Genomic DNA, 60,948 nt, shown 5'->3' with positions numbered 1-60,948 from the left:
AGCTTAGAGCAAAATAAAAATACTCAAATTAATTAAAAGAAAAAAAGAAGTTGATTTAAAAAAAAAAGTTTGCAATATATGAAACAGAAGCTGCAACACCTGTATTTCGCAGTTCTTCCTTCATTAAATACTTGGAGAAGTAGACAAAGTCTTTCCAGATTTATTTTGAAAAGCATCTGGACACGCAACATTTCAGGCACAACAAGCCTTTTGTGAAGCCCGAACCGTTGCATATTCAGATGCCTTTCAAAATAAATCTGTAAAGATTTCATCTACTTCTTCTCCAAGTGTTTATTGAAACAAGAATTGCGAAATACAGGTGTTGCATCTTCTCTTTCGTGTATTGGATTCGTCTACCAAGTTTGGAACCAGCATGCTGCTCACTATGTAACCTTAAGTTTTGTTAAATCATTGTGAAGTTATATACTTGTTAGTGTTTTTATATATATATATATATATATATATATATATATATATATATATATATATGTTTTAGCATTGATTCCTATGTAAATCAGTATTGCCTGACCTGAAGAAGAGAGGAGAACTCTCGAAAGCTTGTCCTATGACATAAATTGTTAGTCCAATAAAAAAGGTATCACCTAATACTGAAGAACTCATTTATTCTGCACTATCGCAACTGGACTAACACGGCTACTTTCTGCTTTATATATATATATATATATATATTACTGACTAGCTGAAAGGCAATAACGTACATTTAACATGTTGACAATGTGCCATGAATATCAAAAGATAGATATTTTGAGTAAATTCCTTCCGGCCTCCAAATAATAACACTCCAATTTCTCCCTGGATCAACATCCTTCCCATATTTACTTATTTAGTATATCCCTTTTTACCTTTCCTTTCTACAAAGATGTCCAACTTTTTTTTTTTAAAGATATCTATTGTATCTGCCATCACAGTCTCCATGGGTTATGGATTCCATATTTTAACTGTCCTTACTGTACATAACTCTTTCTTTTGTTACTGGTGAAATCTTCTTTCCTCCAACCTAAAGGGATGCCCCCGAATCCTTTGTACTAACCTTGGGATGAATAGTTATTTTGAAAGCTCTTTGTATTGTCCCTGAATATATTTGTATATACGGTAGTTATCATATCCTCTCTTACATGCCTCTTTTCTAACGTAAATAAATCTAATTTGGCCACATTCTCCTCATAAGTCAGATTTTCCATCCCCTTTATTCATTCGGTGGCTCTTCTCTGCAACTTCTCTTTTTCCATAATGTCTTTTCTATGGAGTGGTGCCCAAAACGTTACTCCACTGAACAGAAAGCATTGGTTGAATAGTCCCCGGGGGTAAGTTAATTTTAGTTTTAAAATTCGTGCAATGCCTGAGGACTACATAAATTCAGAAACAGAAGTATACATAATGATGAAATAGTGTTTTCCGTTAGAGTTGCCTTCACTTGTAGTAAATTGTCAAAATTGCCTCTTCTATTAAACTCTTTTCATGCCGTATTATTTTCTAGACACGGATTTGTCTAAAAAAACAAACAAAAATACTAAGCTAAAATAAAAACGTACATTATGTCGTCAATTACTCTGAATCATGGTGCCTTAAAAACCCACATCGTTACCCCACCTATAACTAGTGTGTTATGGTTATTGCTTTGCTGGCTGCTTTCGTCTGTCAACCAGCAAATACAAATCTGGGTGGGTTAGTCCAGACTATGGAAGATGTTAGACTAGAGGACTGCATTTAACACAACATTCATCTGTGTCAAGGCAATGGGTAAAGATTACGACCTATGAAATTATTTGAAAAGGTGGCATCGTTCTACCATTATGATACAGCTAGAAACAGTGCAAATAGGGATATGGTGCTCATAGAGTATATCAAAACCATATATGAATATTTTCATATATATCAAAGCAAATATAGGAGGTCTCCTATAAGATAACCATTTAGAACATGAAATTGTGGCTAGTTTCATAGAAGATAGCTCCTACCTGGTTCCTAAATTCTAAATAGAAAACACAGGAGCCAGAAGAGTATAGCGTCAAAGATTTCTTAAAAGACTGTCCGGTTATAAACATAGCCAAAATGAGAGTAATCTTTGGTATATTTGAAGTTCACCAAACACTCACATGCTGTAGTTGGTGAGTGGTTTGTGGATGATTTCGTCCATCAGATGGGGAGCCTCCGGTGTGCGAGTGAGTACACCTTCCTTGATAAAGCGTTTGGGCGCGAAACGCGTAGGTGGTTCTTTTTTGTACCTCAGTTATATTTTTTCATGACCAAATAAAAATACATTTTTTATGGTAGTCACCCCTTTCTCTCTTTTATTGGTTTGGTCGTGCACCGCACTCTCCATTTTTTCATTGCTACCATTATGATGGAAATATTTTTGTAAAACATACAGTTCAGGACACCTGCAAGCTCATATTAAACCCCCAAAATAACCACAACATATATATAAGCATATAGGTGTCACAGAGGAGTGCTACTGAGCATGGCGATATATATTTAAAACCAGAGACAGAACATGAAACACAGACAGAGCTCAGTGCACATCCAGTGAAACCTATACACGGTACAGTGCCTAAATATATATGTATAGATATCTATTAAATAAAATGGTCTTTTAGTTTAACATTTTGGCCAAAGTGTTGTAAGCCCCCGAGCCACTACACGGCAGACCACATCTGGAGGGAAATATTTTTGGCCTAAGAGTGAATGTATTTTTAAGAAATATAAATAGACACACACAGCTATTAAAACCTCCTAGGTCTCTCTTTCATGTGCACTATGCCATCCTTAAAAAAAAAAAATAATAATAATGTTGGGGATTATAAAGCCTTTAAAATTTGGAATAGGTCCAGTAATGAGTCACTTCAGATAGTTCATATTTTCTCCAGTTCCAATTTAAAAACCTGCATTGTCTGATCTTGTTAGGGTTATCTGGAGCCAAGTCTCTGTAGAAATGGATATTCAAATGCAATCCAGTGATTAATTAGCCTGTGGTCATTCCACACCCACATAGCCAGTAATATTAAAACATGTACTCCAATCAAATGAACAAAAACGAGAATGAAACATACTATTTACTGCATTATAACAATGCAACAAACAAGCTACTAATAACTGCTCATCTTCTTCACCACATACGCCTTGAGAAAAAGAAATTGTATTCATTATACAAATGCTACAAGAATTCTTACAAACTTAGTTTAATTTTTTTTTTTTACTGGCTAGCACCATACTTCTTAGTGGAAAAAAGCTGGAACCAAGAGTGTAAATACCCTCTACTTTTTGTAAATTATATAAAGATCTGGCTTTTACTATATAAATTTAGCACGATTCTAGCAAGATCAAAATACTGTAGGTCTATGTGAAATACAGCAACGCCCCACTTCTCAGCGATCCGCTGATACGGCGGTTCCGAGAAGGGGGCCGCCATGTCTGCGCAGAACGGGGAAGTCAGGGGTTGCGCATGCGCAGAATGGGCGGTTGACGAGGGTGCACATGCGCAGAAGGGGGGAATTGCTGGCTTGCACATGCGCACACGCCGACAATTGCCAGTTCCGCTTTCTGGCAATTTTCGCTTTGCAGCAGGCCCTTAGAACAGAACACGCCGCATGCTCGGGGCCCTCCTGTATGCATGGATCTGACTTGTTGTTATTGTGTGAATTTTAGACTGCGATTATAGTGAGCGCGATGCGAACAACTCACAGCACCGCTATGAGGCCGCCCATAGTCAGCGCAGCAGAATTTTGAGCCGACCAATATATTTGTTTTTTTTTCTGGCGACGGCCACGTCACGTGAGCGGTTCAGCCAATGAGGGAGAACCAGCCTCGTGGCGTCGCGGGCGATCTGAGTCTCAGATCGCTCAGGCGACAGGCGCGCATCACCATGCGCTCTGTCGCGCGTGCCCACTATAATCCAAACTTTGCATGGTTCAGCTGCGATTGTGTAAATAACACATGGATACAGCAATGTGTGTGTGTGTGTGAATAAAATGTAGCCAAGTTTGTGTGAATTACACATGTCCTGCGATGTTTGTATGAATCACACATGGATCTGGCAGTGTTTGCAGAATTCATTATGGACAAAGCAGTTTTGTGTGAAATTTAGCATGGGTCTGGCAGGATCTAACAATCTTAATGCAAGATTCCAGTTATTAACCACTCCAATCTGGAACTATTGTGTCTTATAGAGTCCAATTTCTTACAGAAAGTGTTCAAAAGACACACAAATTCAGACAATTGCTAAAAAAAAAACAAATATCCATGCCTCACTTTTAATTATTTGTACATGTCTTCAGAATGTTCTAGGTATAGACTGAACAACAACTATTACATCTCCCAATTACCAAGACTTTTCAAATGAATGATTAAAGAGACAGGGCCTGGGTACCCTGTGTGTATCCGACCTTCTGCAAATGGCGCCGCCTTCCTCCTGCGCGACGCGGTCTCCGCTGCGATGACGCACTTCCGGAAGGTGAGGTCAGACCTTTCCTGTGCCGCCATTTCGGGATTGGTGAGATTGGGATCGGTTCGAGAGGAGGTCTCGGTGCGTCCAGTGTGTGCGCGCCTCTGTCTCGGGCGGCGTCATTTGGCGCCTAAGGCCGGGGGTCCGGTGAGACACCGGAGAGCAAAAGAGGCTCGAGGAGGAGGAAGAAGCCATGGCCGGTAACTTCGACTCGGAGGACCGAGCGAGTTGGTACTGGGGGAGGCAGAACCGGCAGGAGGCGGTGAACCTGCTGCAGGGCCAGCGGCACGGCGTGTTCCTGGTGCGCGACTCCACCACCATCCCGGGGGACTACGTGCTGTCGGTGTCCGAGAACTCCAAGGTCTCCCACTACATCATCAACAGCGTGAGCAGCAACCGGCAGAGCGGGCCCGGTGAGTGGGGGGGAAGAGGTGACCCAACCTGGGGGGGTGGGGAGTGAGGGGAAGGGGACACCCATTCGCCCTCCATTTAACCCCTTCAGCGCCACGGGAGGGGGGCGGTAATGTAGGGTCTTGCGCGCCCCTCTGCTGCTGAATGGTTTTCGAAGAGCTTTTACACCAGCAAACTCTTTGAAGGCTTTTTGATATTCACCTAATGCAATTCTCTCCCCGCTGTTGGTCATTTATTCCGTTTGTGTTGGGATTTTTGTAAAGCGCTATGCACATTGTTGGCGCTATATAACATACATGCAAGTAGGGGTCCTGCGCCCAGTTAATGCATTTCTAAACCTCACTGGGGCAGGGAGGTAGGTCCCTGTAGATAAGGTGTATACAATGTTGATGCCGTGGGAACCACAAGGGAGAGGGGTATTCAATAAATCGCTGTTAAAAGGGCGTGGAAACGCAGGTTTGTGAAACCAAATAATTAGTGGTTGGGTACAAAAATAGTGCCACTTTTATCTTGTAGAATGTAGATAACCTTAATGGTAATGGAGATTTGTAAATAAGTACTGGTACTTAAGGTTTGTATATATATTTTTATATAGCGGCATTCGGGGTACTTAAAGTTTACAGCAGTAATACATGGGACATAATATAACACAATGGTAATAAGCGCTTCAGACATAAAACCATAGAAAAAGTAGTCCCTGTCCCGAAGAGCTTACAATCTAAGTTTGTAAATAAAATATTAGTGGTGCCTCTAGCAGCATCGCTTTTGACCACGACCCTTAACCCCTTTACAGCTAGAGGAAGCTGGGAGAAACACGGTTATAGATATATATCCTCCCCCCAAAATCTTTAAATATATATATAAATAAATAAAAAAAAATTATTTTAACATGAACTTAATGTGCATATTCTGGAATAAAGTTTGTATTGTTTGCAGATAGTGGAGGGGTATTAATGTGTTAGAGGCTCATCTGGCAGTATGGAGGATTAAAAAGGCCAGTGTGTGCCAAATAAGTATTTGAGAGCAACTTGTTAAAAAAAAAGTGTGTGTGTGTGTGTTTTCCCTTGGAAATATCACAAAGATCATTAATAAGCACTTGTTTGACGTTTTTCCCAATACAAGTTGTTGGATATTTTTTCAATGGCTACTTCAGTCTCGAGAAATACAAATAAGCAGATATCTTTATCATAGGCTGGGTATACATTGAACAAACAATGGTTACTTGGAGAGGGACAGGCACAATGTGCCTGTCCATCACAAGACCTCAACCACTTCAGTACATTGGCTTTACAGTGGGTTTCACACCCTCACTTGAGGGAGGTCTTAATTTATTTGTAAGATATTGGGGTCTGAGGCAGTGCAAAATTGTCATGCAGTTGATTGTGGCCATCTAGCATTCTGTTCAGTGTCAGAGAGGCATAATAAAAAGGATGCATGTGGTTTTTGTTAAGTGCCTTTTCTTCGGATCTCAGATGCTTGTAGCCTTTGGGTTCCAGGTTTTGAGAACCTCATAGGTTATGGGGAGGGACACAAGGTGAATGGATCTGGGGCCACTGCAGCAACAGTGGGGGGTTTTCAGACAGCATTTGGGTTGAAATAAGTGGGGTGGCAGACAGGGACAAAATAAGTGTGCACAGTCCTTTACTAATAATAATGTGAGATTTTTTTCTTGTCACAGCATGAGATTAAGGATCATTAAACTGTCTTTGTTTTTTTTTGTTTTTTAAACACCCCCTTTTTGCTAATCCATTTATTTTCTTTTTATATCTTGCAAAAAATCAAACCTAGAATCATTTTTAAAAGGTTTTCAAAATTACAAACATTTACCTTGGATTCGTTTACAGTTACTGAATGGAGGAGTGTTCCACTCAAGTGATCAGATAATCAAATAATACTTCTGATAAAAAAAGCATTACAAACATAGTTTTGACTTGCTTAACCATAACACGTTTGTTTGGTCATGTGCTGAACGGGACATACTGTACTAGTTATTGGCATATAATTCCATTCTCAACTACTCTAAGAATGTGGGAAGTGGTCAGAATGAATCAGGATCCTACACTTGTTTTGTGATGAGCTTTGTGTTTGACAGAGCAGCACATCTTTAACCTCTTTGCTGCCAGAGATGCCAAGAACGGATTATAGTTCATTTCCATACAGAATTTGCTTATTTCTGCTATCGATTTTCCAATAAACTGACTAACTCGGCCGGTCACAGCAACTTTAGAATCACTGCAGTACCAAAGTTAGGAGTGAGCCTTTTACAAAAACATGTATTTTATGTTTAATGAACCTCTGGTATGCAGTCTGTTAGGCTTTTAAGCCTAAAATGTAATTATTTTTTTTAGACTAGCTGAAATGATGGCACAAACAAGTGGTAAATTGCCCGACAACTTTCACATGTCAATATTTCTGGAGTGTAGCTGTACCTTTTTAGAGGCAGAATAGTAGACAGTTGTTTTTAAGCTAGGCAAACCTTTCTTGGCTCAATTAGACTGTTTTATTTATTTATTTTTAATTTGAGTGTTTGTTTTTTCCCCATTTGCGTTCCTGGAATGATATTACCCTCAGATCTATGTTTTGTGTTGACTAAATGTTTAAGGGGTTACATCTGGGTGTGGAATAACTTTTTATTTATTTATTTTTTTAAGCTAGCATTTTGCACAATTTTTAGTATTTTAAAATAACTTCCTCTTGTGGCTCCCTTTTGTCTGTCACTGTGTTCAACAAGTTTGCACAGCTAGAACCCCCCCGCACCCCCATTTATCTCCTGCGTCTGATTTTTATTGGATTTTTGATCAGGACATAGTGGGATATGGATAAAGAAAACACTTGATGAACAAACACTCCCCAATTCAAAGGGCCCAATTTGTGATTCCTGTCCAGAGAAACCAAATAAGATAAATCTTTGCATAGTAAATTGAAGAAAACCAATTGGATTGTTAAAAACTGAGTTACATCTTTTTAAATAGGAAATTATTCAACATGATGCAAAACAATTAAGCTGTTGTCTTGCCCACTTTTCTGTTTTTTTGTGGGAAAGGGAAAACATGTCATACACACACTCTGCTTGCGTCCCTTCTTCAATATAGAGGGTTCATTCTCTGGGCTTTAAAGCAGCAGTTCAACCTGCCATTAAAATATATATATATATATATATCTGTTAATATGTTCATCAATACAATCCACACAATAAGTAATTAGCGAAGTTGCCGATCGATCCGTTCTGTGATCGATTGGCGAAGATTTGGCTCGGGGGTTCGCTAAATGGCTGCAGATGAGTATTGACTCAGTATGTGTGACTATGTAAATGATTGATATAGAAACAAAAAAGGCTTGTTACATTATAATACAGTAAAATGTCATTCAGCGTTTTTTTTTAGATATTTTTTTTAATGCTACCAAGTATTTTCTCACAGTACAGAACTGATTTAAAAAAACAAACACATATAGGATATTGCTTGGTCTGCAGCTGTATTAGTCATGTAACCCAGAAGTGTTATGCAATTGAAGACCGACTGCATTTAGTAACTATCAGTTTTCAGAGACTTTTTGGGACATCCTGAGATTTCTAAAAGAAATGGAAAGGGGGGGGGGGTAGGTATGTATTGGGTTTTTATTAAGTGTACAGACATCAGCACCAGTGAATATTTTATATTTTGGTCACACGAAAAGTTTGTAATTAGCAAATCTGCTAGAATTCCAGTGGATCCATAGGATTAACAATTTGTTATGGATAATTTACTTCTACGGTGCCCTATTATTGTCACACATTGCTTAAACGTAGAAATTGTCAGACACAGCCCACCAAGTCTATACATGGAATCCATTAGCAACTCCGATATCGCTCGGTGTGAAAAAGATAGAATGAAGACCCATCAGGTTCAGAAGTGTGAGTTGAATCGAATGATTTGGTCTTTTCAGAGTATAGCAGTCTGGTCTAAATGTACAACGATTAAACATATCTTCATTTATTAAACAAATTGTAAAAAAAAAATGACAATTGAAATACTTCCAATTTTGCAACTCCCACTTTTATAGATCTTACAAAATATATACAATGTAATTAATGAAAAATTGGGTTACTGTGTAACATAAAGAAATCACATAAACTGCTCCATTCATGCCAAAATCAAATAGAGAAGATTTTGAATTGGTTAAACTACTTGATTCCACGGCTGCCCAAATCATTTTCACCTTTGTGATCATGAAGGAAAAAATCTATTTGCCAATTGTGATTTATTTTTTGGATTTTTTTTCCTCACACACATTGCCCAGATAAGTACATTCTGTGCTTGCATTTGTGTGCCTTGTATTTTGCTTTAATTGCATTCACCGTTGATATGTTTTTAACAGACTTTCTTCTGTACATCCTATATTTTTGTGCTTAACTTTTTTCTTTTGTGCTTTGGCTATAGTATTTGGTGCCTTTCTCATTTTGCATTGCTCACTTTGTATATATATATTCATCTACAGACCTTTTCTCTCTCTGTGGACATTCTTAAACACTGTTCATTATACAGACCACAGACCCTCTGCATAGGTAGTTATTACCATGGACAAAACGGACTGTCCATGGTGTGTTACACATACTCTCTCAGTAATGACAATAATCTCATGTTGTATCAGTTGTCCTTCAAAAATGCTCTTTTTACCGTTTTGTGGGATCACATACACACATGATGAATGATAAAATATCTGCTTGTTTTGATGTTTGCGTGCTGGGAATCCTTTCTATACATTTTCACGTTGTTTGTGCTAAATTTAAAACTGAAAGGAAGACGAGGTTGTTTGAAGTACTTTTATGTAAAATTGCCCTTTGTTCAATGCCAAAAAAAACAAGCAAGAGTTTGATCAGATTTAAGGCAGCCTTTGTATACCAAGTAAATAACTGCGTAAAGGTAATCTGTCCCTTTTTTGTTTTTCCAGGATTGAACCAATCCCGATTCCGGATAGGTGACCAAGAATTTGACTCCTTACCAGCTCTGTTGGAATTCTATAAAATACATTACCTGGACACTACCACTTTAATAGAGCCCGTTTCCAAGTCTAAGCAGCATGGCATGATCCAGAGGCAGGAAGAAGCAGAGTACGTGCGAGCTCTCTTTGACTTTAATGGCAATGACGACGAAGACCTTCCGTTTAAGAAAGGAGACATCCTGAGAATCCGAGATAAGCCTGAGGAGCAGTGGTGGAATGCTGAAGACAGCGAAGGACGGCGGGGAATGATACCCGTTCCATACGTCGAGAAGCACAGGCCCGCTTCCACTCCAGGGTCAGCTTTGATTGGAGGTAACCAGGAAAATTCGCACCCACAGCCACTGAGTGGGCCGGAGCCAGGGCCCTATGCCCAACCCAGCGTCAACACTCCGCTGCCTAACCTCCAGAATGGGCCCATTTTTGCCAGGGTTATCCAGAAGCGAGTCCCCAATGCCTACGACAAGACAGCCTTGGCTTTGGAGGTATATAATGGGCACAACCTTGAAGGAAAATTCTTTCAAAGGGATTTTCCTTTTCAATGCAGATCCTTCTTTAGACCAAATGATGTGTTTATGTATGTTAATGTAGGATACAAGGTATATTATAGCAAAATGGTAATATGCAAGTGTGATTTGTGAGAGGATTATTACAACTGTTGCAAATGAGAAATTAGTATTTAGACTTCTGTAATGGTGTTGTCCCTTCTACAGTCAGTCAGTGAGGCCAATATTTTGAATGTGTTTAATCTTGTTGCTTAATGGCTTCTTTATATGGCATTGAACCTTTAGTGTCCCCTTTTAATATTTTTGTGCTTTTTTGCCCACTTCAGAGAGATGTCTGAGCCTTGGGTATGGTGGGGACAGAACGGCACTATAATGAATGTGATGTGCACTCTGCTCCCCTTTCAATTTTCTTGCTTGGTCACCCGACAGAAGCGGGCATTAATGCCAGTTAGCTATACTATGTGGACAGTATATTTTTATAGGAGCCAAGCGTAGAGGAAAAGTGAGATAGAAAAGCACAGTTTGATTAAGGAAGACGTGCAGGAAGGGTTTAGGGTTTTTTTTTTTGTTTGTTTGTTTTTGAGCCCCTCAAAATGTGATGGCTGCATTTATCTGCAAGTTGTTTTAACAATGTTTCTGCCATCTAAGGGGAGGACTTTTGCCTAAACTGGAAGGAATGTCCATGACGAGTAATTTAAAAAAAAAAATTGTGAAATGTGACCTGCAGCTTAGCTTCTCTATGACTTTAACATGCTTTGTACCCAATGTTTTTATTCGTACCAGCTTTTTAGCACATGGTCCTACAACTTATTCACCAAGGATATAGAGATAGGAGACACATATATGCCTTTTTTGCTGCTAGTGGTGTGAGGAACTTTTTTGTTGAGGGACCTCATATGTGATTATAGAAATCGCATCTCGGATCATTTTATTGATCAGAGAAAACGTTTTTTTTATGTAATAAACATACTTGTGTAGAGAAGACAGGAATATAAACACATTACAAAACAATCAGGTGTTTTTCTTGTAATATTGCTTAATAGATATGCAAATGTAATCACAGATGCATAAATGCTAACAAATGTTGCTTAACATACAGGTTTATTTAGTAAGCAGTCTTCTGGCGTAAGGCACCTGTGCTGCCATTGACTTAGATGGACTGTAAAGTGTTTTCTATCTCTGGAAGATGCCTTCTGGCAGGTGACTGCTTCGTATATATGGCCGGCAATGTCTCCTGATTTTAATATAGCCTAGCTAAGGAAAGAATGTAGCATCAGTTCCAAAAGCTGCAGTGGTATGGGGGTTAATTAAGAGATTCGGGGGGTGGGGGGGAATTGAATTAATATTGTTCGAAAATAGAAAATGTATTTTGCATTTAACAATGTGATCAAAATGAAACTAATAGTAAACAATTTAAAAGTTAAAAATAGGTCATATAAAAAAGGAAGTGGGACTTTTGAAGCAAGCTTGTTCGCATGATTTGATTTTCATTTCCTATTACACAACTTTGTTACAAAAATACTCCGTTGCTAATTAAAGGACCAATCCAAGATAGTATTTTTTTTTTTTTTTAATATAGAATTAAAGCAGGGGGTCTCCGGAGCTGAACCCCGTTAATATCAGCTCTGTAGACAGCTCAGAAGTAGGTGCCGGTAGCTGCTCCGGCTCAGCAAGCAGTGCTTTAAGGTTTGAAGCTCTTACGTAACATGGGCCAATAGGAAGCCACACTGATGACGTCACGGCTTCCTATTGACGCTTTGTCACAGCTATCCAATGCATGCAAGCCTTTCCGCACATGCACATTAGAGCGCTCTCTCCAGGTTATAATTATAGCCTTGTCACAGCTCAGAACACAAACCTTAGTAGCTTAAAAAAAAATCTATTTTTGTCTTTCCAGTTACCATAGATTCAAATATCTATTTTAAATAAACCCACAGCTTTATCCTTTGTTGCTTTAACTTCTAAGACTAAAAGATGGACATTTAAAAGCATATTTTAATGCACATTTCTCGGATGTGTTGACTTCTTAAAAAATGAGTATCGCTGTAAATTAGATGAGAGCAGTCCAATAACAGAAACCTCATAGTTGCCAAGATAGTCAGTTCTGACTACATCTGGTAGACTGCAGGTAGGACATAATGAAGCAGGCACTCTGTGTATTCCTGATCTGTGAAGAGATTGTAAGATTATCAAACACTGGAGATTTGTTGTTTTTGAATAAGATGAAACTTACTGTACCTTTTTGTCCTTGCATGCTTCTGCTCTAGTCCAGAGTGAGCACTGCACAGCAGACAAGATGTTGAATGAGAGAGAGCATTCGATAACTGTTCTTTGACAGTAGATCCTCTTCTGACTCTGCATTCACAGTCTTTGCAATGGGCCAATCCACTTGTGGACACCATTTGGCATATTTTTCTGATTCCTTTGGTGTGGCATACAATTCAGGCTGAAGTAATTTAAACTTTTGCCATAAACAAATCTAGTGTTAGTCTCTGGCTACATCTCCAAGACACGCATCTCAATTATTGCAGTGGACTCCTATTTGTGTAGTGCTTCAGTTGGTATAATGTATTGCTCAGTGGTTGTGGGGTTTGTGTGTGTTGGCATAGTGTGCATGTGTTACGATGGCATGCCCAGCCAAGTTTGAGACCCACAACATAAGTTTCCTCTGTTTTGTTGTAAACTCTTGATCTGATTTCACAGCAGAATTTTTTAATTTATTTTTTCCTCCCTCCTGCAAAGTGGCACTGTGGTGTAATAATCGTTCTTAATATAAAAATGTTCTATTTATTTTGAAGCCGGTTGTGTCAGAAAACATTTTCTATTTCTGAGTAAGACCTTCTCATTTTTTATGGTACCTGTATCCAGTTTGTTGGTGTATATAGTGTGGGCATTTGTAATATGCAAAATAACAGGGCCCTTATTCAGTATCCCAAAAAGCAGATATCGATGTTGGGGCAACTTGTAAGCCTCATGTAACAGATGCTTCCCATACGAGTCAAAAACTTTTCTGCAGCACATTTAATAGGGACGTCAGTTGGGACTACAAAGTAATTCCACAAGTTAATGTCCAACATAAAATCAGTGTAGGAAGGAAGTCCCTCACCAAAATCATTCAACTATAAGTTGGTTGTGCTCCTGAGGCCAACATTTCAGCCATTCATTCATGTGCGCACAGGAAATGCAGACTACTCAAGCTGCAGATGGGGACATTGGGGGAGAAATATGCAGATACAAACGTGTTGTTTTAAAGCTGCAGTTCAAGCAATATCCTACATGTGTTTTTTTTTATAAATAAATCAGTTCTGAACTATGAGGATATACTTGTAGGATTTAAAAAATAAAAAATAAATGTTTTAAAGACATTTTTTAATGTTTCTAATGTAGGAAGCATTTCCAAGTGACAGCCCCTGTCCCCTTCTGATAGGCTCTGGCTCTTGAGCCCTGTCCTCTCTAGCAGTGCACCAATTGTATCTAGTAACTGCCCAGTCAATCATATTCTAGGACTACATTGCCCAGAATGCTGTTCAAGAACTGAATTAAATAACCCGGAGCAAGCAATTGATTACATGAGATCGATCTGCAGCTTAGCTAATCACATGTCAGTGTGCAGATTGTATTGATTCACATATTGAATGGGAAAAAAAATATATATTTTTTTTTTTTTAAAACGGAAGCTTGAACTGCAGCTTTAAAATGTAAGTTATTTTGTTAAAATCTGCAGTGTGGCCAACAAAGTGCACATACTGTTCTTAGTTCTTCTTGGAAATATTAACTGTATAGGACCAATACTATAATACCACATCAGAATACTCGTTGGTGTAAGCAAATAGAACCGACTGGGGTTAAATACCTGGTATGTTTTTTACCAGCATATTTGTTCTCACAAGATTTTGTCCTTAAAGTGTGGGCACAGCTGTTCTGTACACCAGACCAGTCTGACTTCCTGCTTTTATGAATCATCTTTCCTAGCTTACGCTTTGGAGCCTTCCTGACGTATTTGTTTTAAGATAATGTTATTTGTAAAAGCATATTGTTTGCTGCAAACATTCCACCGTATCAAGGAGTTCACTATCTGAAAGAATAGTCTCCTCCCAAGTTTGTCTGAAGCATGAAACACATAAGTTGGATTTGTACTTTGTAACAATTATACATTGATATTCAAGAACAAGTTAAGTTCAGTCGTCTTTCAAATGTCTGCATTAATATATTTTGGGTTAGCATAATTGTTCGTTGGTGCAAGTTTTGTGCCCATACATTACGACAGGGGAGCGCAATCTTTTTTTCCCTGCGCTCCCCTGACGTCTGTCCTCTCCTCCCCCCCCCCCCCCCCTGCTTACCTTCCTTCTGGCGGCATGTCACGTTGCCACAGCAATGAGCCGTCACATGATCCCGACGCCACGTTGCCATGGCACCAAGGTAAAAAGAAGTTTACAGAGGCCTTGCAGCTCCCCCGGCATTCCTTTAAATGCCTTCGGGAAGCGCGCAGGGCCTTTGTAAACCCTGCGCCTCCCGCAGCGAAGCCCCCCCCCACTTTGCACACCCCTCCCTGCATTACAACTTGAGGAAATGTTTTATTATGACATGTACCCACCACATATTGGGTTTCATTGTGTAATTGTAGTATCACCTTAAACACAACGTGCAATAATGTTTACTGTGTAAAATGCTCAAAGTATGAATATAGCAACTGTATTTATTTGGCTGCTGTTAATAGTAAAATGCTAGTACAGCTGACCTCTGACCTTAAGTCCGTTAAAAAATGTTACCTCTTGATGCCCTGGTTCCTAGTTATTTATTTTATTTGTTTATAAAATGTTTTACCAAGAAGTAATACATTGAGTTACCTCTCGTTTTCAAGTATGTCTGGGCAAAGCGTTAAGATGACAAATAATACATGGTTACAAATACTTGGTAAACGTTTGAAAGAGGCAATCCAAGCCTGCGAATGTTTGACATTTTTATTTAGGATTGAAGCAGGGGTCTCTGGAGCTGTACTTTGTTAATTTCAACAAAATTATGAGCGCTCCTCGGCTACCAGGGTTCACAATATGTCTGCTGTTCAGATATTTGCGGGCCAATAGGAAGCTGTGATGTCATCGGTGCGGCTTCCTATTTTCCCATGTGATTTTTTTTGTTTTTTCATTGACTGCTTGGGTTGCTCTTTTAATAGTGCAGTCCACATACAGTAGGAACTCAGGAGAATTCTGAGAAGCAATTTACATGAAAAGCCAGTTACATTGCCAAATTGTTTAAAGGACGAAAAAAAATCTATACCAATTCATGCAATTTGCATATTATATATATTTTTTATAACCTAATTTGCATATGAATAGCATATTCGCTGACTGCCCCAAATAACTGGTCAGATTCAGGGCCTTGAGGAAGGTTTGAGTCAAGTGGTCATACCTAAATCTGGTAAGTATCCTGCAGTGTGATTATGGCTGTTACAGTGACCAAACTTAAAGCAACAATCTAGGTGCACCCACTGCCAGCCAGAGATGCTACTGGCACCCCTTCTGGAAGTATCTCTGGAAGCATTAGTTGAAATTCATGGGGTTCAGCTTGGGAGACCCCCTGTTTTGAAACCTATAACAAAAAATTGAAGAAATGCAACCCGGATGGCTGCTTTGAGATGGAAAACAAAATTGGTCAATATTTCTCTAAAACAATGCCATGAGATTTTAAGGTGTGGCATGAATTAGGATGGAGAAGTAGTTAATTTAATTTGATAGACGCTTACAATTTAGAATTTTCTATGTTTTAATGATTCCTACTTTTCTCTTGCTACCATTACGTACTTTGTCCTAAGTGGAAACACTTGCCTAAAAGAGAAGCCGCTAGGTGGTGAAAGCAGAATGTGATGTAGTAAACCATGATCGGTCTTTTCAGGGGCTGGACAAATTCACTGACATTTCACCAGCTACAATGTGATGAGGCAATTTCACCAATACTCCCCAAATTACCCCTGTGTTCCTGTCCTTTCTCTAAACTATATTGTGATTTTGGCACAGTAGTGCGGATATTAATGGGAGGTAACACTGTTGAGCAATAAGGGGATAGGTGTTGTTTAAATTAATATAAGGGTTGGTAGTGGTGAAGAAAATGTTAAGACGGGGTTGGCCATTTTGATGAGTAGTTTTAAAAAAAAGAAGATATTTTAAGGGTAGCAGATTCAGAAAAGAGGTTGGTGACGTATCTAGTGAATGATAAACTGAAAGTTCTAGTCTCAAGGCCTTTTCACTTTCTTTGATTCGTCACTGGCCCATGTGGGAATTCGGTGGGGTCCTTGAAGTATATTAAGTTTTGTGCGACATAATGTGTTAAAATGTACTGCACTGGATGTACAGAACATTTTTCTTCATGGCTTTTGCTAGCAACACTTGGTGTAGTAGTTTTGCTTGCAATCGTATACTGGAGTGGATTTTCTTGCCTTGGCGCCGAGACGGTCTTTATTTTCTTGTCTATTTGAATTCCTATTTGGCTGTGTCAAAACCAATTTACACTCTATGCAGTGAACTCTCTCTGTACAGGGGATGAAAGGGAATTTGTATGTGGCCAAGAGAGTCCAGAATTATCAGACATTGTAAAAATATTTAAACAGTTGATGCGCTTGACTGTCAGATATGGTGATGCAAGGAATTGGCACTGAATCAAATATGTTGGCATCTTATTTATTATCGGCTGCAAAGACACTATGCTATTTTAACCGTATCTACTTTGGTATAATGCTAAAATGTCTCTTCATTTCTCCTACAGGTCGGTGAACTAGTAAAGGTAACCAAGATTAACGTGAGTGGTCAGTGGGAGGGAGAGTGCAACGGAAAATATGGTCACTTTCCATTTACACACGTGCGCCTCCTGGATCAACAGAACCCCGAGGAGGACTTCAGCTGAGTGTGACTTGGAGCCATTCCTAAGAGATGCGAACAATCTTGCTCTGTCTCCCTTCTCTATCCATCTGCCATTTAAACTGCCTTCCACAGGCCTCAAGCTGCGTAGATTAAGAAAGTAGTCACACCCCCAGAATCCCTCTCAATTGAAGTCAGTCAGGTATTATGAGATTTGGCAGTCCGGTTACAAGCTTGGATTATGTTTTTGAAAATTGACAGAATGTAAAAGTTCTGCTAAGGCAATCTTCCTGCGGTAGCATTCAAATGCAGAGAACTACACCATTTCTAGTTGCAAACCATTTTATTAGAAGAAGGAAGCGACACATTTTTAGGGCCATTGTCCTTTGATCTTTCCTCCTTTTATTTGTCATTTTCTAAAAAATCTTTTTGGGAAGCAGTAATCAAGAAATGTCAATGGACTTGCACATTTCCTAATTGTTTTCATATTTACTGGTTTTTTTTTTGTTTTTTTTTTTAAATCTTGTTTCCTTTATGTAAACACTGTCATTTGATATCTCAATTATTCAGCACAAGCTATCCTCTCTAAGTGACATGATTAATGAACCATGACAGATATTAAAGTTACACTTCACACACACGCTTAGGGGGGGGGGGGAGAAGAAGTCTTGCTCACCGGAGTTTTATCCCAGTGTTGGGATGAACGTGTTAACAGGGAGATTCACCTTTTTGGATTTCAGTGTTCATTGGAAAATATGAATGTGCAGAAGTATTCAGCATCACTAAAGTGCTACAAACTGGTATGCATTCGTTCTAGCGGCAGTCTCTTACTCATGGCATATAATCTATTTTCAAATAAATGCACTAAATGTCTCTCAAACATGCCCGTTGAATTGCTGCATTTTAAATGAAGGTGGTAAGAGGGGGTAGTTCCACACAACGTGCATGGGAAGTGGAAAAACGCACGTCTGTGCAATGTAATTGGTTTCATTAAAACATATATATCTAATCTTTCAAGCCACATTTATGTTTCTCTGAAAATGAATAAAATCACCCAAGAAATACAAAATTATATATCGATCGTCTGTTTCCTTTGCCCTAATAACACCACCAAGCAGAGGAAGAGAATGGTAATTGCCTATGTAAGAAGAGCTAGTACACGGCTCCTAGTTACATCACAAATGTAGTGAATCCATTAAGAATACCCACCCCAAGTGTCAGTTTACCATGTTTACAAATTACAATGATTTAAGTCTCCAATTAATTCATTGTGTTGCCTGTAGTGGCTGTAACATGATGCTTTACTGGGGAAAAGAAATGCATTTTGGGGGATCATTAATGTCATCATTATTTTTGAGTCTCCTAGATTGCTACCCTAATAAATGCTCCCCACTTTTTTTTTTTGTTTAGCAGAACTGCTGACATTTATGATAACATTTCGGGGGGGGGAGAAAGAGGGGAGGAGGAACGTGTACAGAGATTTTTTTAGCTGTTTGTTAAATGAAGTATGCAGCAATTTGACTTCTAAAATGGAGAGAGGCATTTAGAGGATATGCCGTAAATAGAATTGGGTAAGAGTGAATGCACATTTATCACAAGGATAACAGCAAGTCTTTATTAGGACTTGTATATTCATTTGTAACTATTCTATTTACAATAAGGCCTCAAATATATCAGAGTGCTCAAGTCCTTTGAATAAAGAAGAATACAAACAGTGGCCCGAAGAAGTTTCAGAAAGTTGCTTTTGACTCCTACATACACAAGTAAAACATCCCCATGTTCCTTTGTCTTCCAAAGATAATTGATGTCAAAGTTTTGCAATGCTAATTTGACCTTCATTGAAAAAAAAAATATAATCCTTTTTTTTTTTCATATTCGCTATTTGCAGTACCAAGTATTCTGGGTTTTTACAGTAAATGGCAGCAGCTTCCCAACCCATGATGTCATCCCATTCACCAGGGCTAACGGCATTGAGTTGAGCTGCCTCCTGCAAGGCTCCTTGTGTTTACATATTTCTTGTTACAGGAAAATTGAGCAATAGCATGTCATCATTGATGGAATAGCTGCAAATTCACTCCGAAACAAAGCACATGTCCATTTAATGTACCGTCAACATTTTCTCCTATGTGCTTTTTAATTTTTCGTTTAGCTTTTCAGATACTGACTGTTAGCAGAACAATTTATCAGCCTATAATAATGAAAAAGAATTGTATAGGCAAATTGAATAAAAACATACAAAACACAATGAGCAGTTATTACTGATAACAAAACACTAATGCTTATTACAAAAACAAACACTATTGTAAATAGTTTTAAAGAAAATTGGTGCTTCAAATAAACACATTAACCAAAGGTTTTGTTTTTACTTTTTTTTTTTTTTAATTGTTGAAATATGAATGCAATTTTTATGCAACAAAATAATGATTTGCTTCCAACAGTAAATAAAACCTATTCGGTCCATCTTGCTGTATTTTTAATGAGGGGACAGTTAAAGGATGTTACCCAAGGCTGGCTTGTGCAAAAAAAAAAAAAAGTGGGAATTTGCATAGTACAATATACCCACAAGTGGTATTTTTATTTGCTGTACACAGAACATATAAAATGACAAGGCTGAATTAGACACAACTATCACTTCACTGGTAAACTAACCTGTTTACACATTAATTTACATATTGCATTCGAAGCTGCACATTGTTTTCTGTACTCACAGACCAGCCCTGCGGTCTATGCAGCAAAAACATTGTTTAGACCAGCGTTTTTCAACCTTTTTTTCTGGGAGGTGGTAACGAACACTAATTATATTGACATTCGAAGGAACCCCAACCCTCTCTAATAGTGCGTCTAAGATCAGATGCATTGTAAATTCTTCTGTATTTGGTGCAATTTTTAAAAGACCTGAAATTTGCAGGGACCCTCCTAGGGATGCCTGGGTAAACCCAAGCGTTCCTAGGAACCCTGGTTGAAAAACACTGCTGTAGACTCATTTCTCTTATGGAAATATTTATAAATCTATTCACTGGTAAGCTGGTGATGGTCACTTCAATTATTCTCAACCTTCTTCAATAACACCTTGGCTGCTCTTGGACGTGTCGCTGAACCCCACAGCAAATTATTAAAAACTGCACTCGTAAAAACAAAACTTTTGCCAGATTTGATTAATTTTTTTCTAATGTCCTAGACTAGGAAGTGATAATTGTATTACTCTAATTTTGACATTAAGTATTCCATAACTTTTTTTTTTTAAAAAGATAATTATCTGTATTCTTTTGTAAATTGTGTACAAAAATAGCCTTTTTTTTTTTTTTTAATATTACACATTAGCCACCTTGAATACTTTAATGGATATGAAACGCAATACTCAATAATACATTTGGGAATTTGTAGGGTTGGCTTGTTTGTATCCCTGTGGAGAGAAATATAGGTGTTTAGATTCTGGTGCACTCTATATGTATACAGTCTGCCTGTTCCGATGTCGTGTAGCTACAGAAGATGCCATAGAGCCCTGAAGAATTACTTGCTGATATAGTGCATAGTTATACATTGTGTATTGACTCTGAAACGCATCACAAACTCCCACTCTGGAATTAGAGGACATATGTCTCTAGCGGGGAAAATGTACGGTTAATTGAGCTCTAATGTATATATCTATTTTGTTATCTGTTCATTGTCATTATCTCCGCTTGGTTACAATCGGGTAATCTGCCCTTTCTACCCTTTAAGGCCACACTTGATATGCTGACTTTGTGGAGGGGGGGGGGGGGGGAGAGGGTAACTGGGGAACAAGCAAAATGGAATGTCTTTTTTTTGCTTCAGAGTTGCAGGGGCATTTACAAACCACCCATATGGCAAGATAGCCCTTCTTGCAGTGTCTGCTAGAGAGCCTATTAATACTGGGCTGCATAATATCCAGCGCGAGGCCTTTGACTCAGGTCAGATAATCAACAGAAGTCTTCCCGAGTACATCCCTTTGGTAGCTGGGCTGAACAGACACCTCCTCTGGGTGCCCTACAAGACATTCATTTGTCGGTCTTTAGTTATAATTCCATATTATTAAAAGGAATGTATTGCTGTCGTCGTGGTGCCCTTTAATAGTGCTATCTTTTAAGAACAAAAATGATTGTAACTTTGGATGATTACGCCTGTGTTAAAAACTAAACGACTGTTCAATTGTGAGGTGATGCACAGAATTATAATTTTTTTCCATGTCTTAACACATACTAGGAGAATACCAAAATGTATTATTATTATTTAAAGACCGAATAATGTTCCTTATTGATCTGTTTATGTTATTCACGCATTTTATAGTTTGTCTTATTTTTTTTCTCTCTCCACATTTGGTGGTATTTTTCAGTATTGATCCTGAGAAGTGCAGACAACCAAATATTTTAAATGGGAATTCAAATAAATAAATCACTGTTATATAGTGCATTTATTCATGCCATCACATTATTTTAGAATAAATGCAAACCAGCTGCTGCATTCCTTACTAATTTCAATAGATCCCAGCCTTTTTATCACTAATATTTTATATTGCAAAGTGTCTGGGTAATCTGTAGAAACTTTATTTTTTAATGCAAAAAAGTGCTAATCAACATAAAAAAACAAAACAAAAAGAAATAACACTGCATCTTTGATATTTTTTTGTTTTGTTAAAGGGAGAGGGCAATTTGAAGCAAAAATATAAAACGTGCCATTGTATAATAACACTTTCCCACCAGTTGCAAATTCTTTTTATAGCATGTATGTATGTATGTTCATAATATGCTTAGTAAATAAAAATATGGACAAATATCAGTGTTTTTTGTTCATTATACCAATGCTTAAAATAAAGATTAATCTCCTAATTTACTAGACTTTGACAAAGGAAACAGGGACCAATAAGTATTGTGATTTAATTGTGTGCTATAGGCAGTGGTTGGAACTGGTTCAGTGTGGGGAAACCACTTGTCTACTGCAGGGGCCGGTGCAGGAAAGGTGGCGGCTGCTGCAGCAGAATATCTTTTGGGAAGCAGAGCTCTACATCCCAAAGTTGTGCACCACAATGCCATGCACAGTGCAAAGCAAAGCATTATGGGGAACAACGTCAGAATCCAGTGGCGATTGCTCTGCTTTCAAAGACATTTTGTAGCATCCGGACTCCACCTCCAAAGGTCCCCACCAATTTTCCACTCGCCTTGCTCAAGGGGATTACTGCAGTCTTGCCTATAGGTTTCCATGTTTCCTTGGCCTGCTTTTACTAAAGAAGGAAAGACTTGGGGCTCATGTATATACTTCACCAGTACCACTTTAATTTTGGCTCCAGTCGTGTTACTGAGCATCAAATAAGAAATGGTGCTACTGCAAAACTGTTCTTTTATAGTCTGGTGTTATAAAATATTACGCAAATGTCCCTACATAGGGATGAGTCCAGACCCAACTAGTACAGAAATAGGTGAAATTTTAAGTACATGCACAACTAATGGTTAAAGGGGGCCATCTATGAAATCTGATACCAGAGCCAATTAATAGTTAAATAATGCTCCCTTTTATTTGTGTCAAACATAAAATGAATTGCTGAAATCTTCGGCCCATGGCTTAACAAGTTAAACAGCATATTTGATTAGCGATGTAATCTTCGATAAAACCCATTTTAATAATGTACTTAATGCACTAACTTATTACTCCTATACGCCAAATCGATTGGCACAAATCATTTAATACAGTGATAGTAACTGGGTTATTCATTAAACTGCGCGAGTGGAAATCAGGGCAGCATTGCATGAAAACTCCCATTGACCTTAATGGACTTTTCTGTATAATTGCAATTTAATCAATTATCTCCTAAATAGATGAAGATTATGTTTTTTTTAGCACCCGTGGCTATCTATAATGGCAACCAAGGCATAAGCATGCCAAGCTGGCCACTATCATATGAGAGGGTTACTATTGTTCCTAGAATAACAATCCGTCTATGCCAGTTGTGAAACCTCTCCTCATGCACCATCTTTGGTAAACAAAGTCAATTATTAAAAGAACCTACACAAACCGTTTTAATAATAAATACAATGAGGTATAACCACTTTAGCGCGATCAAATCACAGTGATACAGAATTAATGCCAAGCGTTACAAGCTTCTGGCAGCGAAGGATTGAAACAAAGTATTTGTATACCATTTGTGAACATTATTTTTTTATTTACAACAAAGACTCATAACCTTGCACAATTAATAATAATAGCATGTTCTTGTATAGTGCTGCTAGTTTTACATAGTGCTTTACAGAGACATTTTGCAGGTGTAGATCCTCGCCCCGTAGAGCTTAAAATCTATGTTTTTGATGCCTGAGGCACAGGGAGATAAAGTGACTTGCCCAAGGTCACAAGGAGCCGACACCGGGAAGTGAACCAGGGTCTCCTGCTTCAAACTCAGCACCAGAGTCTTTACTCACTAAGCCGCTCCTTTCCTTAAAATCAGATGTATGAACTTTCCCTCTGTCCAATGAAAAGGGGTTGAATAAAAGTGTCAAGCGCAGATTATATTTTTTGGGTTACCCAAGTCTCTCAAAACTGCCTCCTGTCCCAAGTTCTTTCAAGACTACGGCTGTTTCCTACTTTAAACATGTTTGTAACTGTTTTTGTAACGTTGTCAACTTATTCTTTTCTACCCAGGACATTTGAAAATAAGGGGTAACTGAATGCATTTTATTTTCCTGGTAAAATATTTTATAAATAAATAAACTGTAAAAAGCGTAGTTTTATGTTCAATAGACATTACAAGTTCTGCAGATGCATGGTTCGTTGGTAAACTGTCAGGAGAGCGCTTTGTCCCAAGCTAAAGGATTCTGTTTCTGAGAGTCACTGTAGGTACAAAAGCACAAAAGGAAATATGGAAAAATGATTACCCCCAAAAATACAATAATGAATGAAATAATACAATAATGAATGAAATAATTACAAATAGTAATAAAGTGAGTCGACGTGTCTAAGATGGAAAAACCCTAAGCCACCTGATAGAAATACTAGACAAGGAAGACACTGCACGCCAAGAATTACATTGCAAAGTAATATATTAGACTAGCGCATCTGATAAAAGGGGTCGATACCTCGAAAAGTTATGCCTTTCCTCACCCCTGTTGTAACTCTCTGTATATACTGTATATATTTTGCTTCTAGATTAATTGAATTTTGTCTCATATTTGAATTACTTATTTTTTTCCATGGGGTTTTCTCTAATATATTACTTTGCAATTTAATTCTTGGTGGCCAGTGTCTTCCTTGTCTTTTCTCTAGGTACAATAGCATTCTGGGTTTTCCTCACAAACCATAGAATTTGGGCTCTTGACTCTTTGATGAACCAAGCTCAACATTATTTCAACCAGGATGTGCGCGAATTCTGCCTGATGAAGGTACTGGACCGACTAAGTGAGTGTGGACTGAAGCAGTCTTTGGACAAATGTCAGTTCTGGCGGATGTCTGTCACTTATGTGGGACACATCGCGTCTGAAGAAGGGTTAGCTATGGATTCATGCAAATTAGAAGTTATTGAATTCTGGCCTAGGCCCAGGCAGCTGTCGGAGCTAATATCCTTCTTAGGGCTCTGCTGATATTACAGATGCTTTGTGAATAACTTTTCGACTATAGTGCAGCCCTTGACCCAATTGACTAAAAGATACCCGCTCGGGCACCAACAAGGACTACTTCAAGGTGAATAAGCCATTTGAAGATAGATGGCTTCCCCAATGCGAGGAGGCTTTAAAAGCTATCAAAGCTTGTCTCACTAATGTCGACCCACAAAAGCCCTATGTATTACATGTGGATGCCAGAACTAAAGGTACTATATTAAAAACATTCCAAGGGGCTTCGACCTGTACCATTTGAGTCGGGGGTTAGCACCATCAGAAAATAATTACTCAGTACACATGCTCGAGTTTCTGGCCTTGAAATGGGCAGTAGTTGACAAACTACATGACTACCTGTATGGAGCAACGTTTGTGGTACACACAGAGAATAACCCACTCACCTACATCCTCTCCTCATCTAAATTGAATAGCACTGGTGCTAGCTGACCACATAAAAGTACAGGTCATATGTGGACACATACAAATTAAGCCTTAGATACAGATGAGGGAACAGAATATTGACACTGATGTGTTGTCTCGGATTCTCAGAGATACCCGGGAGATGGATAATCAGTGAGAGGAAATTACCGCTATTGGGGTACGAACTTTGTTTAAGCAAATTGAGACACCCAGATGCGCCACGACAGCGAACCTGAATAGGGTGGCTGATAGTATGGGGATATCACCCACCGCTATACCCCTTGCCTACACTCCCTACAGAATTAGCCATGGAAGGTTTGCCTCGAGCAGGACCCCTATCAAGCACAACAGACAGATACAGCCTTAAAAAAAAAGTATGGCTAGCTTTGAGAAATCAAAAGTCGTCCTCTGCTTTCACAGGGAAGCACCCAGACAACCAGCTGTTAGTAAGACAACAGCCTAACCTAGTAATAAAGAGGGGAGTAATGTTTTGAGTTGCAAAGAAGTCAACACATAGTAACTAAACAATTGGTACTTCCATACTAATATAAGCAGGTGGCACTCGGCTCCCTCCATGACAACCATGGCCAGCTGGATATGGACAAGACATTGGGACTAGTAAAAGACCGCTTCTATTGACCTCAAATGGCCTGAGATGTAGATAAAAATACTGCAATAATTGTTGGCCATGCATACCAAGGAAACCCCTGCCTATGAGAGCTGCACCGTTAGTAAATATAACCCGTAGTGGACCATTGGATTTGGTTTGCATGAACTTTCTGTCATTGGAACTGGATAGAAAAAACACTAGTAACATTCTTATGGACACTAACAACTTCTCCAGGTGTGCCCAGGCGTTCCCAACCAAGGACTAGTGAGCGATTACAGTCACCAAGGTGTTGATGGACAAATACTTTGTTCATTATGGATTACCCGCTAGAATCCATTCCGACCAATGACGAGACTTCGAAAACCACCTCATCAAGGAGTTGCTATGCTTTTGTGGGATAAAAAAATCCAACAATACCATCCCACCCACAGGTGGACCCCAAACCGGAGAGGTTTAATAGGACACTATTTAACACGAAGGGCACTTTGAATACCCAGGGAAAAGAACAGTGGTGTCAGCATGTGCACTACAGTGTACTAGCCATACTATCTGATGTTAGGGCGGGAGGACAGATTGCCAATTGATCTGTGCTTTGAAGTGGCAGTAGATGACATGTCCCCTACCACTTACACGCAATATGGGAGAAAACTCAAGAAACAGCTACAAGAAGCATATAAACTAGTCACTACGGCGCTGACACTACCAACCGGGGAAATAAAGGCCGATATGATAGAAGTGTGCATGGCCGAGAATTGCAAGTGTATGACAGAGTGGTTATCCGGAATCTGGGTATACCTATCAAGCATAAAATAGCCAACTGCTGGAAGCCAGTACCCTATGTCGTAGTAGAAAACCTAAAGGGGCTGCCTGTATACTGAGTGAAGCCTGAAAAGGGAAATGGATCAAAAAAAGAACCTGCCTATGAATCATCTATTGCCAATAGGTCAGTTTGTGAGGTGCCTGTAAGGGAAGAGACTCCAGGAGCAGATATCCAGCCCAGAACATCTGAATGGTTAAACCAAAGACAGAGTCCTGCCTGTATTCCCCTAAGGCTATGCATGAATAAAAGTGATGATGTCACCGTGCTAGTGCTGCTGTATGTGAAAACTGTATATGTGTTGGTTCCACTGTGTCTATGATATTATGTGTCACGGGGGACCAGAGCTTTTAACACCGAAACCACTGGGATCACTATCACCAGACAGTATACAGTAGTTGAATAAACAACAGTTTATTCTGGCAAGCCAGCAAAATCCCCATTGGGATTTTACAATGAAACACTCACCAACTGGGGGCATGTGGGGCAAGAAACTAGCCACAACTAGGTGCAGGGGCCTGCTTCAGTAGACTTGCCCTGAATGTCTTCTTCCCCGGCATCTCAGTGCTATTTGAGCAATAGCAACTTTGAAAATCACACCAGCCGTGTCTCCGACTAGCTCCATAAATCATCTGGTTCCTTGATCGGCTGCGCTCCTTACATAGCCCTCGGTTGCTATACTTTACATGGAGCAGGGGCCGCCGACCAATCAGGACACAGATCGTGAGGATGAGGGCTCATCCAGCTGCACCAATCGGAGGAGGAGGCTGACTTAGGCAATCTGGACCACCCACAGGGGAGTAAGCTGCTGGCAAACAGGAGATTTGAACTAGCCAATGGGAATCGCGCCTACGGGGCTGAGTCCCGGCAACGGTTTCCTTGGCCAGCCCCATACTCCCCGTGGAGTAGGCGCCGCAGTTTCTCGGGAAGACAATGGCTCTCCTCCGCCGAGAATAAGTTCCGAGGCTGCATATAAGCTCTTCCCTGCTTTCCATTGACCTGTTCCTCGAGCCGCCCTATAGCCTCTGCCACGAGCCGGCATTTCCCTGTGTGCAGCCCAGCTAAGTAAATTACTGGCGCTGCACACGGAGAAATGCCACAAACACAAGGGACATTTTTCTGGCTGCTAACTGTTTGGGGAACACACTAACCCAGGGAATAAAAGTGCTTTTCTTTACTATACAATCTCTGGTCCCCAAAACATACAGTTTTCCCCCTTCCAGACATCACGCAGTGATTAGCTATTTTCTGGAAGGGGTTACACAAAACATTACATTACATTCAGGCCAAATGAGCCTCACAGAGGCGGCCATTACACACGGTATTGGGGCTACCCCTACCGTCACATTATGTACTGTGACACCATCACTGTCCTCTAGGTCAGGGGTGAGCAAACTTTTTATGCCGAGCCCCCCTTTTTATCCATGAAATTTCTCGGGCCCCCCCTACCTGATGTAATCAAAATCACATGAAAAAAAACCCTTTATAAAACGGTATACAATGTAAATACAAATATGTCTAAGGCCGCGCATATAGTGCCCACGACGTCACCCGTCGCCGCTAGCGAAAGTTGTATTTCGCTTTGTGGCGGCGTGGGCGACCAGGCCATTGATTGGTTCAGGGGCTGTCACATGAGGTGACAGCCCCCTAAAAAATTAAATATTGCTGGCTTCAAAAAATTGCGTCGCCACGTCACTCTTACTATAAGCACACGCGGCGGCGACAATGCATTTGTTTTCGGGCGACGTTGCATCACCGGCACTATAAGCGCAGCCTAAATACTTACATACTTCAACAGCTCGCTCTTGCAAAATTAGGCTGCGACCACGCTGCCGCTGAGAGCAGTGACATCACCAACTCTCCAAGCTTGAGCACAGGGTGTCCTGCATAATTTTGCAAGCACGAACGGGGAAGTGGAGAAAAAAAGGATGCACAAATGCGCACAAGGGAAAGAATTAGTAATTGTTTATTAAAACAAACACATAGACAGCTGAGAGGATCCAACCCCTTCTCAGCTCAATGGGTAAACTGCCCAGATACATAAACCATACATATGGTCTCTAAACATAGAATATCCTAAGACAGTAAAACACACACAACACAAGACAGTCAATGTTAAAAATAAACAAAGAGTGTACTAACAGCCCAAGGGGAATTGAATAAAAACCGCCATAGAGGGCTATAATACCGCTGACAGGGGGAAACGAACACTCACACTGAGGCAGAGGTGGGGGTCCACGGATAACCGCACAGGATCCGGATCGCGGCACCAGGGAAGATGAAAACAGGTCGTCAGCGATCTCCTGACGAAGCACGTGGTGCGAAACGCGTAGAGGTCACGACAGGTCATTCTGCGCGTGTTTGCTGAGAGGCTGAGATGGAGCCTGCCTGAGCCTCAAGTGGTGGTTGTTTTCATCTTTCCCGGTGCCGCGATCCGGATCCTGTGCGGTCATCCGTGGACCCCCACCTCTGCCTCAGTGTGAGTGTTCGTTTCCCCCTGTCAGCGGTATTATAGCCCTCTATGGCGGTTTTTATTCAATTCCCCTTGGGCTGTTAGTACACTCTTTGTTTATTTTTAACATTGACTGTCTTGTGTTGTGTGTGTTTTACTGTCTTAGGATATTCTATGTTTAGAGACCATATGTATGGTTTATGTATCTGGGCAGTTAACCCATTGAGCTGAGAAGGGGTTGGATCCTCTCAGCTGTCTATGTGTTTGTTTTAATAAACAATTACTAATTCTTTCCCTTGTGCGCATTTGTGCATCCTTTTTTTCTCTGTTTCTCAGGGTGTCCTCCCCCCTTTTTAGGGGGGATCACCTCTGAAGTGGGAGCTTCTGGGGAGACGCTCCATGCAAGTGCAGCACAGGGATCTTTCCAACCACTACATCTGCAGCACGAGCGCTGAATGTCCTTTTCTCTGCTTACGAGCGGGGAAGTGTTTACACTTTTTTTTATTATTTCTGTACATTCATAGTATGATTGATATAGTGGCAGCCTACCCTCTCACTTGAAGAGGATCGCAGCGAAGCAGGTTGCCAGCGGAGGAGAGCAGGAACACAGCGCTATTGTAGGGCAGACACCGAAGGGAGGGGCGTTTGACATCACAGCGCTGGGGCGTGCTCCTCCCCCGTACCTCAGAATCCCGTGGCCCCACCTGCACTATTCTGTTTGGCCGCCCGCAAGCACATCTTTTTCGCCTGCGCAACCAGGTTTTGCTACACGCGCCCCGCCTAAATAATCTTGCGCCAGGGGCGTCCCCCCCTCAGTTTGTGCAACGCTGCATTCAATCAAAGCACCCACACACACAATCACAACACACACAACCAACACACACAGACAGACAACCAACAGGCACAGCACACACACACACTGCAGTCCATATATATACACACAAACACACATATATATACACACACACACACACACATATATATATATATATACATATATATACACACACACACACACACACACACACACACACACACACACACACACACACACACACACATATACATACACACACACACATATACATACACACACTCATATACACACACACATTTCTACATATATATATATATATATATATATATACACACACACACACACACACACACACACACACACACACACACACACACACACACACACACACACACACACACACACACACACACACACACACCTGGTGTGTGGAGGGAGTAACTAAACCTGCTCCGGTCCCCCCATGTGCTGCTGAAAACGGGCGGGTAACATACAGGAGGAGGGCTTGTCTGTGTTCAGGGAAGGCCCCTCTGCAGGCCCCGCCCCTCTGCAGGCAGACAGAGCAGGGAACTGGAAGCAGCCTCTGCACGGCGCTTCTGGCCACCCGTGCACAGCTCTGCCCACCCCCAGGTTTCCCCGCACACAGCCTGCGCCCCCCCTACCTAATCTTGCGCCCCCCCCAAGGGGGCGCGCCCCCCAGTTTGTGCACCGCTGCTCTAGGTGCTGGAATAGGGCAGCTATGGGACTTTCCAACGCACCGAGAGTTAATCTCCCTAGAGAAGCCTGCAGCAGCTGCTGGCTAATTGAGCAGGCTGAATTCCTGATTGCTCATGGAGTGTTGAATGAACAAGGAAGTGTTTTAAGGCAGACACAGAGCTGCCATGCTGAGACTGACTGCTGTTCCCAGAGAACGGGGACAGAGAAGAGTTCTCTCCAGCTGTGGAAGCTGGCACAGCCCCTTAGACCCGTTGGACGGTGGTCACGGAGCCTGCTGGGACTGCCTCGGTTGTTAATCCCAGGAAGAAGAAGGAAGGACGAGAGACCATGCTGAAGAGGGGATGTCCTGTCCTTAACATTGGACACAGAGGAGAGATTCTCTGAACTCTTGTGGAGCCGAGCTCCCCAAGGATGGAAGAACGTGAGACCGTGCTGGGGCAGGGACGTCTGCTTCAATCCCTGGAGTAACAGATAAGCGAAACACTTTATTGCTGTGTTCAGGGACTGTATGTGTTCAGATATAATAGTTATCCATGCAGGTAGTAAGGGTTGAAGCTGAATGTGTAGTTAGTCTCCTAAGAGGAGTAGGAGTTTATTTTATGATTATGTTTTGACTTAAAGGGACGGTGGGCCTGTTAGTGTATTATTTAACCTTGTAAATAAACCCCACATAGAAAAATACTACATTTCCTGCCTTAATCTGGGACAAAAGATCCTACGCTGTGACGGAGACTTCATAGGACGTAGAGAGGAGGCATTTGTTAGCTTAGTCTGTTATGATGAAGATGTTCCTGACAAGATTGTTGGGGTCATCAACTTCTTTATCAAGGGAAGGATGTAACCCTTTGTATGATGTAGGTAACACATTCCCACTGCCCGCTATCAGGTTCCTCTCCTGTGTGCTGTGGACATGTGACTGATGATGGATATAGGATCAACCAATAGCAAAGGCTGTGGAAGAGGTGGAACTAAGGAAAGAGGAGCCTTTAAGAGTGGTTAGCAGAGCACGTGAGGAGAGATCTGCACCAGCAGGAGCGATCTCAGAACTGATTGCAAGTGAACCCCAGTCTATGTTCCACTGTAGAGAGTGGGCACTGACTGGAGGAAGAACAGCAAATCATGCAGGGAGGCCCAGAGGATCACCGGAGTGGGAGCAGCATGGAGGAACGAACACCATCAGAGGGGACCCTCAATGGCATTCAGCTAAAGGGGTACCGAAGCATTTTACGAAGTACAGGCCTGCTACACTTATCCGTATTAACAAGCTTCAATGGTGTCTGGCCCCATCATACAGTACAAGCCTAGATACCCAGGATTGGGGGGGCTGCAGCATCAGACACTGACATAGACCCGCGCAGCATTTCAGGGTCATGTTGTGTTGATGTTTTATGGATGGGGATTATCTGCTCTTGGACTAAATTAATATGCTTACACAGAGGTAAGTATTTGAACAGAACTGCAAATCTAAGGAGACTGCATTACTACAGCACCCCAGACATTTCTAGCTTGTTTGCACATACAATCACTTTATACTAGCATTATGCACAGATATGGAATAGAAGCCTGTTGTTCCTTTTTATCTACCAGAGGACAACATTTCAAGGCACATAACACTTTCGTTCTAGATATTTTACAGTTTATTCTTAAAAAGAACAACTTTGTATTCGATGGCAAATATTACCATCAACAATGACGCACAACGATCGTAACAATTTGCACCCCAACATACACCAATCTTTGTTTGGGGTGGTGAGAGGACCAAAAAGTTTTCACTGATTACCTGGAAAAAATATACCAATCACATTGATATGGGGATTCGATGTATAGAAGACGTTCTGATCCTTTGGAGTGGATCAATATTTTTTTTAAAGAATTTGTACATGCACGAAGTACTAATGACTACAATCTGAAAGTGACATCAGAAATTAATGAATCCAAGATTCACTTTTCTAGACCTGAAAGTCACAAAGAATAATGAAGGAATTATTTCAACAACCATCTATAGAAAAATAACTGCTACAAATAGTCTGCTGCATGCCACAAGTTTACATCCAAAACCCCTTATCAATGTCATTCCAATAGGGCAGTATCTGCGTGCAAGAAGAAATTGTTCCACAGTTTTGGAATTCAAAAATACAGGCGGAGGAATTAAGAGAATGAATTTTAAGCAGAGGATACAGCATGTGAGTCCTAAAAAGAGCATACAATTGTGCTCTTAATACCAATAGAGGTGACCTATTGAAAGATAATAGGAAAGCAGACACATCTAAAACAATAAGACGCATCAGCACTTGTAGCAACCACTGGTATAAGATCAAAAAAATACTGACAACACTGTTGAATATCCTTCTCAATTTTCAGGACTTAGATAAAATATTGCCATCACGGCCAAGCATCACAAACAAAAAAGCACGATGCTTAAAAGACATGTTGGTGCACAGTCACTTTTCACGACCTGAACATAAGGCATGGCTCTCATCACCTACAGTAGGCTGTTTCAGGGACATGTCAGGCCTGCAAACACATGGCAGTGACAAAAAACTTTTGGAATACTGATAAAACTAAATAATATCAAATAGGAAATGTTATCAATTGTAAAAGTAAAGGAATCATCTACCAGGAGGTGCCCCAGTGATCCGACCGGAAAGTGTTTCTTACTTCCGGTGTCTATGCTGCAGCGTGCTCCTCCCTGGCCATTCTGCTCTGCCTCTGTGCAACTCCTAAGGCTGCGGCCACGCTGCCGCTGAGTGCGCTCATGCTTGAGAGCGGTGACGTCTCAACTCTCCAAGCATGAGCGCTCGGCTGTCCTTCAATAATTTTAGAGCAGGAGTGTGGGAGGCGTGGCATTTAAGGGAGGGACGGGTGGATGGCTAAAGGCTGCTGTGATTGGTTTGTGACTGGTGCCCTTTCATTGGTTACAGAAGGGTCATGTGACCAGTCTCAGCACTTGAAAATCACATTTCCATGTCTCTCCAAGCGCCATGGTTTGGAGAGCTTACGTGCATGTGCGCACGAGCGCCGCGTGAGCGGGGCCATACTTATTGGGAATCACTAAAGTGATCGTGCCAAGTGGCAATGTGGACGCAGCCTAACTCCTCTGCCAGCTGGACCTCTGCTTCACTCTGCCGGCCCGACGCATACCATAATCTCTCCCCGCCTGCCTCTTTCACCACCCTGTTCCACAGGTAGGCATGGAGGAGGCGGAGGGGAGAGAGCTGGAGGAGGGGGGAGATCTGGAGGAGGGCTAAAAGTACCTTGTGATCCATATTCAGTACATACAGTAAAAAGTCCCAGTTATTTCAGTTGATCTAAAAAAAATGTACATTCTTATTTTGTATGAACCTTTTCTCCCAATTTGTGCCCCTCTCAATAATATTTGAGATGTCTTTGGGGAATCACGTTTTGCCGCTGGTGTTTGCCTAAAAAAATTGGGGGCCTCATTTTGAATATTTTTGGGTCTTGCCCCCATAGTACCTGGGGGTCCTTTCCTTTCAATGGGACCCCTGCAGCATTAATCCTCCCGGGATGCAAACGGTGTGGTCACGGGACCATCCGAGATCATGGCACTAAATACAATAAGACTAGCTATATCTATACTTAAAGTGGTATCATCACTGCTGTGAGCGATATCTTGCCGATTATAGGACGCCCAATATAAATTTTATTTCAACTCTTCCCTATCCTGTCTCTTCCCTAATGGGCATTCTATCAAGGATAGATCGTGAGTAAATCTGTTGACGTTATCATTCAACTGGAGAAAACACTAATGCAACCAACTTCCATATTCAGAGACCTTGTTGTAAATGCAAACAAAATAACATTTGATCCATTTAAAGCTGCAGTTCAGTCTTTTTTTTTTTTTTTAATTTATTTTTTTACTTCAATAGTTTCATGTGTGCAATCTCTAATTACCTAAAGAACTGTATAGCTGCCAGTCAATTCATTCTCCATGTATTGATAGGCGAAATTTGGTGACATAATTAGTGAATGGATCTGTTTTTCTTCTGCTTCTGTCTCAGTGGAAGCTCATGAATATTCATGAGCACTCCTGCACTGACATGTGCAGAGGGAGGGCAGGGCTGACAAAGGGGTGTGCCAGGACTTGTGACAGGACATGAAGGGGCAGTGCCTTAGCAAATGCTTGTTAAAATAGAATACAAGAAAATTGGTCTTTCAAAGTTGTTGTTTTTAAAACAGAAAATGCTAAAAGTATTTTTTCTTACTACAGAACTGATTTATTTAAAAAAAACACATGCAGGATATTGACTGAACTGCAGCTTTAAATATATTACTACCATTAGTTCACTTTGATCATAAGTGCAAGTAGACCTTTTAATGACTGTTCATGGTCCCAAGGTTCAGCAAAGTATATGGCTGCTTCTCCTCTTACCGTGCAACCCAAAAACAGAACAGCCTACCGGAGACTCTCAAAGCCATCACCAGTCTTAGTTCTTTCAAAACTAAAGCTGTCTCACATTTTAATCTGGTCTGTAACTGGCACATACGCCTATAACATATATTATCTCTAACTGTGGATGCTATGTCTTGTATATAATGTATAACCCTGCTTACTTAATGTAACTATGTATTTGTAACCATGTATTATTTGTCATCATAACTCTGTGCCCAGGACATACTTGAAAACGAGAGGTAACTCTCAATGTATTACTTCCTGGTAAAACATTTTATAAATAAATAAATCACAGCCTTAATGGCTATTTTGTTACAGCAGCCACAAGAAGCAGACACTCCCTCACTATATTTCCCTGGCAATAAACACAATTTGGCAGGTTATGCACATGGATAGTGTGACTAGACATATTAGGAAACACACCCAACATTTCATAACAAATCAAAACCCGTGGCGTCTGATGTTTTTAGTTAAGAAAAAATATAGAAGAATTGTACCCGAGTTATTAATGGATTCTTAAAACTAGTCTTGTAGTGGTTCTGGCTTCATGAATAAATCACACCTAAAACATCTAGTGGCACTAATGCTTGCCCAATAAACTTCTAAGTAATTCCCCCCCCCCCCCACCAAAAAAAAAAATATATATATATATATATAAAAGTTTTTTTTAATACAATAACATTGTTTAAAAAAAAATTGCATAATTATATAAAACTATTACGCAATGTAAATCCCCTTACAGTTTTTCTTTTTAGTTTTCTTCTTTCCAAAAACCATTTGGTAAAAAAAAAAAAAAAAAAAAATAGTCTTGCATGATTTGGGATATATGAGCTAAGAATCGCAAATAGAATTTGCATTGGCTTTAAGTTGACAAGCAAGAAAACCACAAAATATATTGCCTTAACTTTTTTTTTTTTTTTATTGTACACTGTAAAATCATTTGTATTTTGTGTGTGCCAAAACATTTGTTGATACCACATCAAATTTGTACGACGCGTTAAACCTGGTGTAAATCCCACAGTCAGTTTATATTGTTAGGGCAGGATTAGAAGAGCCTAAATTGCTATGTATCACAAAACATTTTTTGACACAGCAGGGTTGCTTCATTATATATTGTAACAAAATGTCATATTTTCACATTATGTCAATTATAAAATAAATTGAATTCATAATTAACCCATTATTGAGTTTGAAAGGAAAATGAGGAGCATATAATAATTATTTACCCAATTGCATCTAGTAATGTATATACTGTATACACAAACGGTTTATAGTAGAAGGGTATCCTGGGCTCTTTAACTATTCAACAGGACATTTTGCCTCCTCAAAATCTGTGAGCTGATGTCTCTCGTATACATTTTTGGAGATCTGCTGATCCGCTGATTGTGCTATTAATGACCATACAAAGTATAACAATAGAAAACTTTGATTCTTCATGTTGTATTGTATATCTATATAGTGCCATTAATGTACATAGCGCTTCACAGTAGTAATACAGTACACGGGGTAATCAAATAAATAACAGATAATATAAATAACAGGTCATGGGAATAAGTGCTTCAGACAGAAAAGTAACATTAAGGAAGAGGAGACCCTGCTCCGAGGAGCTTACAATCGAATTGAGGAGCTTACAATTTTAAACACATAAAACGCGTATCTACACATACATCAAGATGTATGAAACTGCATAGAAAGGCTCAATTTATACAGCTAACATTCTAGCAGTTAAACTCCTCCAGGTGAACACTAACTTAATCAAGGTGCTCGTTTAACTCTTTATACACCAACACTCATTCACAAAAAAACTGTAGTCACATCCTCTGTTTTTTTTTTATAACTTGTATTTTATTGAAATATTTTTTTGCGTAAGAAATATAATAAAACATACATTACATAGTTACTTTGTGCATTGTAATAAAATAAATACAATCTTTGAAACATTGTGCTGTATATAAAGTGGGGGTTCCACGACTTTTCGCGCCCTACTGAGCCGTGGAAAATGGGGTTGAACCGGGGTTGAGGGGGGAAAAGAGGGGGAAAAAAAAAAAAAGGGGGGGGGGGGAGGTGGGGAAGGGGGAGGAGGGTTAGGAAATGGCAGGGGGGATAGGGAAAGGAGGTAATTGATTACTAGATGTTGGTATCGCCGGGTCACGAGAGATACTCCAGTTGTCAGTCGTAGAATGAGTAAGCTGGTGCCTGAGTGTTGAAGTATATAAGATAGAGCGGGATCTTTGAAATCGCTCACTCCTACAGGAGAACGCATCTACCATTATCAATGCCAAATTGTGTTACGCTCAACCCCGGGGATGTCTGTCTGTGCTAACCAAGGCAGCCAGACGTTTAGATAATTGTCACCAGTGTCGTTAACCAGACTCGTTAACTTTTCCATCTGGCAGATAAACCATCCTCTGTTTAAACCATATTTTGATATTGCTCGTAAATGTTTAACCGAATAAACTTATTTTTGACGCAGCAATTTATATGTATTACTTCCTCTATGATCTGTACTGATTTTAACTATTCCTATAGATTTTAACCCTATTACTGAACTGTGGTGAGCACCACCACCCCACAACAAAACAACCTCCTCTCTACAGTAATGGGCAATTGGCCTATTAGCCAAATGCGGCTAATAAGGCTTTTGCCCATTGAAAAGCATTACATTATATACATTTAAAAAAATTACATTCAATCACATCATATCAAAACTATCATTTTAATACATTGATTGTCACTGTGGCTACCAAGGCATCTCAAAGGGGGCCTAGACAGTCACATTGGCAATCAATGTACACCCTACATAAATAAATGTTTTACTTACCCCAGCTAGAATGAAGGCCGTCTTCCTCATCCTCAGTTGTAATGCTTTTTAATGAGCAAAAGCCATATTAACGACATTTGCCCATTACTGTAAATGAAGAGTTGGGGGGTGGGTTTTGGGGGTTTGTTTTGGGAGTAGGTGTATAGGAGTGAGATTAAGTTGCCCAGTGAGATACAGCGGGGTGCGGTGTTAACCCCTTCTATGTCATAGCGATTATACTGCTATGCCACACAATGGGTAGCAGGGAAGTTAGGGTGTTTGTGTTAAATCTTGGAGGCCGCAGTGGCCACTATGGCTTCCAAGGGGTTAATTTATGTATTATTTTATTGCAAAGGAAGATGCATGCAATGCAATATATACCTGGCATCTTCCTTATCCTATGGCTAACGCGAGCCGGCCTTACAGCGCTTATCCTGACGTTAGCATTAGCCATATGCAAAGGAACAGCCTGTTGGACGTTCGTTTTGCATAAACTTAGGGTTGTGGATTCCTGTTAGATCATGGAAAACTAACGGACGTTACCCATTTAGGTAACTTCTTGTTAGTAGACCAGATTTAAAGGAGCTCTGAGTGTCTGCCCCATGGTACATAGCAGGTATGTGATTAACCCTATTTCATTTTTCTGTCTTATCAGCATATTGCAGCCTGGGTGACTGCCTTCCACACTAGGTTTTGGCAGTATTAGCTACATCGCAGGGACAGAGGTTACTGCAGGTCGGTCTAGGACATTTGGTCGTGGCTGTTTTGCCACAACCAAATGGTGGCCGGCACTTTGCCGTGACTCATTCTGCAGCCGGAATCTTCCACCGCTAAGGTAAGTGCCTAAAACCCCCTACCCTAAGCCCTTACTCTAAAACCCCTACACGAACCACTAAAACCTCTAAAAATAAACCCCCTACCCTAAGCCCTTACTCTAAAACCCCTTCACGAACCACTAAAACCTCTAAAATTATACACCTACCCTAAGCACTAAAACCCATTCAATTAACACCCTTCACTAAAATTTAAGGATGTGATTTTCCTGCACTGGCAACTATTTAAACAGTTTGGAGAAGGCACATACTGTAGGTGACATCTGATGATGGGTCTTCTCCCCCGAAACATTGTGCCACTGCCTCACCTTGGGGGGTATGCTGTGACTCTGTGTATGATTATTCTTTGTTAATATTTTACATGTTTTTTGTAGATTTGTTTTGTTATATGCATTATTATTGTTCAATTTGGTTGTAAATTTGCATTCTTGCAAATATATTCTTGCACCAAAAATATCCTTTTGTGTTCAGTATCTTCCTGTATCTTTAGAGTTTTATTACCAAGTTGACCTGTGATTTCTGCTTCTACTAACAATGATTTGTTTTTTATTTCATTTGTATCAATTTTCTTATATGATTCCGTATTATTAAATTGTTTAGGAAATTCTGCCATGTAATCTTATTTATCAGGCACTACTGTTCCTCCACTCTTGTTTGGCCTTTTTATTACTATTGTGTCATCATCCATCAATTTAAAGAGAACACCCTGTTCTTTTTAAGTTAAATTGTATCTATTGAAACCAATTCTATATTTTTTATGATCAAGTTCATCCATTAGCACCTTTTCAAAAGTAGCAATGTGAGAAAAAAAATGTAATGTGCGTGACTAGGCTGCGAACGCCACACAGTGTTGCTGCTCCTGGTCTGCAGAGAAACTGGATCTGATGTTTGTTACTATGCTGTGTTATGTGTATAGCATTTTTGCTTGCTCAGGCTGTATTTTGAGTTGCTGAACTTTGGCTGAATAAAAGCCTACATTTACTTTTCCAAACGGCAAGTCTCCTGTTATTACCACTGCCTACTGTACATCGCCTACATGAACCTTGTGACCTTCCTATTTCTGGTACTGTAACGCTGATGCTCACCACAAACAAGGCGGGACCCAGGTACTGAGGTGGGAAAGTATAAACGCCACCCACAGCAATGAGGGCACGTCTGGAGAGTGGAGGGTCAAGGTAGCCGGGACGGTATTGGATATGGGAGAACAGTCTTGATACTTGCCGAGGTCGGAGGTTAGAGCCAGTAGAATAGTTGATGTCCGGGTGCCGTGGTCAGGGGTTGGAGAGAAGCGGAAGGTCAGAGGTAAGCTGGGATCAATAATCCAGAAGAGCGAAGTCCAAGGGTCAATCCGGGTCGGTACACAGGAAATCAAACAGCAACAAGATAGGGCAAGATGAGGAAACACAAGGCTAGGAACAGGGAAGTGGGAACACACAGGCGACAAGGAATTATGCTCAGCCAAAGTGCCAGTGGCACAGCTGAGCATAAGTTGGGAAGGAGAACCAATTAGGCAGGTGGAGGAAAGAAGGTGAGGACCCAGCGGAGGCAGGGATAGGCTGGGAGAGTTGACACGCAGCTGGGGAGTGGTGCACATGCTTCACGTGTGCGTGCCGTGCGATGCCGACACGTGCTGCAACTGGGGGGGGGCAGAGCCAGACCCTGCGACGTTGGAGGGACTCCTCCGTGAGTGTGCGCACGCTGAATGAGCATCAGGACTGCACGAGGCAGCCGGTAAGGAGGGAGCGTGCCACGAGGGACGCACTCCCTGATTCCTTACAGTACTTCCCCCTTGAGGAGTGGCCTCTGGACAACTCCAATATGGCTTCAGGGGATACACTTCACATGAAACCGCCTTACTAGGTCGGGAGCATGTATTTGGTGATGGGGTATCCAGGACCGTTCTTCTGGTCCAAACCCCTTCCAATGAACCAAATATTGTACCGCTCCTCTTGATATTCGAGAATCAGTAATGGGGGGCAGATCCAGACCCCTCAACGTCAGAAGGACTCCTCCGTGAGCGCGCGCGCTGAGTGAGCCACGGAACTGCGTGAGGCGGCCGGCAAAGAGGGAGCGCACCGAGAGGGACACGCTCCCCGATTTCTTACAGTTACAGATGCAACTGCCAGTTTCAGACCACTTGCCTTGGAAAAACTGTGTCCACCTCACCGTAACTTGTGAGATTGTCCACAGAAGGCTGTATTGGCCCATTGGATTAACACAGTGGGGGTCCCTGCATTTCAATGGGACTCGCAGCCCGGTAGGATTCACACTGTGTGAGTCCCATTCAAATGCAGGGACCCCCACTGTGTTAATCCGATGGGCCATCAGTCTGACTGCAGAAATCCCGCAGCGTGCTGCAAAAATCGCGCAGCATTGGCTAGGTTTTAGTGCAGAATTCTCAAGGCAAGTAGTCCAAAACCAGCAGCTGCAGCTGTACCTTGCTCTGGTGACTGAATGTTGTGCCCTTCTCAAGAACTCTATAATAGGGTGCTCTTGTCTTCTCTTTGTATTTTCATCTTGCTGCCAGTTGGAGTATGTGGAAAAGTCCAGAGAGATTCTGGGGCTCAAGAGTTAAAGGACAGAAAAGGGCATATATATATATATATATATATATATATATATATATATATATATATATATATATATATATATATATATATATATATCACCTTTTATAATGTTTTAGGATTCTTTAAAAGGTATTCCTTTCCAACCCACTATAATATCTTGATTGTAGAGGGGTAATGATTTCATAGGCTAGTTTTGTGGAGATAGCGTTATCCCTGATTCACTCTCCCTGAGAGCAACACTCCCAGGTTACATACTGTATATCACGCAAGGTATTCTCCTAAACCTTTGTAGATAGCAAGACAAAGCCCCTTAAAACTTAGAATGCATAAAAATTTGGGGAGGAAGACTCACTGTTCAGCATGTATGTCCCTCTGCAGCCGGTGGGTGGTTGGAATCCTCCGGTGTGCAGTCCGCACAAGAAGTGTACACGAGTAGGTAGAGGGTTGCGCCGCACCACCAAAATAATGAACAAGGTCAAGAGGGTGACTCCAGAAAAATGTATTTGATCATAAGAATGAGGTAAAACAGGCCAACATGTTTCGCGCGGTAAACGCTTTGTCAAGGTCCCTGTTCATACAACCCTCAACTCAGGGTATTTGAATATGGCGCGAGCCCGGAAGTGAATTGGTCCTGCACTGTCAGAGCAGGATAGGCCAATCAGATGCCGATTCATAAGCCTACCCAAATACCAGCAATTGAGTTAGCGTCACATGTATACAGTTAAAAAGACAGAAACAGACAAATGGCAACAATTTCAAAGTTTCAAGGTAAGGTGTCTATTACTTCAGGTTTAAAGCTGCAGTTCAGTCTTTTTTTTTTTTTTTACATTTATTTTTTTACTTCAATAGTTTTATGTGTGCAATCTCTAATTAGCTAAAGAACTGTATAGCTGCAGGTCAATTCGTTCTCCATGTATTGATAGGCGAAATTTGGTGACATAATTAGAGCTGGCATATGTTTTTATTTGCTTCTGTCAGTCAGTGGAAGCTCATGAATATTCATGAGCACTCCTGCACTGACAAGTGCTAGAGGGAGGGCAGGGCTGACAAAGGGGTGTGCCAGGGCTTGTGACAGGACATGAAGGGGCAGTGCCTTAGCAAATGGCTGTTAAAATAGAATACAAGAAAATTGGTCTTTCAAAGTTGTTTTTTTAAAAACAGAAAATGCTAAAAGTATTTTTTCTTACTACAGAACTGATTTATTAAAAAAACCACACATGCAGGATATTGACTGAACTGCAGCTTTAAAAACGATTGAAAATACTTGAGGATTACACCTCCAACACACGAAAAGGTTGGAGAGAGAGATTTTGTCAAGAAATCTTATTCTACTTGCAATCAGGACTGCATGATCTAAGCTGAAATCCACATAAAACAATTAAAGCATCATGTGTTTTAACTAAGTTAATAAGATGCCTGACTATACTGATGTGATTACATATAGTTACAATACAGATAAACATATGTTCAATAGTTCAATAGTTTCTTCCAATTCTTCCAATTTGTGTATCCATACAAATAAACATATTCGTTTTCAGCATAGCATTAAACCTGATATACATCAACTATCCCTCCTTAAAAACAAATCCGAAAAGTTCCTATTATACCAGAAAGGGGACAATGCATCTCAAATAGTACTTTAATACTTCAAATAGTGTTTTTAATATAAACTTATTTTTAATTACTGTAAATACTGTAATGTATTTTATAATACATTATTTAATTAATTTCACCTCCTCCACAAAGGGAAAAGGGCAAGCTGGAGGGAGGGGGGGGGGGGGGGGTCGGATGAGGTGGAGGAGGGGGGAAAAGGGGGGGGGAAGGAAGGAGATATGGAAATTATGATATAAATAATAGTGATTTTAATATAAAATGATAAGTAAGATGTAGAATCCCTGGTAGGAACAAACATATACATGCAGACACAGGTAGAAAATGAACTCAACTTGAATTAAAATTCAAAATAAGGATTGAGGCGCATGCATGATGGTGAGGTGAATGGCAGCTTAGTCTCTGAGCTCCACGCTCTCCGGCGCTAAATCATCAAATAACTTCAGAAGCAGCGCAAATATCACAGCGACTTAGATTGCACACAACTTCACTGAACATATAGTGATGGCATCGAACAAACTAACTCGCAGAAAAACACAACCTGTGTTTACATACTTCAAAAGAGGAGAAGCAGCACATGCAGCACAGGCAGATAAGATGGAGTCCCCTACAAAGCCTGCACAGCCTGCACAGCCCGCATTATCAGACCCAGACACAGGTGCCCCAGAAACAGAACCAGGGGATCAGGAGATAGTGAGGTGCAAAGTCCTAAAGGAGTTCTGTGCTCAGATGAAGAAGTTTTTTAAAACTGAACTATGGGCTACAAGGAAAGACCTGGACGCATTGGGAGAGCGGACAGATGCTTTGGAAACTAAAGCTGATGAGACTACCATGGAATTGGCACAGACACAGAAAACAGTGGCTACACTTACAGTACAAGTCAGATCCTTAGAAGATAAAATAGAGGATGCTGAAAACAGGGACAGGAGATGCAATGTACGCCTAAGAGGAGTGCCTGAGTCTGTCCCTCACCCAGAGGAATTCACAAAAAAATGGCTGGAGCATCTATTCCCAGATAAGCCTGACAATGAACTTCTTCTGGATAGATGCCACCATGCACTTAGGGGGAGACCGCAAAGCGGAGACCCCCCCGAGGGATATAATTATGCGATTCCACCACTACAGAACAAAAGAAGAGGTTTGCAGGATCAAGAGACACTAAAAACATGGAATATGAACAGATAAAATTCCAGATCTTTCAAGACATTTCCACGGTCACCCTCGCCCAAAAGAAGAACTCTGGCACCAATAACTAAAGTGTTGAGAGACCAAAAGATAAAATACAGATGGCTCTTCCCTGGTGCACTAATGGTGCTTAAAACCGGGGTGGCACATACCTTGAGGAAGGTGGAGGAGGGCGATGACTTCCTGAGCAGACTAGGCACAGGTGGAGCGGCTCAGAGATCCCCCGGTCATCAGGAGAGGAGAGAAGATCGCCCACACCGACATGAAGCAGAGTGGGGGCTAACCGACCTGAAGCAGAAGAGGGAACGGCGGCGAGCCCCAAGTGATGTCCTCCCCTTAGAGATGTGCCTTGCCGCTTCCAAAGAAGATGATCTAGAGCAGGCGCAGCTTTTAAACATGCTACTTACTATGTTTCTAACTATGCCTTCTCACTATGCTTCTAACAATACCAAAGAAACCCAGATCTCTGGAGCTGACCGGTCTTAAGCTCTGCACCGCGGAGCTGATTTTCAAGACACAGGGAAAACTACACCTGAAGCTGAACCAGGAAGTGACAAGATTTTCCCTCCAAGAAACAGATAAGACTTTCAGTATTAAGAGACTGCTTATATCTGCTTATTTTCATGTTATGTGTTTGGGCTGGGAGAAGCTTAACTAATGGAGATGTGAACTGATTGCAAGGATTTCACTAGAAATACTCCCAAGTGATTAGAAGCTTTGTCCCCCCCCCCCCCCCTTGTTTGGATGAATTTCCTGATGAAAAGGAAAAGGCACAATAAAGCCTTATTATAATTTCACATTATAAACGACTCCAAGTGTGTACCTCTGTAAACGTCCATCCACATATGGTGTCAGAAGTGGGATAAGAGGTGTCTTTGTAGTTAAAAAGGACCGGAGTTTTTATGTGAATTTTTTGTTATGCTTTTTTTGCCTACAAACAGTCTAAACAACTTGGGGAAAAAAAAACCCTCTCATGCAGCAGAGGCAGAGTTAAAGGTGTACACACCACTGAAACTTACACTGCATTGAAACTTACAAAACCACAGATGGACTCTTTGCCCCAATCCCAAGAGGAGAGAGACTGCTGAAACAGCTAAAACTTTATTTGCCACAAAGCGTAATATGGTCATTGAAATAGGGGTTTTGCCTTCCAGCCATAGTCAGGGTTCAAAAAGTGAGTCAGCCCATAAAGGGATAGGTGTTTGTTGTTTTTAAAAGTTTCGCTGAAGCAGTAAATACAGATGGTGACCCATGAGTGGTACTGATTTTGCAAATAAAGGTTGCCACACCGCATAGGGCTACCAGCTGTGAATGGAGTATATGCAGAAAAGTGTGAAAATTGATACAAAGACTGTGCTGAAGCAGGGGTATTTTTAGCAAACAACTGCTGAGTGTAAAATTGCCCTATAAAGGAAAGGTATTTCAAAGCCAATTGCTGAGTGTTGAGTCACCCTGCCGGGAATTAAAGAAATAGTCCACTGCAAAGAAGGTTTTTCTGCAAGTAAAAATCTGCCTATATACTGTATATCTTGGGAGAAAACAGATACCCAAAGGTGAGACTGAAAATTACTGAACTCAGGCAGAAAACCAAATTCTGTTGCTGAAGCGGAGGGATTGCACCTAGAAAATAAATGGTGTACAGCAAATAGACTTTTTTTTTTACCTAGCAACTGCACATTTTGTATACCTGATAAAAGAAAATGCATGCACAGCACTGCTGATATTGAAAAAAAAAAAAAAATTACCCAAGAAAGAAAAGTCTACGGAGATGCCTGTGAGAGCTGCGACCTCTACACGCAGGATATGCCCACCTGTAGAACTATAAAACATACAGAACACCTACAAGCTCAAATTGAACCCCCAAAATACCCACAACATATATATATATAAGCATATAAGTTTCACAGAGGAGTGCTACTGAGCATGGCAATATGTATTTAAAACCAGAGACATAACATAAAACACAGACAAAGCTCAGTGCACATCCAGAAAAACTTATATAGGGTACAGTGCCTAAATATACATGTATAAATAACTAATAAATAAAATGGTCTTTTAGTTTAACATTTTGGCCAAATTGTTGTAAGCCCTTGAGCCAAACTTCACGGCAGACCACGTTTCAAGGGTCCCTACACTAATATAAATTCTTAATAACCTGTGCATTGCCAGGAAGAATGATTTATAATAAATCTGTCAATATAAGTTGCAAAAGTTCTAAGTCTGATTGAAGCTTTTATTAACCTGTACATTACCAGGAAAAGCACTCTGTAATAGATTTGTCACAATCACACTGCATGCAGGCAAGTTCCATTCTTCCTGGCAATGCACAGGTTATTAAGAATTTATATTAGTGTAGGGACCCTTGAAACGTGGTCTGCCGTGAAGTTTGGCTCAAGGGCTTACAACAATTTGGCCAAAATGTTAAACTAAAAGACCATTTTATTTATTAGTTATTTATACATGTATATTTAGGCACTGTACCGTATATAAGTTTTTCTGGATGTGCACTGAGCTTTGTCTGTGTTTTATGTTATGTCTCTGGTTTTAAATACATATTGCCATGCTCAGTAGCACTCCTCTGTGAAACTTATATGCTTATATATATATATGTTGTGGGTATTTTGGGGGTTCAATTTGAGCTTGTAGGTGTTCTGTATGTTTTATAATTCTTGTGCAGCTAGTCTTGGCTGTTTTGGAGGGTGGCAACCTCCTATCCAATTGAAGCTCACTCCCTCCCACATTTAAATGGTTAAAAGCTCACTCCATGGCATCTCCAACTATCAGGGGAACTTGCCTGCATGCAGTGTGATTGTGACAAATCTATTACAGAGTGCTTTTCCTGATAATGTACAGGTTAATAAAAGCTTCAATCAGACTTAGAACTTTTGCAACTTATATTGACAGATTTATTATAAATCATTCTTCTTGGCAATGCACAGGTTACACCTGTAGAACTACCACAATTGGGGGTTCTAGCAAATATAGTGGCAACAGCTGCAATAGCGCCTCCTGAGGTCAGGAAGAAAATGACACCTGATAGCCTAAAAATGGAGGACAAGATGCGGCGTTCCTGTAATGAACCCTACCCCACGGAAGAGTGGCCCTTCCAGTCCAATAAAGAGGAAGACATCTCTTACGGGGAACCCAAACCGAGTCACAACCACAAAACACCCCAAGAATGGTGGGGATGCCTGAATTTGGCACGAACAGAAAAGACCGCTCCCTTTGATGACGAATATGATCAGCAGGAGACAGAGCGGGAGCAGTGGATCACCGAATATTTCTGTCAGCTAAAGCAGCTGCAAGAAAAGCCTGGCGTATATAATGAAACTGCTAAAACTTCATATGAAGATGAAGACCCCAGTATCCCTGAAGGAACGGTGTCATCCAAATCAAAAAGGAAGAAAAAGAAAAAGAAAAGCGGTTCTTCACTTACCGTGGAAGTAACAGACACGTCCGCAGATCCTGTGGAGAAAAAGGGGGACCAAGTTGCCCTGCAACCTAGAGAAAATGGAGAATTCGTCCCCCGGTTAACCGAATATCCAGAGGGCCCAAGGCAGAAGTCGTGTACCCCAAAGGAGTGTCTGTCTGGTGCCAACAGTGAGGAACCCTCAACCAACCATCCCAGGGAAGTGGAGCCGGAACCAGTGAGTGACGATCCCTTGACCAGCCCTGAAGACGCCCTGAAAATTGCCAGGCATGACTGTGATCTGCTCTGTGAAGAATTGGAAAGGGAAAAAAATAATAATGCTGAGCTACAGAAGACTGTGCTCACAATTTACTCTGCGGCCAAGACTGAATTGGAGGATCTCAAGACTGAGCTAGATACTGCAAAGGCTACTATTTCCGCCCTGGATGTAAAGCAGAGCCAGTCTGACAAAATGGTGGCTACGCTAAAGCAGAAGTATGAGGAGGCACTGAAGCAGATGACAGTCTTCCAGCAAGAGGTTCACACTCTTCGCGTAGAGCTGAATTCCTCACAATAGGAGGTCAACAGTGGCCGGATAGAAGTGGACGTAGCTCAGAAAGAGGTTCAGACACTCCACAGAGCACTGGATGCCTCACATCATGAGACCAACAGCTGCCGCACAGACCTGGAAGTTTCCAGAAAGGAACTACACAGTCTCACTGAGGAGCTGGACATTTCAAGGAAAACTATCCTACATCTTAACTTAGATCTCAAAGTCTCTCAGGAGGAGCTTCAGAACTTAAACCTGGAGATGGAAGTCTCACGCCAGGAGACAGCCCGCCTCCAAGCAGATGTGCAAAAATGGAAGGTGGACTGCAAGGAAGCCCTGAATAGTACAGAGACTGAAAAAAGAGAAAATTTAAGATTAAAAAAAGAAAATTCTGAGTTGACAGAATACGTCAAGGGAAAGAATGAAGAGCTGCAGGCTCTTAAAGAAACAAATAAACTTTTGAAAGAGGAAATGTTTGAAGCAGAGCACCGACTGCAGAACCAACTGCAAGGTCTGCATACACACCTCCAGTATGCTGAGGAGAAGCAGCAAACGCTGCAGGAAGAAAAGCTGCAGGCTGCTAAAGAGGTACAAGCGCTGCAGGAACGTCTGAATACCCAGTACGTCCCCACAGAGCAGTATGAGGAGCTAAAAGCCACGCTGCATGTCTTAAGAGCATCATTGGAGGCGGAGCTTCGATACCAGGTGACTCTGTATGAGAGGGATTACAGTCCTACAAGGACAAGTATTGACCCTGACTAAGCGTCAGTATCCCACAGCCTCAAAAACCCATGAAGACAAGGGTACAGTGAGAGCTGGGAACACCGCTCATCTGAAAAACAAGGTTGCAAAGTCTAAACCATCTAAGCAAGCACTAGCAAATCCTTCAGCTGGCCACCAGGCAAAACAGAAAGGTATACGTGCAGAATCAAAATCAGAAGAATCCTTAATGGATGAAGCTGAAAAGATGGGACATTCTCTGGAGGTGGAATTGCAACTCAATCCCAAATAATCTGAACTGGCAACACCATGGAGTGGAAAGAGTGCAGAAGGACAGCTTCAAGAGCGGAAAACTCAAAGGGTTACTCTCAAACGCTCTGCAACTGTCGCCATACAATCTGCCTACAAAAAGAGGAGCGCCCGACGCAAGGGAAATCTCATGCCCGTGCACTCGGTAAAAAGACTGTACTTGGAAAAAGTTCTCCTCGAGCGACTGAGGAGTGCTGATCTCAAACACCTTCGGGAGGAGACAAAAATTAACTGGAGAAAGGGCTCCAATCCCAGCGGGACAGAGGGTTCTCTTCTTCCATCCACTCTCATTCAAGTCACAGAAAGATCTCGAATGAGAGTGGAAGGATGGGCTTTGGCCGTGTTAAGCCCGAGCTTCCCACAAACAGGGCAGGTACGTAACAGGGGACTTATCCCTGTTCACAAAGGTGCCTCTAATCCAGCAGTGTGGTGTTTAACTGCTGGTAGCAAATTAACTAGCACCACCTGACTGAGTATAGGTAGTAGAAAAAGCCTGCCTTTGAGCCAGGAAGTGTCTCCTCCTTTGCTCACGTGTGAGCTGACCTGTGGAGACAGAGCAGAGGTTCTTGAGTCACAGCAGAGACTGACCAGAAGAAACCCAGATCTCTGGAGCTGACCGGTCTTAAGTTCTGCACCGCGGAGCTGATTTTCAAGACACAGGGAAAACTACACCTGAAGCTGAACCAGGAAGTGACAAGATTTTCCCTCCAAGAAACAGATAAGACTTTCAGTATTAAGAGACTGCTTATATCTGCTTATTTTCATGTTATGTGTTTGGGCTGGGAGAAGCTTAACTAATGGAGATGTGAACTGATTGCAAGGATTTCACTAGAAATACTCCCAAGTGATTAGAAGCTTTGTCCCCCCCCCCTTGTTTGGATGAATTTCCTGATGAAAAGGAAAAGGCACAATAAAGCCTTATTATAATTTCACATTATAAACGACTCCAAGTGTGTACCTCTGTAAACGTCCGTCCACACTATGCTTCTAACTATGCCTTCTAACTATGCTTCTAACTATGCCTCTAAATATGCTTCTAACTATGCTTCTAACTATGCCTCTAACTATGCTTCTAAATATGCCTTCTAACTATGCTTCTAACTATGCTTCTAACTATGCTTCTAACTATGCCTCTAACTATGCTTCTAAATATGCCTTCTAACTATGCTTCTAAATATGCTTCTAACTATGCTTCTAACTATGCTTCTAACTATGCTCCTAACTATGCCTCTAACTATGCTTCTAACTATGCTTCTAACTATGCTTCTAACTATGCTTCTAACTATGCCTCTAACTATGCTTCTAAATATGCCTTTTAACTATGCCTTTAACTATGCTTTTAACTATGCTTTTAACTATGCTTCTAACTATGCTTCTAACTATGCTTCTAACTATGCTTCTAACTATGCCTCTAACTATGCTTCTAAATATGCTTTCTAACTATGCTTCTAACTATGCCTCTAACTATGCTTCTAAATATGCCTTCTAACTATGCTTCTAACTATGCCTCTAACTATGCTTCTAACTATGCCTTCTAACTATGCTTCTAACTATGCTTCTAACTATGCTTCTAACTATGCATCTAACTATGCTTCTAACTATGCTTCTAAATATGCCTTCTAACTATGCTTCTAACTATGCCTCTAACTATGCTTCTAAATTTGCCTTTTAACTATGCTTTTAACTATGCTTCTAACTATGCTTCTAACTATGCTTCTAACTATGCCTTCTAACTATGCTTCTAAATATGCCTTCTAACTATGCTTTTAACTATGCTTCTAACTATGCCTCTAACTATGCTTCTAACTATGCCTTCTAATTATGCTTCTAAATATGCCTTCTAACTATGCTTCTAACTATGCCTCTAACTATGCCTTCTAATTATGCTTCTAAATATGCCTTCTAACTATGCTTCTAACTATGCCTCTAACTATGCTTCTAAATATGCCTTCTAACTATGCTTCTAACTATGCCTCTAACTATGCTTCTAACTATGCTTCTAACTATGCCTTCTAATTATGCCTTTTAACTATGCCTTTTAACTATGCCTTTTAACTATGCCTTTTGACTATTCCTTGTAACTATGCCTTCCAACTATGCCCTCTGACTATGCCCTCTGACTATGCCCTCTAACTATGCCCTCTGACTATGCCCTCTAACTATGACTTATGGCTATACCTTCTAACTATCCTTCTGGCTATTCTTATGCCTGATTCCCGTTAGGCTCCCCGATCCCCTTTCCTGCCCTTAGATCGACGTGGGGCTTTGTCGGTACCCAAGTGGACCTGCCTCTATGGTACAGGAGGCTGAGGGGGGTCCCCGGGTGAGGAGCTGATCCGCACGCGATTTTGAGGCGGTGGACATCTTGTCCTGCTGCTTCCCATGAACAGAGCGGGAACTGCTCGGACTTTGGTGGGCGGGAGGGATGACATCATCTGGATGGGACGGAGCCATGTCAATATCTCGCGAGAGTACCGTCCAGCCCACACGGGAAGCAAAATCTCAAAGGAGCAGCCGGCTGGGAGGCAGAGAGGGAAGGAGGGCGCAGTTAAAGTCACGGACCACAGCATGTCCCGTCCGGGAGGATGTGGACCCGAGGCTATGTTCGGGACAGTACACGGGGACATGGGGGGGCAGGAGGGGATATGCGGGGGCAGGAGGGGACATGGGGGGGGCAGGAGGGGACATGGGGGGGCAGGCGGGACATGGGGGGGCAGGAGGGGACATGGGGGAGCAGGAGGGGGCAGAAGGGGGCATGAGGGGGCACAGTGGTGTAGCAGCCATTGGGTCACCCTCCCATATACCTCACCATTGGAAACACACGCACTGTTGGAACTAAGAAACAAGGAGGATTACACGGCGCTGAGCACAGTTGTAATTCAGTTAGTGGGTTTAGCTGGTTGAGTTGCGGGGTGTGGGTTAAGGGCTAATATGCTTAAATGTATTAGTCTGGGGGATTGGAGATTAGGGATGGAGTCTCTAGTTTTATAGTTATATAGTTAAATTGCTAAAGAAAGCTCGGAGATCTCGGGATGATAAGTTATATGTAGACAAGTTATAAGATATAAGTTATATGTCACATAAGTTGTATGATGTTACAGACGATGCTATATAATATGAGTTTGCAAATAATGTAAATAATAATATATAAATAATGTTTATATGGTATAAGGGCAGGCAGAGGTGGGCGTTATATACTTGCTTAGGCATGTAACACATATATGAAATACATATAGTAGAGGAGAGTTCGGTAAGAGATATGAGCTAGGTAAAGTTAGATAAGTAATAAAATTAGGGTTAGGCAATAAGCAATCTGAAATACGTAATAGGTAATTGAAAGCATATTGTAGTAGGTAATTCCCAAGTTAAAGTAAGTAAATAGGTAATAGTTTATCAGACATACAGACACACACAAAATCTAGAAGGACAATGTTAATGATTAAGAGGTATTTAAAGTAGGGTATTCAAAAATAGTAAATAAGTTAGTGCTGTAGTTCGCTAAGAAGTTTATGAAAAAATCACTGAAGTTTAAGTTTTCATTAAGAGACTGTCACGCGCCGGTGGGATTCGCTCCCGGCGTCGTGCATGTGTTCCCTGCATAGGTTCCTGTTGAGTCAGGGCCATAAACAAGTCCCAAGGGGGTCAGTCCCCAGTGGGGAAGGCCGGCCGTCTCCAAAGGTCAGGCATAATGACCTACCCTTTGGGCGTCAGAGTCGCACTCGGGGGACCCCGAGTCGGGCTCTGGTTTTTCGTTTGTTATTTTCTAAGTTCATAACTTTGTTTAATTTATGTTTGGTATTATGTTTTACCCCCAATGTGTTTCCCCTTTTACTGTCTCCCTCTCCCCGTCCATCCCTCCCTACCCCTTCCTCACCCGGAGGGGGAGGACGTCGACACACGCGGGAAGCGGGAGTCGTACGGGTCGGACACCCCAAGGACATAGCTCAGCTGGGTAAGAAGAAAAACAGATTGGGTGAGTCATCAAACTTTAATCTGCTACACTTTTCACAAAATAAAAGATGGGGTTGACCTTATTATCACATAACGTAAAGGGCTTTAATAGCCCAACCAAAAGGAAAATAGCCTTCTCAGACTACAAAAGAAAGCACGCAGATATCCTAATGATACAGGAGACTCACTTTAGTAAGACCAATGCCCCTAAATTTCTAGATAAAGGTTACACCCAGTTCTACCTGTCCTCAGCAAGGGTCAAAAAGCGTGGAGTGGCCATCCTGTTAAATAATAAAATCCCATTCGTAACCCAGACTATTAAACGAGATGCAGACGGACGCTTTATTATTCTAGTGGGCACGATACAGGAGCAATGTATAACACTGGCCACAATTTATACCCCCTGCGAGCAGGATGCAGCCTTTTTCGACAGCTTCTTTCAGATTTTACGCTCCAATGCTAGGGGCTGTGTCATATTCGCAGGAGATATCAATACGGTCATGCAACCGAGTTTAGATAAATCAGGGAGTACGGGTACGGTGAATAAAAAAACTATGACCTCTCTACGCAAGGGCCTCAAAGCCAACCAATTGTTTGACATATGGAGGGAACTAAACCCGACGGATAGGGACTATATGTTCTATTCCCACCCTCATAGCTCCTACAGCAGAATTGATGACTTTTTTGTCTCCTGCCAACTGGTCCCTCTGGTTTCCCCGAGCTGGGATCCATGACATTTCATGGTCTGACCATGCACCGATAGAGCTAAGGTGCAAACACATCTGAACGGGCAGACCAGGGGTGAACTGGAAGCTCAACGAATCAATCCTATAAGTCCCCGAGATTTGTGAGGCTATAGGTAATGAAATTGACCAATTCTTCCACACAAACATGGGCTATGTGGAATCCCAGTTTGTATTATGGGAGGCTCACAAAGCGACGCTGAGGGGCATTTTGATCAGCACCATAGTTAGGAGAAAACGGGAAAGAGACTCCAAAATTGTTGAGCTCCAAACGAAATTACATTCCCTAACATCAAAACATAAGAGTAATCCAGACTCTCCAACACTACAAGAATTGAAGGATACCAAAATTGAACTGAATATGCTGTTGACCTCCACGGCAGATAATTCACTGAGTTGGTCTAAGAGGAAATATTACGAAAAAGCAAACAGGCCGGATACTATGCTGGCCCGGGCGCTATGAGATAGGCAAGCGAAGTTTAACATCCAAGCTATCCGCTTAAAATCAGGCACACCCACAGCCAACCCTAAGAAAATAGTGGAGGAATTTGGTTCGTTTTACGAAACATTATATAATGGAGAGAAAGTGGCACACAATGTTAAAACGAGCGAGTTGCTGAGAGATTTCTTAGCCAGCTCAAATCTGGGGAGATTGACGGAAGTGGAGAGGGAGGCTATGGGCGCTGATTTCTCTATCGAGGAAGTATCTCAGGCCATCAAGGAATTCAAGCCCTCAAAGGCCCCGGGGCCAGATGGCTTTTCGGGACTATATTATAAGAAATTTGCCAAATGACTAGCCCCTAGGTTGCTCCACGTGTTTAATGCAATATTATGTGACAAGTAACCAAGAGGTTAACACTCAGGCGCTTCAGGATTCAGTTAGATAGCTGTGTCCTGTTTATAGATAAATAAACATATAAAGTCCCGGCCAATCTCCCAAATGAACCTATGAGTATATCCTTCTCCTCTTAACAACTAGCTCTCCATCGAGCACAAGTGGTATTGTATGTGGAGACTCACGGTTAGGGGAGCAGTGAAGACCGTTAGGTGATAGAGGAAAGAAGCCGCAGACCGACAACCTGCAAATGGCCAGGAACTTCTCTGTGCCGATTAGGTGTTTCCCCCGCAGTTGTCGACTGGACAGGTTAGTCAGCTGTCCGGCGTGCCACCGATGACGAACCGCAATAGCACAAACACCTCCCGCTGGAGGTAGAAGCGATGCACCGCCGTGAAAGGAGACTGCACACAGGCAATGGTGGTGATGAAGAAACTTTAATAGAACATCAGGGTAAAAGTCTGGCGGATCCTCTGACGCGTTTCAGCCTGGTGGGCCTTTGTCAATAAGAAGGCTGTTTGTTCACTGGCGGATCACTCTTTGACAAAGGCCCACCAGGCTGAAACGCGTCAGAGGATCCGACAGACTTTTCCCCTGATGTTCTATTAAAGTTTCTTCATCACCACCATTGCCTGTATGCAGTCTCCTTTCATGGCGGTGCATCGCTTCTACCTCCGGCGGGAGGTGTGTGTGTTAATGCGATATTAGCAGGAGCCCCCATCCCCAGAGAGATGTTGCAGGTGTCTATATCATTAATTCATAAACCCGGTAAGGATCCGCTGGATTACAAAAGTTATAGGCCCATATCCCTAATTAATACCGATATTAAAATATATGCTAAATTATTGGCCAATAGACTGTGTCTAATCCTACCCAGACTTATACACCCAGATCAGGTTGGTTTCATTAAGGGAAGACAAGCAGCGGACAATACCCGGCGATTTATTGATCTGGTAGAATTAGCTAATACAAATAACACACAAAGTATGCTGTTAAGTCTGGATGCAGAAAAGGCTTTTGATAGGATAGACTGGCCGTACCTGAGGGAGACGCTTGCGGCATTTGGCTTTGGGGATCGGGTGAGTGGGGCGATTCTATTGCTATACTCAGGACCTACCACCAGGGTGATACATCAGGGCTTCCCGTCACTTCCCTTTCATATTAAAAGCGGCACGAGATAGGGATGCCCGTTATCCCCTCTTCTGTTCGCCCTTTATACTGAACCACTGGCGGCGCAAATTAGAGGAAATCCGGACATATCAGGGTTAAACGCATATTCTCAATCACATAAAGCGGCCCTGTACGCAGATGATATCCTTTTAATTATTTCAAAACCCCTCACATCCCTCCCAAACGTCTTAGACTTATTAAACAGATTCTCGGAAATTTCGGGATTCAAAATAAATCAATCTAAATCTGAAGCCCTCAACATCAATCTCGCTAGACATGTAGAGAAGCTGATACAATTAAACTTTAAATTCAATTGGCAACAGAAATACATAAAATATCTAGGAGTCTACATAACCAAAGACTCCAAAGACATCTATAATGCTAATTATCCCAACCTAATTCGGACATTGATATCTGACCTATATAAGTGGTCTGCCATACGGATATCCTGGATAGGTAGGATACACAGCGTCAAAATGAATCTACTCCCCCGTATCCTATACCTTTTCCAGACGTTACCAGTGCCACTCAGACTGAAGGATCTGCTCTCACTTCAGTCTGAAATCTCTAAATTTATCTGGGGAGGGAAAAAAACGAGAGTCAACAAATTAAATATGAAAAGACCTGTCCTGGCGGGTGGCCTAGCAGTACCCTGCCTGCTTTCATACTACAAAGCGGCTCAATTAAGCCAAATTGTACAATGGCAATCCAATCCGCAACTGAAAAGATGGGTGGAGCTGCTTGTGCTCCATTAAAACTCAGCAGCTTGATTTGGCTACCTAAAACAGCGCGACAATTCGCTGGCACGCCGCTCTCCTCGATGACCAACTCGCTGTCTGTCTGGGAGGCTGCTAAGATCAAATACTCCCTCACAACAGGTACTTCCTCAATGTCCCCAATTTGGAACAATCCCAAGTTTGCTCCGGGCCTGCTAGGGGGAGACACGTCAATTTGGAAACAAAAAGTATTTATACGGATCAAAGACCTGGAGGGCTACAACAGAAAGATTAAAACATTTGACCACGTCAGGTTAGAAAAAGATATACCCCATTCAGAATTTTTTAGATACCCTCAGCTACAATAATTTTGCCCCATATCCCCCTTGACGACTTTTGAAAAGCTCTGTTTGGCAGAGACCGACACTAGGGGACTCACATCACAGCTGTAAGGAGAGGTGATCGATTCTGCAGGCTCTAGACGGCAACCTCCGTCATTTAGGACCCAATGGGAGAAGGATTTGGGAGAGACCCTAGAAGATAAGGAATGGAATGCCATATACCTAGCTACAGCAAAAAGCTCCATATGCACCACACTAAAGGAGAACGCATATAAGGTTTTAATGCGGTGGTACCTCACCCCAATGAAATTAGCCAAGTTCGTGCCGGGATCCTCCCCGCTTTGTCTTAGGCAGTGCGGGGAATCGGCCGACCGACATGTTACATATGCTGGGGTCCCGCGGATCTCCCCACTGTGGGAAGAAATTAGAAATTGGATACGGAGGATCTTCGACCTCACAATTCCCCCGGACCCATGGTTGTTCCTCTTGAACAGATCATTAACGGGTCTGTCCAAAGCACACAATAAATTAATAGCACATTTTGCAATAGCAACACCGAGCCAGATCGCAGCATTATGGAAACGCCCCGATATTCCATGCATCCCAAAGATTCGGAATCGAATGTGGTTTATCCGCCAGATGGAAAAGTTGACGAGTTTAGTTAACGACACTGGCACCAATTTCCTAAAAGTCTGGACACCTTGGTTAGCGCAGACAGATATCACCAGGGTTGAGAGTAACACAATCTGGCTATGATAGATATAGATGCGTTCTCCTTTGGGAGCGGGAAAACAAAGTAGGATGAGTATACAGATACACAAGTAGGAATACCACAGAGGCGATCTGTCTAGGAAGATGCGAGACACGCGGCGATCTGTTACCCGGATTGATGTCCTCTCCATATCTATTCCCCACCCTACCTCTCCCTCCCCCCCACCCCCCTTTTTTTTAAATATTATTATTTCCGTTATAATTATTATTATTTTTATTCCATCCGGAATAACCCTGCTAAGTAGGGCCCGAAAGGTCGAGAATCCTCTTATGATTTATATTATTGTTTACAGCTGAGAATACTTTCAAAAATGCCTGTAATGTGTATTGTGTATTGCATCTCATGTTTGAAATATTCAATAAAATTTAAGTTATAAAAAAAAAAAATTCAAAATAAGGAAAAAGGAACAGGAATATCGAACTTAGAGAAAACTGGCAAGGATCCAATCTGTGTTGAGGCCCTGTGGGAATCTAGTCCGCAACATGAAGATCCAGAACATCTTCCTACCATCCAGTTAATTAATTCTATTGCCACCTCTGAGCAGAGGTGGGACATGTTCTGTCCCCATGAATGTCCAATTTCCAACTTCACCTTAAGGACATGGCAAAGCATGTTTTGGTGCAGCGTGATTCACGTCACTTTTTTTGATTACACAAATTTGCTCCTGAATTCTTAATTTTAATAATCTTACCATTCTTCCCACATATTGCTTACTACAGCCACCGGTAAGTAAATAAACAACAATCTTCATGTTATAATTTATAAAATAATTGATCTTGAAACTTTTACCTATGACTGTGGAAACAAAACTGGACAAGCCCAGCATGTAGGAACATACAGTATGTTGCAGTGGTGACATTGGAAAGAACCTTTCCATTTTTGTACCACAGGGGATTCCTCCGACTTGAAGAGGCTTGGTGAGAGGCTATTGTCATGGGAGACCAGGCAGTTTACACCTTTTTACCAGTAACAGTGGTGTACCGAGTACCCGGAAGTACCCGGGAACCTGGCGTTACCCGGCGGCTTTTCAGCTACCCGGACATTACCCAGACCCGGCAACTGAGAAGTGGGCCTGGCATCGGGCAATGTCAGGGTAGCTGAAAATAATCATCACTTACCTCATCAGAGGTAGGACGTCTGTCCAATAGAAACGCTCCTGCTCCGGTCACGTGGTTCCCCGGCAGAAGTCTCACACTGACACTGACTGATTACCTGCTGCTGTGGAATGGATCCGTGCTGCTTCCACGCTGGCTGAAGACAGTTCGGATGCTGCCACCACCACAGGACGTCTTCCTCCACCCTGCAGGTAAGTGTCAACCAGGTAACGGGTACCCGGCCGGGTAGAACTTTAGATTTTGGCCGGGTTCCCGTTACCTGGCTTTGAAAAAAAAAACTGTACCCGGTACAACACTAACCAGGAACATTCACTGAGCAAAACAAGATAATTAAATAAATTGTGATTTATTCGCTTAAATAGGCATACACACTGTGAAACACAAAATACAGATGAAAAGTCCACTTACTGGGGGTCGAAAACTAGACTCACCTAGGCGCAGGGAACTCTAAATAAGAGTTTTACCCTGACCGGGACTTAGCCCAAAATCCTCTTGTTCCCAAATCGGCATAAAGTTCCACAACCCACTGCTCCCTTCTCTTCTGAGAACTTGGACTCCTGTTGACTGGGGGTTAGTACCAAACTCCTGGAACTAAAATCAGCTTGCAATCCCAGACATGACCGCTACGTTCGATAATTAGAACGTTGGCGCTAAAAACGGGATTTAGAATCTGGCGGGCAGACTTTCCTGTCTTAATATCGAAGCCGGTTGCTCTGCTATTCGCGCAAGAGCAACTTTGAAAAGCCCGCCCACACTTTTGGTGCTGGAAATCTCCAACCTGATTGACTCAGACGTTTCTTATAGTATTTGGAGTTTCATTCTCAAAATACTACAGCCAATCAGCGCGTGGGAACTTTCTCAGTAGCCAATCAGAGTCAAGCAGGTATAGAAAGCCACGTCAGCGCGAAATCTGAAATTGCCAAGGGACATGCGCAAGTTTGCCACCTCCGTCCCTGGCTATCTCATGCCACCTGCTGGGTCAGGCTCCTCCAGGTCTGGCAGAACAAATGGCGCTCAGACGACTGCCATTGTTCCCAGGACGTAGGTATTTGAGCCTTTCCCTGCCACCCAAATGGCTTTCACACCTCTGGGATCCTCTGGCTACTTTGAACTCCGATGTCCAGCAGACTTACTGGCAGCAATTTGGTAGCCCTGACTTTCTGTCTAAACATCGGTTCCGAAAGTCCCAGCTCATTTACAGTGCACAACAGTACATTACAGCACAATCACAGTATTAATAAAATATACTTTAATACCTTCCTAAGTATCTGGGTATGGGGAATAGAATAGAAAGATGGACTTTTATTTCTATCAGCCCTTATTCCCCACACACTATCTATGGGACTTAGACTGGACTCCGAGAGTCCCCTCACATCTTCATATATGGTTGGAGCACCCATGAACCCAATAGAGTTTCTGGACTACCTGGCATTAACTTGGGCATCCCCCTTAACCTAGGGACCCCTTATAGTTACAGGAACACTTTTCATCCCTTTGCCCCATTTACCTTTTTGGGCTATGCTGAAGCAGGGAACCCTAGTGGTGAGTCGAGCAAGCGTTTTCAAGGTGAGATATTGTCGGGACAATGTGCATACATGTATCCGACAATCAGGCATGATTCCCGGGTACATTTTTAGGGGAACTGACAACTCCGGACCCCAACTATCTGGGCACATTCTGGCAACAATTTCTCCACAAGACCCCCCTTGAAACTCATGCCCTAGCAATTCCTGCTTGCTGGCATGCCTGTAAAGGTAAAAGCACACAAATTCTTTATTAATGCAAAGTACAGTTTATACATACAGCATTACTGGGCTCTGTTGAACACTTATTTTCGGATCAGGGACAACTAATAACGGGCTTAACCTGTATTTAGAGCCTGGTTACCCCTTCACAGCTATTAGCTAGGGTTTTAACCTTTCTAAATACAAACTGAGGGCCATCCTCCACTAGGGTCTATATTGCTAGATCAAGCTGTAAAATTCTCCAGTGCTTTCTTACAATAGCTCTAATTTTTTGTGCTTGTGCATTATATTGAGTCACAAATAGTGGAGTTTCCCTTTTACCAATATTTTCTGTTGTAGCCCTTGTACCCCCCCCCCCCCCCCGTTCCCCTTAAGTGAGATTGGGGGTCTGCTTCTCTTGCTACTCCAAATTTGTGGTGGTGCATACCTGTGTGGCATCAAGAGGGCTGAGTGCTCCGCGGTGTTGTCGGGATAACAGAACAGGATTTTCAGGGTACCTTATTCGTGGATGCAGCGCCTCCAATCAG

At 41.6% G+C, this 60,948-nt stretch overlaps 1 protein-coding gene across 2 annotated transcripts; it reads left to right on the top strand.

Annotated features, from left to right (window-relative positions):
* The first annotated feature begins 4,477 nt into the window (after positions 1 to 4,477).
* Positions 4,478 to 21,996, top strand: CRK (CRK proto-oncogene, adaptor protein). Of its 2 annotated transcripts, none has more exons than XM_075589343.1 (3): positions 4,478 to 4,875; positions 9,803 to 10,335; positions 17,116 to 21,996. In XM_075589343.1, the coding sequence occupies exons 1-3, from the start codon at positions 4,656 to 4,658 to the stop codon at positions 17,251 to 17,253; spliced, it is 891 nt and encodes a 296-aa protein (XP_075445458.1). In that variant the 5' UTR covers positions 4,478 to 4,655; the 3' UTR covers positions 17,254 to 21,996. The 2 variants fall into 2 exon arrangements, with proteins under 2 accessions (XP_075445458.1, XP_075445459.1); XM_075589344.1 differs by having other exon boundaries at positions 9,803 to 10,165; positions 17,116 to 17,254.
* Positions 21,997 to 60,948: the final 38,952 nt, after the last annotated feature.

Source organism: Ascaphus truei, chromosome 3 (genome assembly GCF_040206685.1).
Source record: "Ascaphus truei isolate aAscTru1 chromosome 3, aAscTru1.hap1, whole genome shotgun sequence".
NCBI classification, from domain to species: domain Eukaryota; kingdom Metazoa; phylum Chordata; class Amphibia; order Anura; family Ascaphidae; genus Ascaphus; species Ascaphus truei.
This window is presented reverse-complemented; position numbering and strand designations above follow the sequence as displayed.

Excerpts from the sequence above, each read along its gene's own strand:
- CRK (XM_075589343.1), top strand. The coding sequence starts at position 4,656 with ATGGCCGGTAACTTCGACTCGGAGGACCGAGCGAGTTGGTACTGGGGG. Across the intron at positions 4,876-9,802 it reads CAACCGGCAGAGCGGGCCCG|GATTGAACCAATCCCGATTC; the intron begins GTGAGTGGGGGG and ends TTGTTTTTCCAG. Across the intron at positions 10,336-17,115 it reads AGACAGCCTTGGCTTTGGAG|GTCGGTGAACTAGTAAAGGT; the intron begins GTATATAATGGG and ends TTTCTCCTACAG.